Source organism: Ornithodoros turicata, chromosome 8 (assembly GCF_037126465.1).
Source record: "Ornithodoros turicata isolate Travis chromosome 8, ASM3712646v1, whole genome shotgun sequence".
Taxonomy (NCBI): domain Eukaryota; kingdom Metazoa; phylum Arthropoda; class Arachnida; order Ixodida; family Argasidae; genus Ornithodoros; species Ornithodoros turicata.
In genome coordinates, this window is record NC_088208.1 from 5,959,083 (window position 1) to 6,018,029 (window position 58,947).

General features: G+C 45.2%; 3 protein-coding genes and 1 pseudogene across 9 annotated transcripts; 1 reads left to right on the top strand and 3 right to left on the bottom strand.

Annotated features, from left to right (window-relative positions):
* Positions 1 to 3,858: 3,858 nt before the first annotated feature.
* Positions 3,859 to 5,310, bottom strand: LOC135365868 (uncharacterized; annotated as a pseudogene).
* Positions 5,311 to 11,259: 5,949 nt separating this feature from the next.
* Positions 11,260 to 27,017, bottom strand: LOC135366421 (ATP synthase subunit beta, mitochondrial). Its single transcript, XM_064599108.1, has 9 exons — positions 26,860 to 27,017; positions 25,824 to 26,012; positions 24,105 to 24,401; positions 22,538 to 22,722; positions 21,865 to 22,023; positions 18,324 to 18,446; positions 16,822 to 17,034; positions 12,992 to 13,193; positions 11,260 to 11,485 (listed from the first exon to the last, which is right to left on the bottom strand). The coding sequence occupies exons 1-9, from the start codon at positions 26,975 to 26,977 to the stop codon at positions 11,388 to 11,390; spliced, it is 1,584 nt and encodes a 527-aa protein (XP_064455178.1). The 5' UTR covers positions 26,978 to 27,017; the 3' UTR covers positions 11,260 to 11,387.
* Positions 27,018 to 28,062: 1,045 nt separating this feature from the next.
* LOC135366375 (baculoviral IAP repeat-containing protein 5-like) lies at positions 28,063 to 28,536 on the top strand. Its single transcript, XM_064599054.1, has one exon. The coding sequence runs from the start codon at positions 28,063 to 28,065 to the stop codon at positions 28,534 to 28,536; it is 474 nt and encodes a 157-aa protein (XP_064455124.1).
* Positions 28,537 to 33,884: 5,348 nt separating this feature from the next.
* LOC135366422 (cyclic AMP-responsive element-binding protein 1-like) lies at positions 33,885 to 55,991 on the bottom strand. 7 transcript variants are annotated; one of them, XM_064599112.1, is made up of 9 exons: positions 55,871 to 55,991; positions 55,667 to 55,780; positions 51,793 to 51,963; positions 48,701 to 48,841; positions 44,976 to 45,056; positions 40,426 to 40,684; positions 39,939 to 40,091; positions 38,201 to 38,366; positions 33,885 to 34,336 (listed from the first exon to the last, which is right to left on the bottom strand). In XM_064599112.1, the coding sequence occupies exons 2-9, from the start codon at positions 55,706 to 55,708 to the stop codon at positions 34,192 to 34,194; spliced, it is 1,158 nt and encodes a 385-aa protein (XP_064455182.1). In that variant the 5' UTR covers positions 55,709 to 55,780; positions 55,871 to 55,991; the 3' UTR covers positions 33,885 to 34,191. The 7 variants fall into 7 exon arrangements, with proteins under 7 accessions (XP_064455182.1, XP_064455179.1, XP_064455180.1 ...); XM_064599109.1 differs by having other exon boundaries at positions 48,701 to 48,865; XM_064599110.1 differs by having other exon boundaries at positions 38,201 to 38,351; positions 48,701 to 48,865; positions 55,871 to 55,990.
* Positions 55,992 to 58,947: the final 2,956 nt, after the last annotated feature.

The following is a 58,947-nucleotide window of genomic DNA, read 5'->3' on the forward strand; positions in this document are numbered from 1 at the left end:
GCTCTAAAAAACATGCGTCCAGTGGATATGTGTATAGTATGGCTTGGGAGGCATAACACGACGATCTCGTTTTCTATGCAGTAGTTCAGGGCGTCCAAGTCCTTCGTGTGGCTTACGTGATCATTTATGTTCAAGAGAGCTCGCCCTTGAGGTCGACGAGCTTGGAAGTGTTTCATCCACACACAAAAAAAAATCTATTCGTTGCTGTAACCCGTATCCGACATGACGACCAGCGACCCATGTAGCATGTCTGCGTTGAACCCTGACAACCGTTCTTTCCATTTCACTCGTACTACCGAATACTTGTTGCCAAAAAAAAAGCCGAAAATTATAGCCCCGGCCGAAATCGCGCGATTTCAGAGATCCCGGGAATCCCGGGATTTCGGAACTTGATATCCTAAAATCCCGGGATAATATGAGTTGAGGCAGGGGAACAGTTTACTTTAACAATTTACTTAAAGAGTGCATATGGCTCGTGCTTAATACCTCGAGGCCGAGAAGCTAACTGATTCTCTCCTCGGCCGTCCGGAAACCTGAGACCGCGCTAAGAGCGACCACATGTGTTCAAAATACCGGATGCCTGTCGGCTCGCGTTATCTGATCCTTGCGTGCCGATTCTGTTGTCGTCTGTGTGAGCTATTTGGCTTGAGCTTTGAGTCCGTCGGGTTGTACAATCTCACATCCCACCGGTGCTTAAGAAGACCAAGTCTCTTGGTCGAGACGCTAAGTGCAAAATGCTGCACGAAAGACTAATAAAGTTCATAGTCCTGAAGATGAGATGGGCGTCTCCTGGAACGTTGAGGGCGGTGCTCGCTGCTCGAAGGAGAAGGCAATGGAGAAGCCTGAGTGTCTCCAAGATCTGCCGGTTGTGTGTCGTGGTTGGGCTCTGGAATGGCGACTGGCAGACTGGGGGGTTGTATGTCTTGATCTGTGACACATGCACCGTTCGTGGTTGGTTCAAGAGTCGTGACCCATAACTTGACACACGAAGAGCTTTGAAGGTTCCTGGGGTCAGCTGTTCCACCAAACGGTACACACCGTTAAAACGAGGTGACAGTTTTCCATGTGGCATGGGTACTTGGCGTTTGACCCACACAAGGTCACCAACACTGAAGTTGTGAGGTCGGTGGCTGCGGTCATAGATTTCTTGCCGTGAAGCCTGGGCTGCTTCGGAATTAGCGGCTGCTTCGGACCGTTGCGTCGCAACATCCAGTATGCGTTCAGCGAAGTCCGATTGCTTAATGGGGCGATGGAGCTGCAGAGGTATCTTAGGCACATAGCCAAACAGCTGAAATGGAGTGAAGCTCGTGCTTGAGTTCACTGAGGTGTTGATAGCGAAGGCAGCTTCGTGAAGTTTCTTGGGCAAGGATAGGGGTTCTGGAGCGCACATTTTGCGTGAGACCGAGAGGAGAGGCCCATTGCTTCTTTCGACAAGGCCATTACCTTCTGGCCGATATGCTGTGGAGTAGTGAAGCTCTACACAGTGGAGTCGCATGAAACGCTTGAACTTTGTCGACTCAAAGGCTGAGCCGTGATCAGAGAGGCAGTGGTCTGGTGTACCATAGGTATAAAATACCTGATGCAAGTCCTTTATAACGTCTTGTGCTGAAGTGGAGTTAACTGCAGCTGGCGCAATGGAGCGAGTTGCAAAGTCAATGACGTTTAAAATGTACTTAGTAGACGAACTGGGCGGCATGGTGACGTGGTCAATGGCAATGCTTGAGAAAGGGACGTCAGACGTCGGCATCCTGCCAAGGTGAGCGACATTGCGTGATGTCGGGCAATTGTACTGCTGACAGGTTTGGCACGATGACACATAACTTTCGACTGATTGTTCCATGTTTGGCCACCAGTAGCGGGCTTGCACCTTTTGGAGTGTTCGCTGTGTACCGAAATGTCCTGCAGAGTCATGCAGCGCTTGAAAAACGGCAGGGCGTAGTGTTGCTGGGGCGACAATGACATATACGCCTTGCGAAGTGCGACGGTACAAAATGTTGTCTATGACGCTGAACTCTGAAGATTCCTGTTCATTGGAAAGGTCCAGAAGAATTGCGTGGCATTCAGGATCTTCCTGTTGCATTGTAGAGAGGGACTGAGAGTACTGTGTGGCAGCACATGACAAACGAGATAAGTGGTCTGCAACCACGTTCTGCCGACCTGGGCGGTGCTGAACTGAAAAGTCAAACTCAACCAGATCCATTATCATAGAAGCGAATCTGCGAGAAGGCTTTATGCTTTTTGTCAGGCATGCTACCGTCCAATTGTCTGTTATGAGGATGAATTTTCGGCCAAGGAGATAATGCCGAAACTTTGCTGTAATAGCCCAGTGCACGGCTATACATTCCCACACGTTGCTGTGTAGTTTGCACTCGTCTGGCGTGAGGGCGCGGCTGGCATAGCTGATAACAACTTCTTTGTTGTGGTGTACCTGCGAAAGCACTGCACCTATGGCAGAACCTGATGCATCCGTGGTAACTGTTGTAGGGGCGTTGGCATCAAAATGGGCAAGAAGTGGAGGCTCCGTGAGGGCCCTGCGTATCGTTTGGAATGCCTCTTCACACTCGGGGCTCCAGTAGAATATCTTGGACTTAATAAGGGCCTGCAGGGGTGCTGCAATTTTAGCGAAGTCCTTGATGAAGCGACGGTAGAAGCTGGCAATTTGAACCCACGAGAGAACTTGCTTCTGAGTGCGAGGAGTTGGGATACGACTCATAGCAGAGGCTTTGTCAGGGTCTGGACGATGACCTTCGCTTGATATGACGAAGCCAAGGAACTTAATGGACTGTAGACCAAAGCGGCACTTGTCCAGAGAGACTTTTAGTCCACTGTGTTGGAGAAGCTGGAGGCCTTCTTGGAGAATGCTGGCAAATGTGGTAAAAGACTGAGCGTAGATGAGGACATCATCGAGGTATACACGGATACCAGATTTGTCCGGGCGAGGCGCAAGATCGTGGAAAACTGTTTGCATGATGCGCTGGAAAGTGGACGGCGCATTCTTCAAACCGAATGGCATTCATGTCCACATGTATGTGCCATGATGAGTAATAAATGCTGTCTTTTCGTAGTCCTGGGGGCGAAGGCTGACTTGCCAATATGCACATTTCAAGTCCATTGTTGCGAAATATGCGCAATTTGCAACGTCTTGAATAATGTCTTCTATGATGGGCAAGGGGTGCACGACAGAGATCGTACGCTCGTTTAAGCGCGTAATTCACGCAAAGCCGTTTTTTGTCTCCACGTGACACTACAACGACAGGAAAGGCCCATGGTCCCGAGGCGGGAAGTATGATGCCTGGGTTCAAGAGCTTCTTTATCTGGTTTTCAATGAACTGTCTGTCTTCCGTCGTATATCTGTACGGGCTGCAGCTGTATGGCAAGGCATTGGGCATGAGGTCGATGCGATGCTGCGTACCCGCGAAGTGACCGAGGTCGTCTTCATGGCGTGCGAATACCTCCATATGTTTAGCCAAAATGTCCGTTATGGTTGACTGCTGGCTGGTCGATAACTGATCTCCTATGTGTGCTGCTGGAAGATCTGGATGAACTGGAAGGAGCAGAGTGCCAGCTGAGGGCGTAGCGTTGGCATTATGTGAAGGCAATGGCGGAGCTTCCTGAGCCAGAGTCCGCCACAGTGGCTGGTCTGGTGAAGGCAAGGGGTCTTTTTGTAGGCAGTCTGGTGACGCAACTTGAACTTGTGCAGCGAAATTTGAGTGCGTCAGAATGACGGCATTAGCCATTTGTGGAGCTAGCTTCTGAGCTGCGGTGACTATCACACCAGAGGCCGCGTGCTGGAGCTGGAATGGCCTAGGGGGTTCGAAGATGAGACGGGCATGTGCGGATTCGAACCAGTCCTCACCGATGATGAAGGGAAGAACATTATGTTCCAAAACGGCAGCTTCGACGATACCCGTAATGGTACCGATCGCTATCTTCAGCAAGGCTGTGCCTGCTGGGAGTACTGTGCTACCTCCAACGACAGCGAGTGGCGGCATAGTCCAAGGATTCAGCATGTGACCAGGGACGAGCGATTTCGAGATCAGGGTGATCTTTGATCCTGAATCTGGGAAGGCTTCACATTCTCCTATTCCCGTGACACTGGCAGTAAAAAATGGGCATTGCAATTGTGATCCCTCCAAGGCCATCGGAGTGCTGTGCAAAGAGGGCTGTGACGTTGTTGGCGGGCTTGGGGTGCTTACTGACGAAGGCGCCGAAGAGCGGCTGCTGCGGCACTTTCACGCTAGATGACCAAGCTTTTTACACTTGTAACATACTGCTTGTGACAGGTCTTGACCACTGCGAAAAGCTGGAGCACCGTACTGGGCTGAAATAGCTTGGTACCTGGCTTCCTGCTGGTCTGCTGGCAAGTCCGCTATGCGAGGACGAGAATGTGCTGATGCAACTGCTGCCGACTGGGAAACTGACGCTTGTGTTGATGGTTCCGATGGCTTAGTTGTCCGAGGCGACTGTGTGGCAGGCTTCTGTTGTGCAGATGTCGACGATGAGGGACTTGCGTTGTTTTGCTGATAAGCACATTTGTCGAGACTGCAACAGGTCGTGATAAAGCCTTTGACCGTTTGTGGCCTGTTGGCTGCTAGGGCTGCGGAGATGTGTTGCTCACGTATACCTTGAAGCAAGTAGTCAATTTTTTGCACGTCACTGAGAGTGACAGGACAGCGTTCAATGCCCCGTAGCTTCGCAAAAGCGTACTGATGAAGAGACTGACCATGTTCCTGAGTCACTTTCATGACTTGGTTTTGCCACTCGATCAGGGTCAAGTCCGGAGAAAACGTTTCTTGAAGAGCTGCGCTTCATGTTGTCCAAGTGTCAAACTGGCTTCCAAACGCGAGGTGCCAATTACAAGCAGCGCCTTTGAGCTTGCTTGCGGCAATCAGGCGGGTCGTAGCGTCCTCCCAACACGCAAGTTGCTGGACACGGCGAACATCCTCCAACCAGATTTTAACATTTTGCTTCCGTGAGTCTTCGAACTGTGGTATGGATGATATGATGACAGATCCGGCAACGTAGTTAAAGTTGTCCTCGGGGTGGCATATGCTGAAGCAAAACTGACAGGTTTTGTAACGTGGCGGGGTTCAATTGTACCGCGGGGGCACTTGTGCTGGTTGAAGACGTCTGTTCGAGAGGCGGAGACGCTTCACGTTACGCATTAATATTTGTCATCAAACGTTGCACGAGTTCATCCTTCGGACCGGCACTGTCCAACTGCTGTGCTTCCAGTTCTTCTCTGAGAAGTTCTGCACTGAAGCGCGACATTGTAGCAGCGTCTAACTGTCCCCAACCAATACCTTGCATGGCGTTGAAACGGCGGGGCTTGGCGTGTAGATCAAATGCTTGGCAAGGCGATATGATAAGGCTTCAAAAGGGCTTGCTGTTGTGGCTGAATGGCTGGCTAAGGCTCATGGTCGACTGCGCCAAATATGAGTTGAGGCAGGGGAACAGTTTACTTTAACAATTTACTTAAAGAGTGCATATGGCTCGTGTTTAATACCTCGAGGCCGAGACGCTAACTGATTCTCTCCTCGGCCGTCCGGAAACCTGAGAGCGCGCTAAGAGCGACCACAGGTGTTCAAAATACCGGATGCCTGTCGGCTCGCGTTATCTGATCCTTGCGTGCCGATTCTGTGTGCGTCTGTGTGAGCTATTTGGCTGAGTCCGTCGGGTTGTACAATCTCACACTAGTTGTTGATCGGCGGATGTCGGTGTACAGCGGAAGGTCCAGTTGTTCGGACATATCACTTAGGAAAGTGATGTTCTTGGCCAGTGAAAAGTCCACGTTCAAGTCTACGACGACGAGAAGCTCGTGCGTCTGGTAAGGCGCGAGTACACACAAGATAAAGTCGCGGATGCGTTCCGGCGCGGCGCGAGACGAGAAGTAGCACACAGCCACTACGAGCCCTGTGGGAAGCTGCACGGCACAATTTTCTGCGACAACGTCTCCAGGAAGGATGACTACAAATGGTGTAGCCAGTACTCCGGCACGCAGATAAAGGGCCACTCCGGACGGTCGGTTGTCCTTGCCGCTGTGACGTGCTCCGCAGCAGCATTTGAAGCCGACGACTTGTATCGGTCTCTCCACCTTCATCCATGTCTCGGAAAGACACAGATGTAATGTCTTACAGAGGACATAGTCCAGTGCGACGTCTTCTGCATGAAACAACAACAACAACTTTATTTTAGGATGATGGGTGGGGAGTTTCATCGCCGGGGGTGATACTCTGCCCCATTGCTGGAGGTGAAGCGGGGAATGAAGGAATGGGTCCCGTTACAATGACGATCGAAGTCCTGTGGCGTCCAAAGAGGCGAAGAGAGCCTTGAGGACAGAGCGTTGGTGAGCTGGATGCGGCCAGGGGCCAAGGAATTTTGTGAGGGAGAGGGGGCGGGAGCCTAGCTCGTTGAAGGATGCGGAGAGTACGGAGCGGGAAGGGTGGTAGTGTGGGCTAGAGTCACTAAATAGGGGTACCGAGTATCGCATTCCTTTTCCGCGCCGAAGCCGCCGTTCGGTGTCCGCGATTGGGCCGATCGTGTCACGTGCTTTCTCCTTCCAACAACGCGTCGTCCATGTTGAGTTGTCTCCATCCAAAACCAGTTACCTCGGTTGCGAGCTGGCTCGACTGCGCGCTGTTCTCCGGCGGTCCGGCGGAGAAGGGGGAGATTGGCGTCCCGTTGCTAGGCGACGCAGCCGCGCCGGACCCAAGATGGCGGGTTCGCTCGCTGGCGTGGCTCAGTGTCGCTACTCTGTTCCCTATTTAGTGACTCTAGTGTGGGCAATGGAGAAGAATGCGCTCGATATCTTCAACAGCACCGCAGTGACTGCAGTGGAGAGAGTTAACAGAGAGGGCAGTGGGGGAGAGTACGTGTAGGGCTGCGAGTGTCAGCGAGTGGAGCTTGTCTAGTCGTTATCGGATCTTTTTCACATACGCGTCGTATCCTAGCGGCTCTCCAACGAACTATGCTCGGCGCGCGTCAAAACAAATCCACGTGGGGTAGGACAAAGGACCAAAATCGCTTCGGAGTGGGGCCGACAAGCTCGCGCCGTACGTGCGGCCCCCCACTGGTCCCCATTTCTGTCGTCCCCAGTGCGCCATCTAGTGAAGACTGAGATATCCTCTCCGGCGCCTCAAGGTCATGGCGCATAAGCCATTGTGAAAAAGGTCGAAGTACGTTTCTCCAAGTTTATTTTGACCACCTTGGTACTTACACGATTTATTTTTATTTTGGGATACTTTATTTGTGAAGTTGGACTTTTAATAGATTTATTTTTCGGCGTTTTATTTTTAACTTGTACGTATATGTCAGCGTCACCCTTTTGTTGCGGTTTTCACGGGCACAGCACCTTTTATTCGTGCCAGATGAATTCAGGCTGCACTAAGCTCGTGACCTGGAACTGGAAAGCCTTTGACGGATAATCAGCTCCGGTGCTTCCCTGCATCCATACTTGCAGAACTTCTGGATAGACGATAAGAGCATCAATGGATTGTGGAGTCAGCTCGGGGAAGATGGTCCTCGAACGACAAATGTCGTTGAAGAATGGCCTAATGGAATCGGGACCAATTCCTCAACAGGCACCGGGGGTAGTCATATAACCTCACTCCAACACGACCACCATGGCTGTTGCAAGACCTTTCCAGCAGATGGTGGTACGGCGGTGATACGCACAATGCCGTTAATTTTCAGAACATCACAAATTATATTGATAGGGTTCAAATGGCGTGGGACGACGCAAAAAGAAATAGGCGGGACGAACCTCGTCCTTGCACCGTCGGTCGAACCTTCACCAGCTCGCTTGCCTGCTCGCCCTTGCTTCAACGAAGTGGGGTTGGCTAGGGTTGCGGATGGGGGACTCCCATTCCGCTCCAATTCCATTCCGAAGAATTGAGATTTGTGATAATTCCATTTCTTTCAATTCCTCGGAATAATAATAATAATAATAAAGGACCGGTAACCATACTGGCAAGTCTAGCAGTGCTAGAGGAGATTGACATTACCAAGCACGGAAAAAGCACAAAGACAAGGTTATTTCACTCTTGACTGTGTGCAGGTGCGGTGCAAAGGATGCGAGGGCAGAAACAAGCACGTTGAAACCAAAACTGCCACCGGGAAACCAAGACCGTTTCCATTCCTAGGACGGTTTCCGCCATTCCATTCCAATTTCATTCCGGGCTCTGCTAAATCTGGAATGATTCCGGAATCATTCCAACTCCGGAGTGGCAACACCCGCAATCCTGGTGTTCGCTGTCCTCTAGGTGGAACGGGGTCTTTGATCTGCGTCCCCATACATGTCTGGTTCAACGCTGTCATCCTTAGCTATCAACACTCATGATAATTTTACCTCTCACCCAATTTCAGTTTACCCAATTCATCTACAATTATCGCTGTGTTCCGTTCAAATTTACCTTAACCCACCGCTGCAGAGCAGCTTTTATGTTCAAACAGGGGCCACATGTTGAAACATTTCTATCGCAAACGTCACAATTCCAGTGTTGAGTTTGTTCAATAGTGAAGAAAATTCGTCACATATTTTCACTCTGGTAAGAAGAGCTCCCTGACATAATGGTAAATAGAGACTCGTTGGACAAATTCAGTGTAGTGTTGAACAGGCACGGGCGACACCAACCCAGGACACGTGCCCATTTGAGTGCTTAACGAAAGTGTCGTCATTCGTGTCATCGTTCGTTGTTCTTGACAGCCAGAACGGGTTGTAAATAAGCGCTGTGGTTATACATACTAATGCTTTGTCCCACACCATGCCACTCAAAAACACTTGCCAACCAAATCCATTTCACAGACGAGACAGAGCTGTTGCCGAAACACAGAAATACAGGGTGTCCCAGCTAAATGCGAACATATCTTTAAAAACATGCGTCACATTTTCAGTGAAATCAATTGCAATATAGCGTATGCTGAAGGGCACTCCATAGGAGGCCATTAGCAAACACCTAAGACAATGTCTTAATTCACTTTCAATATTTAACTTTTTAATTATAAAAGCTACGAAGTTGTTAGAGAGGCATGTTGGGAAGGCTACGAATTGCAGAAATGGTTGCTGGCAGAAATGATTGTCCAGGAGAGCGGTACAACCGCTTCTTCCCCAACAACACAGAAACGTCCTGCGATCGTCCCCAGGATGTCAACCCCGGACGACGATGACATTCTCAGGAAGTTATCAACTGGTCCTCCCAGTGTTACCTCCGTGTTAAAGTGGGACTCCCGGTCATATCACCAGCACATCCCCAGGGTGTCAACCTGGAACACTCGCAGGACCTTGTGAGGACGACTTCACCTGCACCTCATTTTTCTGCGTATAATTTATAGGAAACCAGACGCAGTCCTAATAACTTCTATTTTTCCATACATCTTGATTAACTTCCGCAATACAATCTCACTGTTAACGGACAACGAGCGCAGCGGTTTAAAGAGAAATATAAAAGACGAAGTCCGAGAAACCCAGTCCGAAAGGTAAGATCTTTAGAAAAAATCTTCCCGGAAACAACACCGCAAGCGATGTTGCCCCGACGACCGTTTTACGGGCCGCGCATTCCAAGACACGGCCCACCCGGGGGCGGACCGCGTTATCAAAGGGCCCTTCTCGAAATATGAAGGACCGGCTCCCTTTCGCCTCCCTCCACCGCGATAGATCGAAAGATCAATACGCGGATTTGAAGGGAGACCAGAGCAGAAGAGAGAAAGGTAAGAGATTCTCTTCCGAAGCCAAAACAGACACTGTTTATTGCTTATAACGCGATCCTCCGTACATGAGAGAGTCCTGCTCGCCTGTGACACAAAACGAAGGGTGAGCTATCCATGTTTCTTTCGATTACGCAAAGAAAGAATACTCAAAGTGAGGAAATGATTGAGGTATTAGGTCCACATCAATGCAAACTCTATGTTTCTTACTCCTTTTGGTTTGAGACGTTCAGGTAGGAGCTTTGAAGTCAAAAGCAGTGCGACAGAATCGCGCGTTCTCTCCAGCTGCACGAGTAATGCGCTCTATTTATCATAGACAGTCATCCCTTTCAGATGCAGAGAATTTTACCTTGGACCACCCTTTATTTCAGAAAAATGTCAATCAGGTCCCAGGATCGACCCAAAAAGAAAACAAGTGTGTTTAGAAAGTCCCCCCCCCCCCTACCTGCTACGCACAGATCCACGCAAATCGTGCAAATCCGAGGAGAAAATAATATATGGGGGGACCAATGTGACGATCGCGAAAGTTCTTGCACAGTCTCATAGCGTCTATCTAAGCAGCACTCCTGAATGCTTTTCAAAGTATATGAGCTTTTGAAACCACTTCCAATCTCGTGAGACGGCCTCATTGGTCATGACAGCCTACATGTAATCGTATTGTGAACGTCCGAATAAATTTTTTATTCATCCGCATTTCGTCGTGTGCACAAGTTGTGGTGTGTTGTCGTACTCAGGAGGAGGAGGAGGAGTGAGATCAAATTTTCGAACACTCGCACACCTCTTCTAGAAATAGCACAGGCCCCCACGTCCACATACCTGATTGGAATTGATATTTTGGGACGAAGTCATTAAAATACCCTCGCTCGCTATTTACTTATTTTTCACATTCAGCGAAGGATCCCAGAGAAAACGTACAGGGTGGGTGCTCAAAAAGGTCAGTCACATTTTCGTGCAAGACGTGATACTTGCTTGACCGATACCTCCTTGACGCACAGACTTCCACTGCCTCAGAGTAAAAGAATTTATGCCAGAGAAACCTACAAAGGAATTGTGGTTACCAAGCACTGTGTAACAAAATAAATACGACCACAAAAACTTTCACCTCCATCCTTCGGAATAGCGCTTAGGAAATACACGAAGACTAAACTTTGCGTGGCAGTATTTTGTTACGCAGTCTCTGGAACCACGATTTTTGTGTGGGTTTCTCTGGCATAAATTATTCACTGTGCGGCAGTAGAAACAGGTATAGTGCCATACGAAAATGTGACTGACCTTTTGTAGCACTCACCTTGTATATACACCGATACCACGTTACTGCCCAGAAGGCCCTGCCCCACGATGTGAGCAATTTTCACTACAAAAATATTGGTCCTGGAATATAAGGATACAAGCTCTTCCCACTGCACATAGGGGGGTAGACAAGAGGGAAGGGGGTGTGCAGTGTGGGGAAGAGGGAAAATAATGCTTTGGGAGAAGATTGACCCCCACCCCACCTTTACTCACCCCAGGTTCCACAAAACTGCGTTGGAGTTTAATGTTGCACAAATGAATCGAGAAGAATTTCATTGTACTCTTTATTCACAGGAAAAACTACAGAACAAAAAGATGGCAGTTGTGCTAGATGTCGCGCCTGTAGCAACCCATTTTCCAAGCTATGACTGTACAAAGGTTTCTTGAAGAGACTCTTAGGAAGCTTCGGCTGCCAACTTCTCCGCCTTTTCGCGAACTTCCTCAATGGGTCCCACCATGTAGAAAGCAACTTCTGGCAGGTGGTCGAGCTCACCTACGCAACGCAGGTTCAAGCATTAGGAATGAATGACTTCACAGTTTTAAAAACCTGGGTATATAAACTATAGAACATTTAAGTCTTCAAACTTTCGAAAAGTCCCACGGATTCCCCCCTCCCCCAACACTGTCTACCCCCCTTCGGGGATACCTCTGGAAGATCACGATCCCACAAAAAATGAAAAACAAAATAAAAAACAAGAGATTAGGAAAGGACTTAATAGAGAAGAGGAGAAACAAAAACACCCGATAACACCCCAAGGTACAATTATCACCAGATTTCTCCCCGAATTACAGATTTAAAAATTCCGCCCGATCACGCATTTAACCCGAAAAAGTCACTCCCTTCTTATACCCCTGTCAGACTGACGCAGTTATGGCCTTAACGTTTATGGTCTTAAGTACGTATGGCCATTAAATTCTTGACAGACGAGCAATCATATGGCCTTTCCGACAAGACTGAGGTGTAAGGGCGATGGAGCTCCCGCAGGACAGTTTACGGCTCTCCCCCGAAAACTGTCGAAATCTCGTTACCAAACGCTGTGAACAAGGTGGAGCAGATTTCCTTCAATTCAAAATAAAATGTTTCTACGAGGTGTAACGTTCCGCAAACTTTTTTCCTGCTCAATGCCTCGCGTTTTTCTGGTGAATACTTGCACAATGCTCCTCACTATGTATATCTCGTCAGTTCGTAGTGATACCCTCGAATCGGTGCACTCTGTGCCATCTGCATCCAAAACCGTGCGCACAAAACAAAGCATCAAAATTGCTTCAAATCATGTATAGTTAGAGCCTGAAGTTTTAGGGTTTTACCCGATTCTTCCCCGAATTTGCACCCCGAATTGAAGGTTGCCTCTTTAGGGTGAAACCCGACTTTTGCCCGGCAAATTGCCCTCACTTGGATGTCTGTAGGAATGCACTACCTTACTTGTTTGGCAGTAAATGCAGTTACATCACCGTTTGTACCAAACCACTACAGTTACTCTAACTGAGCCAGATTTCCCCCAAAATTTAGCCTACTGGAAGTTTTTTCGCCCGAATTCGCACGAATTTAGTGCACATGTTTATTTACCCGATTTTTTACCACCGCATTTAGAAAAAAAATATTTCCCGAAAACTTCAGGCTCTAGTATAGTTTACTGTTTTTTTCAAATTGGCCAAGTGCAAATCAAACGTTGTTTCCGAGACCTCATAGTGAGAACAAGCGTGATTGAACTACAGTTCATTCAACATTTGCAGATGTGTTTGTCAGTGTGGACATCACTGGCATAACGCCTTCATGGGCACAGTCTGGCAGCCTCCCAGGACTGAAGGCCATTTTTCATCTACGGCCTTTTCGTAACGCTGTTGCCTTAAAGGCCTGTCTGACGGAGGTATTAGTGCCACTTTGCACATACTTTCAGAGTCCAAAGGGTGGCTTTAACGGAAGCGTCGGTCAGTTTAATGGGGTTCATATCTGCATCTCACTGGCCTCGGCTGCTCCTTTGCTTCAACTACTACCAACCTGCAAGAATGGACTTGAAGCCACTGATGGTTTCGTTGATGGGCACAAACTTTCCAACTTGACCGGTAAATACTTCTGCCACTTGGAAAGGTTGGGACAGGAAACGCTGAATCTTTCGAGCCCTGGAGACAGTAAGCTTGTCTTCTTCAGAGAGTTCATCCATACCCAAGATGGCAATGATGTCCTGAAGTGACTTGTAATCCTGAAAGAGCAAAAGGATAACCTCTTTTCACCACTTAAAGGAGTCCTTTTGGGAGAAACGTGAACTGGGAGTTCATGAACTGGGAGTTCATATCTGGTTTCCATTTTACGGTGATGCGAGTACTATTGCCTGCCACACCAAGATAAGGATGATCGAAGACCTATTTCAGATAATATAAATATCTCTCTTAAAACGGCCTTTTGGGCCTTTTTGTGAATCATTGATGTGGGTAAAAGCGCTAAAATGGAACTGACATCAGTGACAAGAACTAGCTAATAGATTTCAGAAAATCCCAGTACTCCTTGCGTACGCATTGCATCCTGGGAGATTACTGGAAGAACTGTCCTTCACGTTTCGCTTTCGCCGACTTGCACTCCTCCTGCGCAACGGGCTGGGAGAGGAGGAAAGGAACATCTTGGAGACCTTCTCCTCCTTTGTTATCAGCAAGTTCCCAGAGTTCAAAGGGGTGCTAAGCTCCCTGGGATTTTTTTTAAGTTTTTTGAAGTCTATTATTTGAACTGCCACCAACAACTTTTAGATTACATTCGCAACTGCAAAAAAAATATTCTACATATATTCGCAGTGTGTCTGAAATATTCGTATTTAATCCACCTCGAAAATTTTGCTATTTGCCCAGCTCTGGAGATAACTGAAACTGAAGCTCATGAAGGAAGGCTGCTGGATCCGTTACATTTGCAAAAATGATTGTTATCAACCTCTAACCATTGTGCCTTGCATTCTTGTACAACCACTATGCTCTAGTTGACTCACGTTAATTGTAATGCAGATACTTTGTACTTTCAATTAATTCAAACGAGTTTTTTGTTGGCCCACTAAGCCCCTGCATTCACACATGCCCCTCACTTAATTCCAAATTTCCATTTTCCTCGTAAAGTCTTTCTGCGGCAGGAAGAAGCAAAGCAAGACCCACATGATCCTCTTTCAGATTGGTTACACCATTTCATGGGTCATCATGAACAGTGTGTTGAACGCACGAGTGCAAGACACGTGCACAAAACGAAACTTCAACTGCTTGGGTTGCAAACAGATAGATAATGAGCACTGCTGCACGTTTGCTGAATGCGGGTTACTTGAATGCCGCACATAATGTGTTAGAGGCGTAATGAAATCGCGGGGCGACAATTTCAAATTTTTTCGGACAAGACTGTTTGCACCACCAAACGCCCCCACAGAACCAATGTATTTCCGCGTCCAATAATTCTGTCCGAACTTCGCTCTCTTCAAAACTGCATGTTTTTTTAGAACTTACCCTCTCCCAAGCACCTGCTTTCGACTGGATTTGATTTGAGTTTTATTGATGTATCAGTTATTAAGGCCATAATGCTCCAAATACCACTGAAGAGTAGCTAGTTAGAAAGTGCATGTGCAAGACTAAAACTGGAGTAACTGTTACGTGAGTATTCGAAATCATAATTCTTTTAAAAGCCAGTATGCCTAAAAAAAAACCTATACCACACGTCTCAGAGGGTACAAAAATATCACCCAGCAGAAGAGCTGGGTGAAAATGCAAAATCTCCCATAAAAGGAAGTCAAATGATGCTGATGAAGATGCTGGTACGCAGGACATGTGATAAGGATGTGAATGATCCAAAGCTGCAGTGGTTGCATTACGGTGGGTCTTCTCGTAGGAGATACCCATGCGTCAAGTAAGCGTGTCCCAAACGAAGGCGGGAGGATAGCACATCATGTAGTTTACATAACTTATTATTGGTTTGCCTGTCCCAAGACGTCTGCCAGTCGATACTGATGCATCTTTTTAGACATACGAAAGCAGTTATGCCACTTGTTAATGCAGCCGTTGCAGCATGATCAGCTGATTCAACACCAGAGCGCCTGCACATGCACACATTTCAGAAGGGGGCTTCCGTGTGCGCAACCGAATCGGAACTGATCTCTCCACTTCAGACCTGTTGTAAGAGCTAATCTTTTAATAGGCATGTCATCGACTACGAGTATCACAAACACCCAAAATGTTGGCCTAAACTTTAAGTGAGGGTGTGATGATGCTTTACGTAGGTATGTTTATAGGCGAAACATTGTCAATTCAAGCAAAAACCTGCAGGCCCTCGGGGTTGGAATTAAGGAGTCTACTGAAGGTCAGCAATGATACTATAATAATGGCCCAACGTCTTGCAACAACCCCTGTGCTCGAAGTTCTGGATAAATGAGGCCTTCTGTTTTTAGAGAGATGGGAGGAAAAATTCTGCTATTATTTCAGAAGCCACAAAACAGTTAACAGGGTTTTATAGGGTGGAAAAATTGCATGAAAAGAACTGCATGTCTCGCAGTTCCCGTATCGGCCTGTCGCCAAGCTGGTGTTCAGGGTTTTTTCTGGTATGTTCCAAGTGAGGCAGATGCAAGTCAGGAGGGAATGAGTGCTACCACGTTTATGCCCAGTAAAACCCTTCCTTGCCCTAGAACGTGAAGCCCTATTGATACAAGCGACTGCTTATATCTAGGGTTCTTCGATTTTTCCCGTTAGTTCCGTCCCCAACAAACTTTCAAGAATTCGGGTAAGACCCGATATCTACCCGAAATCCTCGCGGTCCTTCAACTTGTCGTTCTCGGTAAACCGCCGGAAAAGTGAATCATAATATCAGCAAAGAGAGCTATTTGTGACAACCTATTTGTCCTTTTATGAATCTACTCCAGCAGGAGTCAAAGACGAGCTTTTGCGGAGCTAGGGCAAGCGTTTGAACAGCGGGATCATTCACTATCCCAGTTTCGAGCGGAAATATAAAGATTGTTTCTCGTCGCAGAGTCACAGCAGCAGTGATGGCCAGTAGTTAACTACATGTAGTTAAACTACTAGTTAAACTACCTGATTGTAGTTAAAAAGCAGTTATCAACTACTTGCAGAAATGTAGTGGCCACTACTAGTTAAACTACTATTTTAAGTAGTTAACTACAGTAGTTAGGTTACTGAAGGCGCAAACTACTTCCGACTTTTACCTTGAGCTACTTGTTTGATGAGAACGGAGGTGCAGAGCAATTGTGTCGTGCATGTGTACTAAATCTTCACTTTTAATGCTTGTCTAGTGAAGCCTCATTTGCTGCGAAATAATTCTGCAACTTAGTTTATCACGTAGGCACAGAAGGAATCCCGCCGCAAGCTTTGAATTTGACGATCGTAGCAATGGCTTGAGCCAAAGTTTATTATTGCTTGTGATTCATATTTAGCTGTCCAAGAACACTACAAGGGATTGGTGTTGGTGGACAACGTTAAGTAGTTATAGATGTAGTTAAACTACATTGCAGTAGTTAAAAAAGTAGTTTTAACTACTCCCCTGAAAAGTAGTTGAACTAGTAGTTAAACTACTCAGTCACAAAGTAGTTAGTAGTTGTAGTTAAACTACTGTAGAAGTAGTTAGTGGCCATCACTGCACAGCAGTGGCTCGTTTCATATGTCTTTCGTTTCACCCGAAAATTCCCCGAAGACATATCAAACAGAGATCGTAGCGCCCAATTTCTCCCCGAATGCTCGTGCATATATAGCACCCAATTTTTCCCTCCCAATCTTGAAAAATCATAAAACCAGAAAACGGAGAACCCTACTTATATGGCATCAGCTTTAGGCTTTCATCCGTAATAACCGTGTAAAACATGCCTGCAGGATCTTCTGAACACCACGAGCAATGTCATAGTGTTCCTGTCCCACCACGTTGGGGTCCATGATACGAGACGTCGAGTCGAGGGGATCCACGGCCGGGTAGATGCCCAACTCGGCAATGCCACGGGACAGCACAGTCGTGGCGTCCAAGTGAGCGAAGGTGGTGGCTGGAGCAGGATCTGTCAGATCGTCAGCAGGTACGTAGATGGCCTAGAAAGAGAAGACGGTACCCCGTACGTCACCAGAAAGTAAAGCTCCAAGGAACCACACTGTCAATACCAGAGCCGCTCTCTTTCCATGAAGCCGCAAAACATCGTGGAATTGATCAGCATGTCCCGCAAGACCTGCCATTTCCCTCGGAATCTCGAGATTTTTGCGGAACATTTGATATATTACGCAACCATGCGACGGTTTCAATCGATCTGCACCATTATCGGCGGTGAGACCTGATCAGTCGTCAATCAGACCTGAACACTATACTGCTATATAAATGAAAGGAAGGCAAAGATGAAAGAACGGCTGGTCCAAAGAATCCAGAGAGAAACTGACGGAGTTGAGTAATTTTATGTGCACACTCAAAGAGTGGGACAAATCTTGAGAGAATACTGCAACCTTTTTTTTTTTTTTTGCTCGTGTTCTCCTGCTGCAGACTTTTAAATCACACTTCGTGGAAATGTTAATTCGCCACTGCAGAAGGCTATCGTCCTCATGTTCTGGCAACCCTGTACAAGAGCAATATGGCTTAAGCCATCTTAAGCCATCTTTTGGCTTAAGGGAGAAATTCTCTTCCCAATGCTTTAGACAAATTTAAATGCAGGGCGATACCCACGGAGATCAACCTGATTATCACACGTGACTCTGAGTTATAATGGCAACATCGACTAGAAACTTGGTCTACAACTTGAACACTCGTAAAAAAATCTTGCTTAAGTAGGTGGCTCAAGGAGGTGCACATGACTATATTTAGGGCCTGACTTTTTAGGGTTAAACCCGTATCCGCCCGATATTTACCCCCCGAACGAAATCTGTAAAATTCGGGTTTAACCCGAATCTACCCGAAAACATCCGGGTCGCGTGGCACACTCATAAGCGTGCATTAAAATAAAGTTTGATAACATTGCTAAACATTAGTTCCATGTTAAGACAAATTTTTATTAAACAAAAAAAATCACCCGAATTCCTGACGACAGAATATGCCGTAACGGGATTTAACCCGAATACACCCGAGTTTTCAAATGAAAAATATCACCCGATATTTACCCCCCGAATTTGGCCAAAAATAAAACCCGAAAAAGTCAGGCCCTAACTATATTGAAGCCGTACGGGTGGCTTGTCAAACCACAGGGCCGAAAAATCCCAATTAATGGCAAAGTCTATCGGTAAAGCATTATGTACCCCTTGAAGACCCACCAGGGTATGGCTACAGAGCACTTTGGGTGCTGCAAACAAAGGGTGTAGAAACAAAGCATATTATATGCAAACATTAAAATGCACCATACCTGCACAGATGTGATGGAACCCTTCTTGGTAGTTGTAATACGTTCCTGCATGGTACCCATGTCAGTTGCCAAGGTTGGCTGGTAGCCTACAGCAGAGGGAATGCGACCCAACAGGGCAGACACCTGCATATCAAGCATCATGCTCACATCTCAGGAAATGATACCCTGCGACAATCCATTTGTTCCTAGGTCGGAACTCTGTTCTTTTTTTTTTCCTGCGCTACGCAGCTGAAACCTAAAAGAGTGGTCATCCTGTTTTTGATGACTGTCCCTCTCACGTGTCTAGGTTAAGGCTGCTGCTTGCAGACAACCTTTCCACGGCTGTACAAGTACGCCCCTAAAAATTCATCTTTGCTATTACGTCCTAATAAGTCTAAATTCTTAAGGGTGTCACCACTTTCTCGAGATCATTTGGCTTGTCTGGCCCCGTCTTGATACAGTAGAATCTCGATGATACGAATTTCGGGATGATACGAATTATTTTCCGGTCCCGGCCTGAATGCCTATTCTTCCTATGTGTTCGAGTTTGGATGATACGAAAGCATTATCTTGCCTTTACGGATGATACAAAAACGAGTCGAGGATGCGACAGAGGCCGTTTCCCCGTGACGCGAGAGCGCGCAAGTTATGCTGCTCCTTCTTTCGAAAAGGGAGGGAGATCCTCACCATCACTACCATGAGCTCCTTTACATCATGTTGCACAATGCAAGCAATGACTCTCCCTTTGGTGGCGGAGGTAAGATAAAAAATTTGCACGGCCCGGAACCTTCCCAAGCAGCACAATGTACTGAAAGTCGAGTGCAATAGGGGTGGACGGTATGTGTCTTATCCTTAGTTTCAAGAGTCTGTTCAAGGTCTTCCACCTACCCGTCCACCCCTGTTGAACTCTACTTTCAGTACATTGTGCTGCTTGGGTTATCACCTTATCTCTGTTTTGACCTTTTTACTCCCCTGGCAATGATAATCTGCAAAGCTGCGTGACATCGCTCTGGCGGAAAACAGCGACCAGAACACATGGAGGGAACATATCACGACAACTTCTGGCAACATTACGCGTCGCCATTCTGCAAGTCGGCTTCGCGTAACGCCTGAGTGCGCCTGCCTTACCCAGCAAATGCAGACAGTGATCTTGAGGCCACCATCCACAGTATGCTCATGGTTTCCACAGAATTATGGAAGAAAAAATTTAAGTGTCTCCCACTAACATCTGAAGGCTCAGCCATAATTTTTCGTGGGGTGTACGAGGCCTGAACAGGTTGAGGAGTAGAGCCTGAAGTCTTCGGAAAATATTTCCCCTAAATTCAGGGGTTAAAAATCGGGGTAAAGAAACATGCTCTAAATTCGTGCGAATTTGGGTGGTACAACTTCGAGTATGCAGGTAGAAATTCGGCTCAGTTGCTCAGACTAACCGTACTGAACAGTGATGTAACTGCATTTGCTGCCAATTAAGTTAGTGAGCATTTCTACAGACATCTCAGTGAGGGTAAAATGGTAAAAAGGGTCAGGTAAAAATCTGGTTTCACCCTAAAGAGAGAACCTTCAATTATTGGTGCACATTTGGGGAGGAGTCTGATTAAACCCTAAAACTACAGTGAAAAAATGACAGTTTATGACAGACTTCAATATTTCACAGAACTATAAGCTACTAGTATGACACAAGAGAACACACGTGGAGCACACGACAGTGATGTGTCCACAAACATGACGGATGACTCCTAATTCTTAAAGGTCGTAGGACGGGGCGGAAAGCTGACTAATATAACAGGGGGCGCCATTAAACATGGCTTTGGACAAAGCCACACAAAGAGATGGAGGAAGAGCTTTTCCTGTGGTACGTATTTCATTGTGTCTTGGCACTTTACTTAACGAAAACTATATTTTAGTTCCTTTCCATTTAAGAGGAATCCAATGCTACATGATCCACACTGAACTAAGCGTTCATGCGGACTCAAAAGTAGTGCTGTGCGAATATTCCAAATTTCGAATACGATTCCAATAGTTTACTCTATTCGAAAGTATTCGCGCCAAATTTCATCTATTCAAAATTTTCGAATATTTTTTGAATAGTTCTCTGTCAAAATTAGCGCCACTGTGCAGCTATGGTCACGCGCTTTCTCGACTGCGTTATTGGCAAGGCGCAAAGCTCTACCAGACCCATCGGCATCGCCATTCATTCTGACCATTATCATCACCATCATAACGCCATGATTGCACGACCGTTCCGTTGTCGTTCCGGAGGCGTCGGGTGAGCCATTGGCAAAAAGGAGGAGTACCATATGGAAATATTGTGACTATTCTAAGACAGCTGGAACTTGTAAGACGTGTGGCGCAGCGCTGCGCACTCCAACAGGTGCGACGTCTGGTCTTGTAAACCATTTAAAGTGACACAAATCAACCTTCAAGGCTTATGAGAAGGAGGTCGAAGAGTGCAAGCACACAACTCAGCGAAAAATAACAAACTATGAAGACCAAAGATGGACTGCCGGCGAGAAGAAAGGAAGCACTGGACGGTAAGATTGCGCGAATGATTGCAATCGACCTACAGCCGTTCAGACTTGTGGAAGATCGGGGCTTCCGTAAACTAATCAATGAAGCCGTCCTTGCAAGACATCAAGAGGACACAGAACTTGATCCGCATACTGAGGTGGCAAACTACACAAGCGAGAAGCCCCTCAACAGTGATGGGAACCCTTGCGAATGGTAGTACAGGACCGGTCAGCACAGGTACCCACAACTAGCACAACTGGCAAGAAAATATTTAGCAGTGCCAGCCACATCTGCATCAAGTGAGCGTCTGCTCTCGCTGTCTGGAAACATTGTTCATTCTCGAAGAACTTATAAATAGAAGAAAGAAGAAAAAGAAAAAAGATAAAGAAAAGCAGAAATAAATAAATAAAACTTCACTCAGTCCACAACATGTCCAGCAGCTAGCTTTTCTGCACGATAACTTGTAATGCTCAAGTGTGTTCCTACCTACGTCTGTAAGTACAGAGCTCCAACATACAAGTGACTATATCCATTACTATGCTATTGTAGCTATTAGCATATAATGTATGTTGCAGTCCTCAATAAACGTGGTAGCAGACCCTGAAACTGTCTTCAGTAACACGGGGACATATTTGTACGGGTAGTTTTTTGCTTGTCAAAGGAAGTTTTGAAACTCGGGGTGTGCACAGCAGCACCATGCCACTTAAAGCAATTCGTTCCAGCAACATAACATGTGTTTGGATGCCTGGGATAGGGGAGGTCTTTCTTTGAATATCATTCAGACAGAAAAACTGACACCTCAGTAGTAGCAATCCACTGCTGGTCACACTTGTTACAAAAATTTGCTATTCGAAATATATTCAAACTGCCACCAGCAAATACTCGAATTCGATTCGCACGTGCAAATAAATATTCGAAATGTATTCGCACTGTGTCAAAAGTATTCGTATTCGATTCGCACTGGAAATTTTGTTATTCGCACAGCTCTACTCAAAAGGGTCAACCACAGACCACAGCCACCAGAGCACATCAGCCAATGGCTATGATGACCTACCTCTGACCCAGCCTGGGTGAAACGGAAAATGTTGTCAATGAAAAGCAGCACATCCTGCCCTTCTTGGTCACGGAAGTATTCAGCAACGGACAGACCGGTCAGTGCAACACGAGCACGGGCACCAGGGGGCTCGTTCATCTGACCGTACACTAGGGACACCTATGGAGGGAAGAAACATAACCTAAGGTCAATTAATGGTTTCAACATTATTCTAAACGTGGTAGCTACATCATAAAATATGGCTGAAGTCCCACTAGAAATAGGCACAAGCCCATGTCATGTGCACAGGTCTCAGATTGATCAGCTGAACCCTGTACAGTGCAGTTCAGTTAGTATATAAAGCGAAGTTCAAACGAAAGGAAGTCTCCCCGAATGCATCTCGGAAGAGCCACGGTGAGTACATTCACTGTCCCGTGATGCCAAAAACACAACGGGCCCGTATACAGGGTGTTTTCTCTGTGTCCTGAAATTATATTTAAAGCGAGCGATAAAAGGAAAGCAAGTGGAACTTTTCTGCTACTTGTGCTGATTTCCACGTGGGTCCTCTACACGCAATTGACAGGACTTGAGCATCGGTTCAAATTAGGAGGGTCTGAACTAACAGGACTGCACTGTATTATGTTCCCCTGGAGCTGTGCTATAGGCCTACGGTCAGAGCGGTGAATTACTGCACCTTAGAGCTCTTGTCCTTGAGACTGATGACACCACCCTCAATCATCTCATGGTAAAGGTCATTGCCCTCACGGGTACGCTCTCCCACGCCGGCGAACACAGAGTAACCTCCGTGAGCCTTGGCAACGTTGTTGATCAGCTCCATAATCAACACAGTTTTGCCCACACCAGCACCACCGAAAAGACCTGAAACACACGCACATTTCCGTGAGTACAAGTAGAATTCGCAAAAATTCTAGTTCAAACCACTGCTGTGTGTGGGGGGGGGGGGGGAATACAGAAGAGGGAGAGGAGGAGGAGAGATGGAGAAGGAGGGAGAGTGAGTGTGCTACACCTTTGGCAAAGTTCGCAATAGTTACAACTAGGGAAGGGACAAACCCAAAATTTTTCTAATCAGGGTCTGAATCCACAAATCCTTTGAATCACGAACCTTTCTTTAAAAAGTTTAAAAACGCCATGAAAAAACAGTTCTAGCAAAAAATGTTTTGAAGCAGAATAATGATGCCTTTGTTAAACGAAAAACAAATTAAATAATGCTTCAGTTTCAGAAAAAAATATACCCATATAGTTCCTAAACTTGGTTATTTAACGTGTTGTTCGTCGACTGCAAGAAATGCATAAATTCTTGAGTCTGAATTCTTTCCATAAAACTAAGCAACAATCAAAAGCAAAACCATATTACTTTTAAACTTGTAATGTAACAGTTCCTGCCTGAACTCTTTTAGTTCAGAGCAATGTAAACAAACAAACAAGACAACACTCGTCGGCCAATGAGGCTTTCAGCCGACTCCAGAGGTGCCAATTTGAAAATTAAACCTGGTTGGCGGATTCACCATTTTGGGCACCAGGATTCGCCAATCGCCAGTGATGGCCAGTAGTTAAACTACTGGTTAAACTACCTGATTGTAGTTAAAAAGTAGTTATCAACTACTTGTAAAAATGTAGTGGCAACTACTAGTTAAATTACTATTTTGAGTAGTTAACTACAGTACTGAGGTTACTGAAGGCGCGAACTAATTCTGATTTTGCCGCAAGCTTTACGGCACCATTGCGCTTCCGGCTTTTACCTTGTGCTACTTGTTTGATGAGAACGGAGGTGCAGTGCAATTGTGCTGTGCATGTGTACTAAATCTTCACTTTTAATGCTTGTCTAGTGAAGCCTCATTTGCTGTGAAATAATTCTACAACTTAGTTTATCGCGTAGGCACAGAAAGAATTGTGAAGCTTTGTGTTTAACGATCGTAGCAACGGCTTGAGCCAAAGTTTATTATTGCTTGTAATTCATATTTAGGTGTCCAAGAACACTACGAGGGATTGGTGATGGTGTACAACGTCAAGTAGTTATAGATGTAGTTAAACTACATTGCAGTAGTTAAAAAAAGAAGTTTTAACTACTCCCCTGAAAAGTAGTTGAACTACTAGTTAAACTACTCAATCACAAAGTAGTTATAGTTAAACTACTGTAGAAGTAGTTAGAGGCCATCACTGCCAATCGCTGCATAGGATTCGGTTGGCATGTCCCCGTTGGCACGGAAACGATGTGTACGTAAAAAGGAGGTGTGGCTTACCAATTTTACCTCCCTTGGAGTAGGGAGCAAGAAGATCTACCACTTTGATACCGGTGACCAAGATCTCCTGTTCTACGCTCATGTCCACGAACTCTGGAGCCTCCTGGTGAATGCCCAAGAACTTGTCAGAGTTAATGGGGCCTCTCTCATCAATGGGCTCCCCAATGACGTTCATGATGCGGCCCAGCGTCTCCGGCCCCACGGGGATCTTGATTGGGGACTGCATGTCCTTCACCACCTGGCCGCGGACAAGACCCTCCGTACCGTCCATGGCAATGGTACGTACGGTGCTCTCACCTAAACCCGGCAGTCAGAAACAGGCTCCACATTACTTTGGGTTTTTTTGTGTTGAGGAGATAAATATCGCTACCCATCAAAAATAACTCGTTAAGAGTTCAGTTACCGTGCGAAAAATGTAACTAGAGTAATAACTAAGTTCTTCAGCCTGAACGTAACTCCCAGTTACAGAGTTACTTAAATAATAACAGGAACGGGTTACTTCCAAGTTACTCCGCACACAAAATAGCACTACACAGGTGCAGCACGCGTGAGCAGTTGAGTTCGGCCTTGAGTTGCTTGCGGAGGAATGCAACATGCTTAGATCGTTATCGTTTATGTCCAACAATTTGAACGCGTTGCATCTTAATCCCTTCACAATGGTTCAGCTTCACTTCAATGGCAGCAGTTCTTACTTCCTAAATAGAATACTGTTATTGATTGAATATCACGTTCAGTGGCATAAAATGCCATGAAAGAACCTGAAGGAAAGCGAGAAAATAAGTGAACGTGAGTGAAAAGCGAATTAGAAGTAACTCGGAACGTAGCTTAAGTTACTTTCGCAAGGTTACCCGAAAAAGAAACTGGTTCATCTGAAAGTTACCATGGCGCAAAAGTACCCAGTTAAGTTACCAAAGAAACAGGAACTTAGTTACAGTAATCAGTTACCTTGAACTCTAGAGATAACATTATCATACCAGTAGCTTGTACAGAAAATTTGCAGTGTCAATTTTGCAGGCTGCTCACTATGAATCATATCAATGCCTTATATGTGTCCTACCAGCCCTTTTCTGAACGCAAATTTATCTCACCACAACAAGCAGACATGTTTATGATAGGTTACGTTCAACTTAGAGATCTTGAGAGAAACTAAAACAGCACATATGGGCCCAGTATCTGGATCCAGTAATGTGTGCACAGAACCTTCCATGGTTTAGAGCATGTGGGCCTGCTGCATCAACGTCCACCACTGTCTGTTACACTACACCTTCAATTTTCTTATAATTTAAGTCATATTTCCAAATTTCTAGGAAACTACCGTTTTGAACGGTGGTTTCACATCAGTGTGTCTGGAAATGACCGAACTTACAGTTCAGCACTGATGTCAACCAGGCGCTACTACAATATTGTTCTTTTCAAAGAACTGTTGCACACAGATGTCAACCAGGCTTTCCATTTTCATTACTCCCATATTGTGATTTAGAATCATGGATACTAAGCTTTAACTGAAAGCAATTTTACTACATGGTCAAATACAATTCATCGCTACGCCACTTATCCTAAACTTGCATACTTTAGGAGACATTTGAGGAAACACCTCTTACTATATGCGTAGGCTACCAAACTGCTTCTTACACGAACAGTTGTTTCACCAGTCATTCGTATTCTGTCCTAATGTGGTACCCTAACATTTTTGTACGATGTGCCTGAAAGAAAACACACCCAAATGTTGTGCCACTTCTAGCACCAGGCGGGGCTTGCGTCCTTCAACCTCCAAGGCATTCAAGATAGGAGGCAGATTGCCCTCAAACTGGACGTCCACTACGGCACCGATGACTGCCACGATACGGCCAGTTCCACCCGCTGCCGTGGTCTGCGTACCTGCCATTCGGCGATGCTCGTGATGTTTCTCTGAAAGCATCCAAATTTGTCACATCTTTACTTCGAGTCGTAATTTCCTCAACAATTAATAAGGACTGCCGGAGTTCACATAAACACACTAAAAGCAAAGTGCATAACTGTAGCCACTGATAAGCAACGTTCTGGAAGTGTTTTGGTCACAGGTAGATAACACAGGGTACAATCGACCCTGCGTGAAATTGTACACAAGTTTTGTGCATTGATCCTACATGCTGCGAGAGGGTAAAACATTGAATTAGACCACGACGCGGTAAATGCAATGTGTGTGATATGAGCGTGTTGTTGAACGTCTGCATTTCTGTGCCACGGTGACCTCGCATGAAATACAACGGCGTCTCTGATCGAGTCTGTTATCTATGTGAATTCAACCGACTGTGTTACCGAGATGATGAGAGCCAATGGCAAGGAATTCCAGCTGCGAGCAGTGCCTCGGATGCACACGTTAGGCTTACCGGTAAGGACACATCACAAAACCAACCGTAGAAGTATAAGCATCTTTAGCAACATGCGCATCACGAACGAATACACACTATATTAAACACAACGTTGAAAATGCCGCGAGAGAACAACATGGTGCGGGAGATATTGCAGGTCACTTGCATACGCCTAGAGGTCACATCTTGCTGAAGCAGGACACTAGCTTGCTTCCCACGTGTGAGCCGATATCAAGGTTAACTCACACTATTCGGAAAGGTCATTAAAAGTTGTACAAGATGAGTACTTCTTTGCAAAAAGCCTAACCCTAATTGACCCAGCACTTTTATCCAAGGGCACTGATACACCGGCTGTAACGGGCGGGATCAAATCGAAGGACTACGCAAGAATTGCAACAACTTACGCGTTGTGCATAGTGCAGATGGTAGCCTTGAGTATGTACTGTTGAGTTTTGTTAAAGAAACGGCAGGTTTAGCCGTTTTTACGAGGCTCGCACAAACTTTGCCTACGACACTCAACATGGTCACCGTCCTCGCTGTGAGCGGAAAGCGAGAAACGAGAAAGTGAGAAGGAAAGAGGGAAGAGTACACCGGTAAATCACGTGATCGCAGACTGCAGCGACACACGTGAAACTCATCTTCGTACTTGTAGATGCTTGTAGATCTTTCTCTTATTTCACATATTTACAATCTGCTAACAGAAAAGAGAATTTCCAGGATATATCACCGTTTGCTCGAGCATTTTATAAGGAAAAGAACTCGGCATACAAGTTCACGGCAGTTTTTGTTCATTCATTAAATTGCTAGAGGAACGCTGATGGAATATCATTGGATCCATATCGCTCGTGTTTTTTGTTCATTGCTTTTGTTGGTCTAGATGTTCAGATGTTCAGAGAACAACTCCTCCTTCCTTCTGTTTTACATTTTACCAACGAGCTACCACCGTGCAGCTGAACCATACGTCGTGTGCGATGACAAAAGATGTGGTTTTACAGATTGTTCACCTTGTTGTTCACATGGGAGTACGCGTGGTCTGCGGGAACATTTTCCGTTGCGATAAAATGCATGCTTTAGTTGCAACAACTACACGCGCTGCACCACCACCACAGATAGGTGTCGTTGCAAATGGGTATAACTTCCGAGTCGAGGTGTGACGTGTTCTGTTTTTCATCCTATCCCTATGATTTGCTCTCATCCCATCCCAGACGTTCGAGAGTGAGGTCTGCTGACTCTGCCTGCTCAGGTTGTGCGGCATGCAGACAGGGGCGTATCTAGAGGGGGGGGGGGGGGTCAGAATAATGTCCGATGTCCTGACCCCCTACGCCCTCCCCCAGTACGCCCTTCGACAAAGAAACCGTTCCCCCCCCCCCCCCAAATAGAGGGTCTGGATCTGCCCCTACTTCCCATAGTGTTTAATCGACCTTGATTGCGTATGTACCGTGCTGGGCTAGGCTGGACTGCCATAGCCATACGCCTCATACAATAACGAAACCAGAACCACCAGAAGTACCTGGAAGTTGAAAAGGCAAGCCAATCCATGTCAGGTGGGCTTTCAAGCAAACCGGCCGCCATTACAACCGCTTCGTTTGAACCAACCTTTCCAAGTGATGGACGTTTCAGCCGCAGATCTCACCTTGGAAAAAGTGTTAACAGAATGCAGCGATGCATGCATGTATCTTGAAAAGAACAGGTTGGCAAGTTTTACGTCGTGGCCATTCGCTGAAGGCAGCAAATGCACCAAGGAAAATATGGCTCGCGCCGGATTCTACCTTTGTCCAACGGCAAGCGAGACCGATTTGACCCGATGTTACGTCTGCTTTCGCGAAATGATGGGATGGGAACCGGACGACGATCCAATCAAGGAGCACGCCAGATCTACAAATTGCTTGTTGCTCCAGCTGGAAAAGACCGAGGACCAGCTCACGCTTCGTGATGTTCTAAATCTGGAACAGGCGCGCAGCAAAAACAGGATCAGCAAGCTGTCGAGTTTCATGGAGACACAGGCGGCAAACAAGTGGGAAACTGTCAAGAAAGACATCAACACGATCAAGAGAGAGGCAAGGAGTGCAAAGAAGGTCTAATTCGTGCATCCGTTGAACTGCATCCGAGTGAATATGCTTCCTCCAGTGTACTCTCTACTGAAAATGTAGCGGTGAATACAGCGAGACAAACTCAGTTTGCTCCATACTCCGTGCTTACGGAAATTCAATTCGCATCAGTGAAAACTGATTTACAGGATCCCGTCCTGAAAGTCTATCCCACGTTTTTAGTCTGAGTTAAACAGTGTTTATGTGCCTCATGCTGGCATGTATCCTTCAGTGAACCTGCCAGTGGCAGAAATTTCTTTGTCGATCAGAAGTTACGGAGCTGAACAGAAAGCTGTTAACACATTATCGAGCAACTTCGAAATAAACGGGGCTGTTCCTGAAGTACCATGATAATGTGTAGAGCAGAGACAGATGTATACGATCTGAACTTCCTGGATGATACTCCCACAGCACTACATTTTATGAAATGCAGCTGGTTGGTGGAGGCCAGTAAAGTACTTTATGACAGATTTTTTTTTTCTCTCGTGAATTTATAAAAGGTCAAGATCAATAGTATTTGGGGAAAACTGCAGTGTTTGCTGTTGTGCACTTTGCAATAGGTCAGGTTTGTTGGTAGAAAGCTCCCGAAGCAAGATCAATAGCTGCTTTTCTATAGGTAAAATAGACGAGCCATATTTATTTTTATTTTTTTCTGCCAATAAATTCCCCCCTCCATATTTACGTTAAAAACGGTAAAAACCTCAGTGCGAGGGTAAACAAAGGACAACACACACAACACTGTACTGACCAGGGTTGCGGAATGGGATCACCCATTCCAATTCCATTCCTTGGAATGAAGATTTGTGATAATTCCATTCCTTTCAATTCCTCGGAATGAAAAGGTATGGTCAATTCCCACTCCTGCATTGGCTTGGCAACCCCATTCCATTCCTTTAATTCCACCAATGAAAGAATTGCTAGCTAGCCCAGCAGTGCTATAGAGGAGATTGACATTACCCAGCACGGAAAAAGTGCAAAGAAAAGGTTATTTCGCCCTCCTCCTCTTCATTGACATCATCATTACAGGAGTCTTCCACTAAATTAACTGGTGTAAGTGATGTGGGGTTGTGGGCCTCACACTAGTGAAGCCAAAATCTTCATTTTATTTTTTCTTAAAATCAAACCGAGCCATCGCCCTTGACCGTGTGGAACCCAGACCATTACATTCCAGTTCCATTCCCCGTGCGAAAAAATGCCTAATTCCATTCCCAGGACAGTTTTTGCCATTCTGTTCCAATTCCATTCATGGCTCCGATAAATCTGGAATCATTCCAACCCCGGAGTGGCAACTCCGCAACCCTGGTACTGACAAACCGAGTGTTATTTCCTGTGCACATGTCTCTTCCCTACACTTTCCCTCGCCCTCCACTCTTCTTGTTGGGATGCAAGTCTGATCTTTGCTAGTTTATCCATTACAGATGAACTTTTCGGAAGTATAATCCAACCTTTAGGGGTGAGGGGTAGATAGTAGGGTACACGAAATCAAATTTGCTTTGCCAGTGCAGTGGTGCATGTGTGTGTCTTGTCCATTTTGTACTCTCACACTGGAGTTTCAATTTTAATCTGAGACACCAAAGAGCCCAATGTTTAACGCTTTTCCACGTATACGTGCACGAGATGAACGACTGTAGTTTTTGAAGAGTCGTCTGACTACATCTTCCACAACATGGAGGAAATTATTTTTTTTTTTTATGAGGCTACGTTCCGGTTGTGAGCAGTGTACAGCCATCAACAGATGGGGAGAGAGGACAGCAGCGATTACAGAGACCCTGTCTTTAACGAGACCTTGAAGTTCCCACCAACAATCCACGCGGCCACGTCGAGACTGGATCTTCTTTCAGATGATGACATGTTTGCAGTAAAGTTTCATTTGGAATAGTGAACTGGATCCTTCCACAAATCCCTCCAGTAGTGAATTTTTTCTCATTGCTGAAGTTCAACGCGAAACTTTTGAAAGACATCTCTAACCAGCTAGTATGTGCCCTTTCACTGTTATCGATGGGAAGAGGCCTTGCCTTCGTCCAGTCAGTGCTGATGTGTTGGCAGGCAAAGTCAGTCCATTCGAGCCCGCTTGTGAGAGTCGGTGAGCTTCGGAGCACTCTTAATGGTTTCCCAGACGATGTATAGGTAGAGCCTGAAAATTTTGGGAAATCTTTCTTTCTAAATTCGGGGGGTAAAAATTGGGTAAATAAACATGTGCTCTAAATTTTGTGCGAATTCAGGTGGAAAAACTTGTTCGCTAAATTCGAGGAGAAATCTGGTTCAGTTCCTCAAACTAACTGTACTGGTTTGGTACAAACAGTGGTGTAACTGCATTTGCTGCCAAACAAGTTAGTGTGAGGTCCTACAAACGTCTCACTGAGGGCAATTTGTCAGGCAAAAATCGGGTTTCACCCTAAAGACGCAACCTTCAATTCAGGGTGCAAAATCGGGGAAGAATCGGGTTAAATCCTAAAGATGCAACCTTCAATTCGGGGAAGAATCGGGTTTCACCCTAAAGATTCAACCTTCAATTCAGGGTGCAAATTCGGGAAAAAATTGGGTTTCACCCTAAAGACGCAACCTTCAATTCAGGGTGCAAATTCGGGGAAGAATCGGGTTTCACCCTAAAGATGCAACCTTCAATTCAGGGTGCAAATTCGGGGAAGAATCGGGTTTCACCCTAAAGACGCAACCTTCAATTCAGGGTGCAAATTCGGGGAAGAATCGGGTTTCACCCTAAAGACGCAACCTTCAATTCAGGGTGCAAATTCGGGGAAGAATCGGGTTTCACCCTAAAGACGCAACCTTCAATTCAGGGTGCAAATTCGGGGAAGAATCGGGTTTCACCCTAAAGATGCAACCTTCAATTCAGGGTGCAAATTCGGGGAAGAATCGGGTTTCACCCTAAAGACGCAACCTTCAATTCAGGGTGCAAATTCGGGGAAGAATCGGGTTTCACCCTAAAGACGCAACCTTCAATTCAGGGTGCAAATTCGGGGAAGAATCGGGTTTCACCCTAAAGATGCAACCTTCAATTCAGGGTGCAAATTCGGGGAAGAATCGGGTTTCACCCTAAAGACGCAACCTTCAATTCAGGGTGCAAATTCGGGGAAGAATCGGGTTTCACCCTAAAGACGCAACCTTCAATTCAGGGTGCAAATTCGGGGAAGAATCGGGTTTCACCCTAAAGACGCAACCTTCAATTCAGGGTGCAAATTCGGGGAAGAATCGGGTTTCACCCTAAAGACGCAACCTTCAATTCAGGGTGCAAATTCGGGGAAGAATCGGGTTTCACCCTAAAGATGCAACCTTCAATTCAGGGTGCAAATTCGGGGAAGAATCGGGTTAATCCCTAAAACTTCGGGCTCTATGTATAGACGACCCTCTGTTTACAAACGTGACGTCACAATAAGACCAGTTCGAGGTTATACTTTGCTGTGGTGAGCAAGAAGCTGGAAAAACGCGTCGGTTGATAAGCCGAAAGGGCTGATAAGGTTGACAGGTGCCCACCAGCATGCTTTGCGCTGCGGTGAAACGTAATAGATGATATAGGGGTGCAGGTCATCTATTGCCTGTCATGAATGGCACTCAGGACCTTCCACTTGGAGACATCGAGGTGCATCTCTGCTTTTACCCTGTTGACAGATATGGTGCTGTTGGATGCGCGTTGTCCTAACCTCGCCTCACCGAGCGTGGACAGCTTCTTGTGCCTTCCAGAACCGAACTGGCCATTCTTGAAAAATGCAGCAATGCGGCGAAGACACAGCTCAGCTGCACAAAAAGCGTGGGCCTGGCACGGGGTATTTTTGTTTACAAATGGCACAGTGTAAGACAGCGTACCTGCTGTCGTACTGCCTATTTTAGTTGTAACATTTTTTTTAAATTAATGACACTATCCAAAGAGGTAGCCCTAAATTTTGCGCCACTTCAATTTTAAAAGTTTGTGAAAGACTGGCATGAAGACAAAGAAAAATGTTGTCTATTCCTGCAGCTTTCAAGCATGGTGTACCAGACAGTGTAGCAGCTGTGAAAATGTGAAACTGCAGGAGGGATGCAATAGAGGTGTCCCTGTATTTATGCATCTCTGGCACTCTGTGGGTCAGCTCAACTTAGTGGATCCCATTTGTTATTGAAGTTAAAAAATTTTCTATACTTTCACGTCGTTGTTAGCAATGTTTTGCAGGATTTAAATTTGCGCAAAAATGACTATCGCAAAGATTACACCTTTCACTGTACTAGTGACCAGCTATCTTGGGTACTAAATAAGCAGAGCCTGAAGTTTTAGGTTTTAACCCGATCCTTCCCCAAATCTGCACCCCAAATTGAAGGTAGCCTCTTTAGGGTGAAACCCGATTTTTACCGGGCAAATTGCCCTCACTGAGACGTCTGTAGGAATGCACACTAACTTGTTTCGCAGCAAACGCAGTTACATCACCATTTGTACCAAACCAGTACAGTTCGTTGGAGAAACTGAGTCTAATTTGTCCCCGAGTTTCGCATACTGTAAGTTTTTTTGTGACCCAAATTTGCACAAATTTAGAGCACATGGTTATTTTCCAGATTTTTACGCCCCGAATTTAGAAAAAAATACTTCCCGGAAACTTCAGGTTCTGTAGATAAGCTACAAGTATTCTACGGCGATCTCAACATTCTCACTACCAAGACGACGAGAGATTTTGTGGCGGAACAGAGGCGATAGCAATACTGCGCCGGTATCAAGCTGAGAAATAAGGTGCATATGAAATTATCGTATGATAGTGACATAGCATAGGCTAAAGCTGAAATGAAAGTAATCTTAACAATAGCTGCAACAAGTCACGGTTGCGGACAAGAGTGACGGTGTTCACCCTTAGGTGGGGCGAGCATGAGAGGGCAACCCCGGGTGAGTTGAAAGGTGACTCTGAGTTTTACATGTTGATGGTGAGGAATGTTCAGGCTGCTCAGAATGTGCATACTTAGAGCCTGAAGTTTTAGGGTTTAACCCGATTCTTCCCCGAATTTGCACCCCGAATTGAAGGTTGCGTGTTTAGGGTGAAACCCGAATTTTACCCGTCAAATTGCACCCACTGAGACATCTGTAGGAATGCACACTAACTTGTTTGGCAGAAAATGCAGTTACATCATCATTTGTACCAAATCAGTACTTTCAGTTTGAGTAACTGAGCCAGATTTCTTCCCGAATATAGAATGCCGGTTAGTTTTTCCACGCAAATCAGCATGAATTTACCGTGTTTATTTACCCAATTTTTACCCCCCGAATTCAGAAGAAAAAAGGAAATTCCCGAAAACTACACGCTCTACGCATTCTGCACCAGAGTCTGAACACCGAGTTATAAGAAAGAGGGACAATGCTAGAAAAATGATAAATGAAAGGTTTATTCTCATCAGACTGCACTTTCCCGTCCTCGGCAAGAAAGAAAATGGGTGCTGCGATTCCTCCCCTCTGTTTCAAGTGATCGACCATTTGGAAAAGGGGGCACAAATTAAAAATGGCAAAACACAACATCAGTCTGTGTGACAAGTCCTATGTACAACAGCGTATCCCTTTTGGAAGAGAGTACAGGAATCGTGACAATGAGTGAACATGACCAGTAGAAATGGTAAAAAGAAAACAGGCTGTACAAATTGTGCATCATTTACAGGTGGCGCGAGCTCTGTGGTGGGGGGTCACTCGTTCTTCTGACAGTACAGTTCCTTGAGAGACTTGAGTTCATCGATGAGAGCCTTGTTCTGGTTCTCCAGGACAGCCACACGGTTCTCCAGGCACTTTATGTATTCCTTCTTCTTCCTACGGCACTCCTTGGCTGCGTCCCTGTTTATTAATTATTCGTTTATTAATTGAAATTATTTCCATCAACAGTGTGGACACAGTCAACGCCACCTAGACACGGAAGGCCTGCTCATTGCCTCCTCTCCCGCCTTCGCTATGTGGACGTTAAAGGAGCAGTCTAGGGGCCCACAACTTTGTTCCTGTTTTTGGTCAGTATGGAATGTTAGGCGGCTGAAAACAGTTTTCCCACAATTAGTGCAACCGTAACGAAATTGGGACGCCTGCAACACCCTCCTTCGCCTTCACGATAGGCACGTGATGAGCGCCACCACTTGCGTCACTATGTGACGCAAGTGGGAAGGACGCTCGTCATTGGACCTGGGATCACATGATCGAGGTGAGCAACATCGCACAGGCCGCAGCGTCTGCTACCGCTTCGGAGACGCCATGCGTTCTCCGGCTTCGTGATGTCCGAAACGGAGGGTTTGAAGGCTGTCCACGACACAACCACGATTTTTTGGGACCGCAGACACCACGGGAAGAACAAGTGGTGCAGCCCGAAATTAACTGCACTTGTACAGCGAAAACCAAGTGCTTCGCGACAGTGTGCAGCCTGTCTGACCGTTTTCACAGCGCAGTTGGTCCAGTAGCTAACAGGTGGCGCCACAACACCGCCGCCTTTGCTTGCTTGCTGCTACTGTGAATTCTGAGATTGCACAGAAGCCACGCATATATTACTCTTGTGATCGTAATCTTATTTTCTCAGGCTGCATATATGCTTTTTTTTTTTTTTAGAAAACGTGATATAAATCATATAAAGAATAGAAGTCAGCAAGAAACAGCTCGCAATGTTCGTAGCAGACGGTTTTTCCTACGAACGAACGAGGGGCTCTCTACCACCAACGTCACAGTAGAGTGGCTGTGGTCTGCAGTTGGAGCGCCCCGGCCTGTCACCGTGGCAGCGATTTTCCAAAATAATTGCACCGTGGTGAAACAACTTTGGACAGAAATATTTTGTGGGAATGCTTTTCACATACTGCTTTACAAGATGACAGCAGTTTTTGGCCATGTTAGATACCACTTTAATGCTCCTTTAAGAATCAGAATTCGTCTGCTACAGCGATTCACCGTTCTGCGAATTCAAGAACTCGCAAATGACTGCAGCTCACCTGGAGTCTGCAGACCTAAATATATTTAGACGAAAGGTGCAAGACGCTTTCCAGAAAACCAGTTTTGAGAAACACTGAGACCTTTCTACGCTTTATTTCCAAATTTTCCCATTTAGTACGCGGGGACGCTCAATCACAACTCGCAGACGACGGTAGCTCGTCTTCGTGGCTACGACCTCTGTAAGCACGTCCGTGATTGGCTACGGCCATTGAAAACACGATCCTCATTGGCCGACGCTTAATTGTTACGTCACAGCGACGAGCACACAGGCTTTCTGTACCTAGGTGGTATTGACACGGTGAATGCCACCTAGATACAAAAATCCTCTCACTTCTTCACACATATACAGTCAGCCAAAGACAATTTTGAAACACAGGCTTTCTGTGGCTGCCAGTGGCTTCTCATGCGGCTCATGGTGGCTTGTCTCCGTAGCTACAGCCGCTACAGTATTCATTGGCGGACTCTTTATTGTTGCGGCATGTCGCTCAAGCAATCGGGCTTTGTCTCTAGGTGTTGTTGACACAGCCCCACTGTACCAAGTCAAACTATGTCATGTATAGAGCCTGAACTTTTAGGGTTTAACGCGACTCTACCCCGAATTTGCACCCCGAATTGAAAGTTGCCTCCTTAGGGCGAAACCCTGATTTGGACTCGGCAAATTACCCTCTCTGAGACATCTGTAGGAACAAACACTAAATTGTCTGACAGCAAACGCAGTTTACATTTCCGTTTGTACCAAACCAGTACAGTTAGTCTGAGTAACTGTGAACAATTTCTCCCCGAATTTAGCATACTGGAAGTTTTTCCCACCCGAATTCGCACGAATTTAGAGCACACGTTTATTTACCCGATTTTTACACCCTGAATTTAGAAAAATATATTTCCCGAAAACTTCAGGCTCCAGTCGTGTAGCAGTCACAAACCACAACCTTCAACTTTGCAGACAGCAAGCAGTTTTTAAGCTGGCGCGCACCAAATGTACCGTATTTTCCGGTGAATAACGCACGCGCTATACTACAGTAAAAAGGTGCCCTGAAGAGCTCCTGAGCGTTATCTAATAGCGCACGTTATACACGGAAATATTTTCCTGCACAGGTCTTTCTCAGGTCGGTGCCGTACAAATTCTAGCCTCTTCCAGGCTGTGCTGTGACTTTCTCCCGAATCTCTTAGGGCCAGTTCACAAAACCGGCAAAAGGGAACTGGACTTCATAAAAAGTTAATGATCCTGCTTAAAGTCAATAATCCTGAATTCATTTCAGAAGGCTGGTGTGATTGAGAAGGGACGCGAAACCGAAAGCCGAGAGGCGACTGAAGTATACTGTATGACACCGACTCCGTTGCATCGTAGTTTAACGGCTTTGACTAAATGTGCTTCAAATTATGTGTATCCATATATGGTACACTGCCTTGGGTTATTTTGTACACTGGTGGCAGCACAGAAGCTTGTAGCAACATTGTGGTGCGTGTTGTACATAGAACTTTTTTACCAAATTCGCCCCGTTTTTAAGGGTGCGCGTTATACGCCGGAAGATACGGTAATGCGAGAGCATGTGGAAACCGTTCTGTATGGCTAAGGTTTCAACTAAATGTTGTGACTGGCTGTGAGAGTTCGTGAGAAATAGCAGGTGAGGTGATGCATTTATCGCCTGCTATGGAATATCGATAAGTTTGAAGTAGTATCCTAGTTCCTAGTATCCTAGAAGTATCCTAAGTTCAACTGGAACTGAAAATCTACAAAATTTAGCCTAGAGAAATCGGAACTGCAACATGTGCGTGCCGTTACAGTGGCAGATCGATGGCTCAAGTATATTTGAAGTATTCAAGCAAATGTTATTTGTACAGAATATCAAATACATGATCGCTTTATTCAGCCCAAATGCAGCACAGCTACAGTAGAATCTCGACGATACGATCACGGATGATGCGAATTATTTTCCGGTCCTGGCCGGAATACCTATTCTTCCCATGTATAAGAGTTCGGACAATACGAACACATTATCTTGCCTTTACGGGTGATACAAACCAGCTGAGGATGCGACAGAGGTCGTTCCCCCGTGATGCGAGAGCATGCGAGTCATGCTGCTCCTTCTTTCAAAAAGGGAGGAAGATCCTCACCACGAACTTCCTTACATCACGTTGTGCAATGCAAGCAATGACACTCTCTTTGGTGGTGGTGGTGGAGATGAGATCAAAGGGATTACGTGGCCCCAAACCTTATCACCTTGTCTCTGCTTTGACCTTTTAAACCCGCCTCGCAACAATAAACAGCGAAGCTGCGTGACATGGCACCCGCAGAAAACAGCGACCAGAACACGTGGAGGGAACATACTGCAACATTCTGAGTCACCGTTCCGCAAGTCGGCTTCACCTAACGCCTGCGTGCTTTAGGAGAAGCTCGCTTTACAACACTGTTGCAGGTGGAAAGCACGTGCTGCACGTTTCGAATCATCCCGCAAATTTGGGCAGCATTGGCCAAAAACGGAGACACAAAGCGTTACGAACCCACCTCTTTCACTGACAGCAGCGGAAAATGAACAGTCAGCGTCTATTTTCTTGCCTAAATTTTTACTTTGGTTTAATTTGGTTGACACGAGTTTCGGATTATAAAATTTTTTTCCGCTATCCCGTAAGATCTGTATCATCGAAGTTCCGCTGTAGTTGTCAGTACCCCTTACAGCTATGATGTCAAAGAAAACATGCACTGCATGCACAGCAATAGGGAGCCGCGTTACCAACCTGTTCTTGAGCAGACGAAGTTCCCGTTTGCGCGATGCCTCTTCAGCTAATGACTGCTGCGTCTGCAGGGATCCTGCAGGTGCCATGACCACGCTCTGGGCGGAGAGTCCCGTGGCCGATGTCGTCCGAATCTGGTATGCTTGTAAGTCAGCTGCGGATACGTTAACTGCACATGCACCATATGTTAGACTCTAGGAGGTAGCGCCTCCACGTTATAATGCACACAAACGCTAACACGTACAACAGGAAAGCCGCTGATGGCCTTCGCTTGTATTGTACACAGGGATCGGAACCGGTATTTTTTTTTCAATCCGGTTCAGGTTCGGATTCAGGCATACTGGTTCGGTTAGGTTTTAGCTCCGCTGAACCGAAATTATTAGCTTGAGCCGGTTCAGGTATATTGGTTCGGTTCGGGTTCGACTCAGGGAGAACACCCCTCGCACGTACACAGACAAAAAAATATCGGGTAGCAGTCGGGACATTTACAGGGATTGGAACCGTTACTTTTTTCGGTACCGGTTTATCCGGTTCATGCGCCGTAATTTTGCTACGTGAAAGCGAGCTTACGTTCATCGTACTCGGTTGAGAAAGGTGTGAGATGACCATTTCAGGTGAGTTAAAAAAAGGTCGGTCAGTAGTACAATTATTTCACCTCTGAACAGATTCCCGAACCGGTAACCGTATGAATTTTTTTCGGTTCGGTTCAGGACAAGCAAAGAAATTGTTCGGTTCGGTTAGTCAGAAAATAACATTATTTTCCAGTTTTCGGTTCGGGTTCAGTTCCGGTTCCGATCCCTGATTGTACAGCTGTGCAAAGATGGTTGTTTTCGTGGACATAAACCTGAATCCATGTACTATCGCAACGCAAGTTCCACTAGTACCATTTGCGTTGGGATAATATGGGTAATGCTTCGTCGTAGTATTTTTACTAATGCACTTTAGTACAATTACGTCCTACTGTTGTATACGCATTAAAAATCGTCTGGCTATTATGCGCAATAGAGACTTAATGCCAGGGAAAGGTAACAAACAAAAACGTTATTACACGGGAGATATAGCAGGTAACGGTAACAGAAACAAAAATAATTTACGGAAGTAATTGGGGTGCTGCAGGACACGAGCTATTACAGTTGTTTACTGAATCATTTAGATAAGTTTATGAAATCAAGCTGAATGAAGCAAACTAAAATTAACTACCAAACTGAAGCACATAAGTAAGTTGTGTACTGTACAGTAAAGAGAAGAAGCATAGTCCTTATACGCTTAGGGTGACAAGCGTAAGTAACATTTGCAAATACCATGTTCATATATTACTAGTCATTCCAAGCAACCATGTACTGTATTGCTGAAAAAAAAACTGTTGAAGTCCTTGAAGTCCTCAAAATAGATCTCAGAATATGCTACACATAGAGGTATTAAGTTTTGTGTCTGCATCCATTGGTTATAAAAAGACTAAAAAAGAAAAAAAGAAGGGAAACAACAGACGGTAATTGGGTGGGGTGGGTTACCAAAACAAATGAAAACGATAATGGCGGTAATGGAATTGAAACGGAAACACATATGGGCCAGTAACGCAGGTGGTAACAGAGACGAACGAGATTTTGTTACCTTTCCCTGGCGTAATGCACACTGCTGCTACAATACTATTACTAGGGATATTTGTGGTTGCCAGACGTTGGTTATGAAGTGATCAGGAGAATTTACAATACCTCAGTCCGCAGAGCTCCTCCTTACCCACCTGGCACAAAAAACTGTCCATCCTGTCCCTGGGCGTACTGCACTATGGTCCCTGCAGTACCAGAGCCAGCATTTGTCATTGTCAGGGTCTGAAGTCCTCCAAGTCCACCATCCTGTGAGACTGCTGCCAGTTGAATAGCTGACGCTGGAACGACTAGAACAACCGCAAAATCAAATACAGCTCCGAGGAATTGTTTCGGGTTATTCGGTTAATCACAGTTTATAACCCAACAAGGATTTCAGTTCCATGTGAAGCATACAGTCAAGATCATGGTGATACATTCTTTACATGATAGGTAGGATTCTAAGTAGGTACTTTTTACGGTAGAAGCGGTGCTCTGGTGGTTCAAATGCTAATCGGCGTTGGTGAAACCGGGCCTCAGTGAACCACAAACATCAAAGTTGCAGGCGTCTCACGCCCAGCAAATGAAGGCCACGTCTCTCTCTCTCGAAGAAGAAGAAAAACACAGACAAGATCGACAACTTACCCTTGATGAGCCCGGCAGTGGTGTGGTATTGGGTGCCACCCACGGTGATGGTCCCATTATCGGGATCTTCCTCGTGTTCCTCTTTGGAGTCTGCCGTGAGGGACGCCACTGCTCCCTGGGCTTCTGTAGACGAGAGGTCGTTGAGAATTTTGCGGTAAGACGGCCGCCTTGCCAAAATCTCTCGCCGTTTCTTGGATTCCTCCTCCCCGGCCATTGTGATCACTTCGCTGCTTCCATCCAGTTTGCTTGCAGGTATCAGCTGGAATAATACAAAACGCGCACGAGCATGCTCAGGGTCTTAAGCCAGCAGTTGAACGGCATTGTTTTACTCCGCATAATTCTGCGTTGAGCTTTCGGGGGCGAAGAGGCTTACGAGTGTGATAAATAAGGAAAGTCGTGATGTCCGACAAGTTGATCAAATAGGGTTCTGACCTCAAATGGGACCTTCACATACAGAGGATCTGTTCCCCGTGCATCAAAGACACTTTCGTTTCTATGACGAAGGCTTCGGTAGATGTCAGATTGGGTGTGTAGCAGGCCGTGGACAACGATGAAGATGGCCACGCCGTCTGTAGCACCGGCCTCAGTTCCACCGGCACGGCCATGGAGATAGGCCACCGTCATTGCCTCTCCATGGCATATCACCATCGCCGCTCGGGACCCATGTAGAGGAACCCCACCTCCTCTACATGAGTACCGAGTGGCGATGATGATATGCCACGGAGAGGCAATGACGGTGGCCTATCTCCATGGCCGTGCCGGTGGAACTGAGGCCGGTGCTACAGACGGCGTGGCCATCTTCATCGTTGTCCACAGCCTGCTACAGGTGTATACAGAACGTACGCAATAGTATTAGCCTTGGAGTATGTGGTGCAGACGTGGTGCAGAGCTAGTGGGGGGGTGGATTCTCCGCACGAGTATCAATCACTTACTCATGGGATCTCTGAGGGGGGAGGGGGCTTCTAGGTGGTGTCATACATGCTACAGGCAAGCTACAATCAGTGTCCCTGCGCACCTCATTTGTTGCACAATGTGCTGCCATCAAAAAGAGAAAAAAGTTATGGAAGGGGGCCTTCACTGCTCCTTTAAATCATCAGGTGCAGGAAAGGAGTGCAGAAGCCTGCTTTGGGGAATAAGTTTACTTTCTTTCGCGTGTTCTGGTCGCATTTTTCGGGGCCTAGTAACATGCACCGCTCGTCACAAATGCATACCGTTACTCGCCATGTACTCCCAAGCATCCAGTTACTGTGTATCCACACAAGCGACATCCTCATGGAAGATTCTAGTGGAAGAAAAAGTGAAAACACTGCTCACGGAGACAAAGTTCCGTCCAGTGTTATGTTGAGCATTCACACGGTGCGGAATATCGGGAGTGGCGTACTGCGCACTTAGCAGACGACGCCGTCAGCGTCTTTCCTGTCGTCTGCTATGGAATATCTTGTGGCTGTGTCGCAGGGTATTCCCCTCGGTTAGCAGTGTATGTGAACACTGGTGCTCAGAAAGCTATGACGTTTTTCGCTTCTTCCGCTTCCGCCGGGAATGCCGCTCGTGTGAACACACGGCTATCGTTCCGTTATCAGTACACGAGTACGCTCCCTCGAGACTTGGGCAGCCATTTATGCTACAATGGTCGGCTGAGAGAACATAGGTGATAATGTATGCAGAAGATAGCAGCTGCGTGCGTTCGGCATCCTTTTCCCACAAAGACCCGAGAGATTCCGCAAGACGTGATTGTTGCGCCCAAGCTCGGGCTTCGCTGTCCTGGTTATTGCCCATCAGCCGGCCTGCGTGTATGCTATTTTAGCTCTCCTTGCCATTACTATTTAAGATGTCCTGCTCTATGAGTAAAAGAATTTCAAAAGTGAGGCCCCGTGTCGCCTCTTCCGCATCGTCTATGCTCTTAGCTCCAGAAGGTATAGAGCATAAACCCGTATGGCCCATATCGCCATACTCATAATGAGGAGTACAAATTAGTATTCACTCTACAGACAAGCTGCTACCATATTGCACATTCAATTCCCCGAGCTTTCTTTAACATTGCAGCAAAAACCCAAATCGCTACTTCCTTCTCTAATTTTTTTTTTTTTTTTTTTTGCACAATGCAGCTCAAATGTGGATGGTTTAGATAAACAATTTCCAGGAACATGTAGATAATATACACTGTGCGCTTTGATATGCCAACAGTGGAGGCACTGACATAAAGGCTGTTCCGGGGACCCTAGGCAAAAGAAAAAAGAAAGGAGGCTCGCTGTACTGTTGTAAACCCTTTATGGATGTGACTGTTACGGTGTTAGACACAATCCGTGTACTCACACGAACGACATCCCCATGGAATATTCGACTACTGTCTCAAATATTGCCCCACGTACAGGCAATGACTTAACCTCCCGCATCAGCGTCACGTCGCGTCTCTGAGGGAAATGCCCGATCGGAAGGACCCCCACCCACTGTCCAAGGAAGGGCGATAAAAGTTTTTTTTTTAGTTCCGTGTTAGTGCTGCAAAGCAGCTGTGGTTACGAGGACAGCAGGAAGGAATGGGGGATAGGGGGGATGATACGAGGGTGAAATGCAGTTTGCAAGAGCCAGCATGACCCTTCTGACTGCATTAATTGGCAGCACAGAGAGGAAGCACTTTATAAGAATGTAACAAAGGAAGCTGTAAAATTGAAGGTGAATAGAAGCAATACTATGTCTACCTCTTAAAAATAATAAAATGACTGGCTTATCATGCTTCCAGATAGGTTACAATAAACATAACGTGATCTACTATAACTCGATGCTAGTCAGTAACTTTGAATTGGGACTTCACCTTCATGAATTATGACCTGGCAATCGTAAGGTTTGAATGTGAAGTTGCCTCACTTACTAAGTGATAATTTGTAGGTTTTGCTGATACTGCGCCTCCCTACTTTAATTTTTTGGGCATGTTCAGCATTATTTGTTTCAAGTTGCTGACATGGATTTGACAACTTCCTGCATTCATACTGTTTTCTTAGAACGTTTCAGATCTACTAAAACTTGGCCAGTAGCAATTTTTTTTAAAGCACTTGAGTGATCTGTAACGTTACAACATTGCGCTTTCAGCCAATAAGTTTGTTGCAGCTGTTTGCAAAGAAAAGCAAATTTTGATTTTTCTCGTCTTACCAATTTCGAGTACCATAACATACCCCATGGTCAAGAAATGATCAGGCAATGCAGTTGCACAACAAACTGTCAGTTTACGCAATCGTAACAAATAACATCTCTCTTCTAATAGTATTTTACCTTGCCTCATTGCACACGCAAGAAAAACTAAAGGATGAGAGCACTGCACCAACTATGTCATAAAATTACACCCTAGTTAAGAAAGCTGGCATTGTTCAAAAATATTGTTTAGTAAATCGGTATAGCTTCACATCAAAAACTCACATCCAGTCCTAGTTTACGAAACTGATATCCCAATTAAAATTTACCCATTAATAAATAAAGCACAATTCCACATTCAAACCTACGGCTAGCCACTCGACAGAGAGCTGCTCGCTACTGCCGTGCTCAACACCTTCCTCCCAAGTTCCTGTGCTGGTGTCAGTGCACACTGCCTGCGAAGGCGGCCCTCCTGCGGACTAACTCCTTGGATAGTGGGTGAGGCGCTTACGAGCGATCGTTTATCTTGGAGACGCAACGTCACGCTGACACAAGGATCATATTAGAGTCCCTGCGCACACGGCAGCATTAGAGACAACAGGCAAACGTTATAGTGGTGCTCATGAGTCTTATAGCAGTATAGCAGTAGCAGAATAGCAGTAATGACGCACTGCACACCATTGTCCCCGTCACGTGCAATGGAATATTCCGTGGCTGAGCTGCAGGATATTCTCCATGGCTAGAGGTGCAAGGACAAACATGAAGTTGAGTGCTCGCATGGTAGCAGAAAGCTATGTCTTGTTGCGCATCTACCGTTGGAGTATTCTCAAGAATATCACTCGTGTGAACACACAGAATGACACGTGTAACTTCATGAAACAAGTGGCATCACGCAAAACATTACAAGCTGAAAATTAGAGGACCCAGGGACCAGTAACATAGCTGAGGTAGGGGGTTTCAAACCCCTTCAAGCCATACCTTTGGTAATGCATATAGGAGATGGAAACGAAGGTGAAATCTTCCTCCCCCATGTAAAGTCCCCATAAAGCCCTCCCAAGATAATCTTCTGGCTACGACACTGTCGAAAAGACACCACATTCTGGCCCAAGATGGCGCCTGTGTTCCCAAAATTCGCGACACAAACTGCATCTTAGTGGGCCTCCTCCGCTAAAAATGTGTTGGAATGTAGCATATCACTATGTGTACCCAGGTCCTCCAATCAAAGATAGAACTATGATGCGCAGCTTCATGTTGCTGGCTGAGGGTCAAACGTCATTTCTGACGCTTGTCCCATAGCTATTTCGGCTGCCACGAAACAACCTACCCAACGCAACTAATGAACGTCCACCACCACAGAGAAGCAACAAATGTTGAACAACAGGGGTGAGCATGCTCCATGCTAGCATGCCAAGGAGTGCTCTATTTACCTGGACGGGGTGCACGGCTGCTTCCCCGTCGGCGTTCTGGATCACCGAGCTCTTATTTACCAATATCACATTCTTGCCCAGCTGCAAAGCAAGGACCCTCACCTTTAGCGCAACAACACCTCTTCACGCCGCAGACACACTCACAAGTGGACGCCACGAGCACAAAATTTGTCGTCAGATGAGAAACTCAGTACCGTAATTTCACGCGCATACGCCGCACCACTCGCAGGTAAACCGCAGGACCTGTTTTCATGAACGTTTTGAAAATTTTCATGCAGATAAGCCGCAGGACCTGCTTTCATGAACGTTTTGAAAATTTTTGTGCAGATAAGCCGCAGTCGCAGATAAGCCGCAGGACCTGTTTTCATGAACGTTTTGAAAATTTTCGTGCAGATAAGCCGCAGTCGCAGATAAGCCGCAGGACCTGCTTTCATGAACGTTTTGAAAATTTTTGTGCGATAAACCGCACCGCAGATAAGCCGTAGGACCTGTTTTCATGCACGTTTTGAAAATTTTCGTGCAGGTAAGCTGCACACACAGATAAGCCGCAGGACCTGTTTTCATGAACGTTTTGAAAATTTTCGTGCGGATAAGCCACGCTCGCAGATAAGCCGCAGGTCCTATTTTCATGCACGTTTTGAAAATTTTCGTGCAGATAAGCTGCACTCGTAGGTAAGCTGCGGGCAGTACGGCGCAACTGATTTGTGCGATAAAGGAGACCACAAAGAGGCAATAGAACTGTCACCACTTTAGTTAAAGTTGCTTGGGGGAAGACACCAGGAAGGTCGGTCTACTCAAAAATGGACGCGCCTCTGTTACGCACTGTTTGTGCATCAGCAGGGCGGTGCTGTTCCAGAGACACTGTCGGCCCTTTCGTTGAAACTGGCGCACGAGGAAAATATACCAGGGAAAAATAGTCATCAGATACGCCGCACCACTGGATAAGCCGCAGAGCGCCCGTGAGGAAAAAAATTGTGCATGAGCCGCAGCTAATACGCGTGAAATTACGGTATGTGTACATACTGAAAGCACTGTATCTGAATAGGACACAAAATGGTGGAAGAATACATTCACGTAGTTTCAACACAAAACAATACAGCGGTGCAAAGATTTCGATGGTGTTATAATTCAGATAAATATGCAAAATCCCCCACGAAATTTACTGTTGCTTTAACGTTGTAAAATCCGTTGTAAAAAAAAATCATGGACAATGATATTTTACTGGAAATATTGTGTTCAGCACATGTATGAAAAAGCTGAGTTCCTAATTATCAGACAAGTCAAACATGCTATAGGACACGCTAGTAGAATAGGAGAAATAAAAATGGAAATCTTAACACTACCGAATGAATGTTGACATGTCAAGAGTCAAACATTCGAGTATCACATTTTCCCAATTTAGTGCAAATAACAGAAATATTAAAGTCGCAGTCAAAATGTGAAGTATTTGCAAACTGGCCCTAAACGGTACAGAATCTGAATCTTCATGCATTATATTTTCCCACTATTCATCGATACCAAAACCTCACTTATAAACACACGCACTGACAAAAGAAAATTAAAGTCCAGGAGACACCCCTGATGATACAGTCAGCATATTGCCCTGTGTGATTTGTCTTCCCGTGGAGAAAAAAAATGTAGTACTTCTTCTGAATTGACACAATTTGCAGGTGATACCATCAACAGTGGAAGTTGAAATGCTACCAAATAATCCATGCCGCATCTTGAGGGTGTTCTGAAAAGCTACTTGTGATGTGTGTGTCTCTCTCTCTCTATCCTTGTGCTGTTCTTGCGCGGCAAAACTTTTCAGTTATGTACCAACTACCCCAAGTGTGTACATTACTTGAGAGCATTCTGTGTAGACTTCTAAGGCAAAGCTAAAGGTAGAATTTAGCTAACTGACTTCGCTAATAATCAGCGGAATGAACTCGCATGCGCGACCAACATGTGCAGGAAAATTAGGTTGCCAAGATCTTTGCCCAGATAATTGCCAACAATCGGTGAACAATTGAACCTCTGTATGCAATAAGGGGATAAGTCGAAAAAGCCCAAACTGAGAAAAGGGGCCTGATGTGATTGTCCATCCCATTGACACATATGCATTTCCCGTTTTTTTCCCATGCTGTAGCGGGCCAACAAATCGCAATAAGGTCCTAAATCTTCATTGGCAGGTGCATACTGGTATGTAGATGTCATTGCAGCAAAAATAGCAAAAAGGGGATAAGTCGACTTATCCCCTTATCGCATACAGAGGTTCAATTTCAGGTTAAAATTTAATCAGTCAGATTTAATTCAGATTCAGCAGTTTTCAGCAACTGAGCATGCATTACTGAAGAAAGATGCAAGCAAAACTCAAGAACATCAGTACTAGACTAGGAGTGACAATAATTGTGCCACACTATCACCCTGTTATGTTTGATAACGAGCACGTAGTGCTTTCCGGCCATTCTCTGCGCAATAATATTTCTATTTTTTCGTTCATACCATCAGGGGTGTCTCTGCAGTGTGGCCTTTCAAACGTCCCAATGGGTACCTAAACGAATGCGTGTCTTGGCTGGATGGTATGGGTAAATATGCTCTAGAGGAGGGGGGCGCCACTCATTGCATTTGCATTGCAACGTAGCACAAATGTTTCATCGAGGAATTTATTTCTTCACAGCGCATTTATTCGAGCACGACGGTGGACAGTTTGTTTGCGGAGCAATTACAATAGCCATTCGCGGGACAAATCCCTAAATATGCACTGTGAAACGAAGAAATAATCTGCCCAGGCATTTACTGACACAGGTAAATGTTATCTTACAGTACGCCTTGTTCTCATTAAATTGCATGCATATTTACTACATGGAGTGCAGCTCATCGAAGGGTTCTGCCATACTTACAATTCCTGTCTGCACAAGAGCAAAGTGATGATTTATGTTAATACGTATCATGCAACACTCATACAGTTGAGCATCGCTGTAACTAAGCTCTTATTTTTTAAAAACATTGGATGCACGCAGTACCACATGTACTGACAATAAGGACTCACTTTTGACCCTCACTTGGAATGAGGCAGAATGTTACGAGTCAAAGCTGACATGCCATACAATAGACCCCTATGGTCATTAGAGTAGTCGAACATTTATAAATCTCTTCCTTGATGGAGGGGGAGGGCAGATGTAAATGTCTGCCAAGCTGGATTAAAGGGTCCTAAAAAATGCAAATATACCAAACCAATAACCAAGTTGAACGTAACCTGAAGTAAAGAATGAATGAAAATGCAATGTGTTAATTCATGTTTTTTATAAAATATAATTATGTACGTATGTACTATGTTGATGGGATAGATACTGATCTTATCCGCTTGAGTAAAAGTGTGTTAGGAATTAGCGCACTAGAACAGAATTTCTGCAATGTGTAGGAATGGAGAAAAAACATTAAAAATTCATAGTATCTCGTCGAAAGCTCTTGGCATTAACGAAGGTGATTTGACGCCTATTCGATGTCGCAGAGAAGTGTTACCGACATCGAAATTACCAGCTTGAGCATATTCTCATTGCCTTCCCGCATTCTATAATATTTCTTTGGCACATCCAATTGTTAACAGCAGCTGAAACAGCAGCTTTAATAATAGGAAAATTCATTCTTCAGCGTTACAGTCTTTTGAAACAGAGTGTTCCACTTGGTTACACGATCGCTCAACTGTATGCATGATTTTCTGTTTTTGCATCGTCATGGCTCACCGTTTGTAAGGTTGCACCTCCTGCAGCCTGTATGACAGACTGTTGAGTTGGCTGGATGACGGACTGGACATGAACTGGTTGGTTTGGAATGGACACATGAACGATGGACACACCTCCACCCGGCTGTTGAACTGCCAATGCCTGCGTTGATGATGATGGCACTACCTGCATTATTTATTTATTTACTCTCAATACTGTCGGCTAATGCGGCTGAAAACACTGCTGATCTCCCTGATACCGTATGTAACGAGCACACACATCAATAGAAGAGTTCAGAAAATCCCAGTGCTCCTTGCGCGCGCATTGCATCCTGGGCGCTTGCTGAGCGGGGGAACGGAGAATAGTCCTTCTCATTTTTGCTTTCGCTGACCTTGACACGTCGTGGCCAATGGACCGGTAGAAGAGAAATCTGAACAGTTTGGAGGTCACCCATTTTTTTCGTATTAGTAAAGAGTTCAAAGCGGCGCTAAGCACTCTGGGATTTTCTGAACTCGTCTATTAATGACAGCAAAATTTATAAAATGTGCAGATAATCGGAACTGCAGAGGAACCCGAGTAAGCCTACGCACTGCGTGGTGGCTTAAGGCTACAGTGGTGAAAAATGCACAAGGGATGTGTCCCTTGTCCATCCATGTTCTTCCGTGTGTTCCTCACCATGGCAACCTTAAACCAAGCTGGCAATGCACCCCAAACTGTGATAGCATGCAGGAAGCACAAAAATACTTAAAGGGGCACTAAAATGCAAAAACAAGTTCACTTTCTTTAAACTACATTACACACTATGTTAATTTCGTACTTGCTGTCACAATTCAAAACTTCAATTCCGTTACGAAGCTGCAATCAAAATTATACTAGACTCTTTTGTACTTCGGCGCTAAGCACTGTACGACGCTTCAGCTCGTGCGTTGGGGTTTTTAGTCCAAGATGCACATGCACACGCGTGCCACGCCATGGAGCAGTCCCGGTAAAAAACATAGTGCGTGTTACGAAGCAGACTGGCGTCGCTGTTCGAAGGACTCAAAGATAAATGTTATTAGTGGAACATTCGTGGGAACTGTTGTGGCCTACAACAATTCAGTGAATCGCGATTGAAAAATGCAGCAGTGTACATCATGCTGCACGTATACGGAACACTACGATCGGACCCTTTCCAAATCCACACACGCATGATAGGTATGCGCTCGCTTCTCCTGTTGTCTCATTGGATGCCGCCAAAGATGGCTCTGTCTTCATTGCGTTTTTCATCTGAACAGTAGCGCCGTGTGAACTAAATTTTGCTTGCATCACACTATTGAAACACGGACTTTCATTTGAGAGCAAGTTGTTTTCGGATTTTAGTGCCCTTTTAAACGTGACTATTTTTGCGTTATACAGTGTCACCATCTTACTGTGCTGAGCTCGTAAACAACGAGGATTGTAGGTATCTACCGCAGTTGAAATTTAGCCTAGTATGGCACAGGAGAACGAAAATTTTCAGTGTTGCCATTTTACATCCTTATACAGGGCTGCAAGAATTTTTAACGTGCTAGGTACACAATCACCTTGTTCTGAAGTTAGACATTATTAAACGGGTTGCTAAGCTCTGTATCTGCTCAGCCTGGTTGTGTATGGGTCCCGCATTATATTACCATACTCCAGTAGTAGGCAAACAATTGTTTCATGTGCAGCCAATTTAAGTTCTATCGAATTGAGCTTCAGTTAGTCAGACAGTCAGAGTAACCGGAGACAATTCTGAGCCTCGGAACATTATTTCATTGACATGCTTGTCCCACTTTAAATAAGACGTTACAGTAAATACCCAAATATATAAGAGTCAATCCTCATTGATTTCCGACAGTTAATATACCTTCCCCAGTCGTCACAGCGTTTTGAGATGTTATGAAAGCAGCCAACAAGTGTTACTTGATATTAGGCAATCATCGGCAAATAGCCTTATAGTCACCACCATTGTGGACGTACTGCTGCTACAACATGCACTCCTCCTCTTCGAGAAACGCACAGCTGCCGCAACAAGGCTACTTAGTGCGAGTGGAGAAAGAGGGAAAGAGTAGAACCTCTCGGTTTTCCTACATCATGTGGCTACTTATGCCACTATACAGAGGTGCAGAAAGTGGTTGTTGCCCAAGAGCAGGGTTTCGAACTGAAAAATTTACGGGCTCTGTTCAGGTTCAGTTCCGGACCACGTGAATTCACAGGAGAAAAAGTTGTGCCAAGATAAAAATTTTTTAAAAGATTAAAGATTAAAAAGATAATTCGCTGGAATGTACGGAACAGGATGCAAGCTTTCCGACAAACACATTAATTCAATGCTGTCTCGACATCAAGCACCGACTTATTTAAGACACGCATGACGAGTCGATGACAACACAAGCGGAAGAAGCAAGAAAGTGTTAGTAAGGTGATGAGTACGTCGTTTATTAGTACAGTGCCTACTTTTTGGGGTTCCCATATCGCCACAGGCCTACAGTAGGTGAATTAAGGTTGCAAAGAAACGAAAAAGCTAAAAACACAAGACACAGCTGGAGCCTAAACCAAACACAAAGCGCGTGACCAAAAGGATTACAAGCATCGTGTACCACATTCGCATGTAGATGGAATATGAACAATTGCAGCACACATGGAGGCAATCTTAGCCCTCAACTAGGGTGTCCTTCACGCTTTTCGTATCGTCCTTGTCCAATAAGCACCTTACAAAAAATAAATAAATTAATAAAATTATGCAGAACCATTTGATGAACTGGTTCGAAACAGTATTTTTCATTAGTTCAAAGATGGCAAAAACAACGAATAAATAAATAAATGAATAAACAAATAAAAAGAAAAATAAATAAAATAAATGAACAAAACAAATAAAAAATAAATAAATAAATGAATAAACAAATAAAAAATAAAATAATAATAAAGAAATAGTAGTTCGGCTTGGTTTGGAAAAATGTAGCGGTTCAGTCCCGGTTTTCGGTTCAACACCCTGCCTGAAAGCATCACCAGAAAGCCACCCCCTTGAACACAACAAAAAGTGCTGTTGCATACTTGTTTCATAAGCCAACAGGATAGGATAAGGGATAAGCACTAGGCCAGCGAGGTGTCCTTACGTTCAGCTGCTTGACCTGTGCCGGAGATGCAAACACCACAGTGCCGTTGGTGCGCGACTGCGCCGAGGTGGCTGCGGGAGAAGGGCTGGTCCTCAGGGGTGAAGAGTTGCTACGGGACACGGACGTGGCAGATGTCACCGTGGGTACCCCCTCATCCATCAGGACCTCCATCTGCCCACACATAGCACACACACTTTGCTTTTTACGGGAAGACAGAGAAAACACTTTGTAAATAACGTGACCATGCAACAGGATCATGAAGAGTAGTGCGTGTCATAAAAGTTATCAGTTAAAATAAACAAATCAATGAGATGATCCTGTGAATCTCCCTGCTTGGGTGCTTCACCTCATCACAATGATGGGATATAGATGACTAGAATTTGTATATATTGCGTAAAACTTTCAAGATAGCATAGGCATAATGGACAGCACAGAAGCTTCAGCATAATGAAGCTTTGTGTTTAAAGGAGCAGTGAAATAACATTTGTGATTGCATGAAACTAAACCAACCGTGGAAAACGCACTGCTGCACAATTCAATTTGACAAAAAAAGGAAAAAGAACAATGCAAAAAAAAAAGTTTTTGTTTCTTCTGTGAAAATTGAACATTCATTAACTTTAAACAAATGATTGATAATGATTCTTCAAGAATTCTCTATTTCATATGATGCGTTCACAGAACCATTTGATACAGCCACGGAATAATGTGCCGCTCACAAGAAATGTAACAACCAAAATTTTCAACTGAAAAGGTGGAAGGGCCTTTGTTTGTAGAAGCAAGGAACTTTGTGAAAACTTCTGCATGTGTGTCTGATCATACGCATATCAGATATACTGTGTATTTCGAGTAACTTCAACAGACGTTTGACTTAAGTTTCATTGTTAATCGTATTTTTATTGCCCCTAACTAATTCGTTTGACTCAGATTAACTCTTTAAATTTAAATTTTCAAGCAAAAAATGCAAGTCGTAGAGTGCCAGAAGCACTACATTCAGTTTTCAACCAAACACCTCTTACACGGTTGTTTTCTAGACCCACAAAGAGCTTGTGAAATTTGAAAAGCTTGCATGTGACGATGCGGATCAGGGACTTTAGTGCACACGATGCCCGCCCTCTTCACAAACGCAGTAGGAAGAGTTAAAAAGAATTTATAATAATAATAATAATCGTAATACTTTTTTTTAACAATGCCCACCAACAACCGTGAGCCTATCAGGGCTAGACTACACTAGCAACGGTTAGAGGGAGTACTTTCGAAAACCAATGGCAACGGCCAGGGACCTTGCCCTTCTGAAGAGTTTCAATCAATATCTGGATGACAAAATGATGTCATTTAATAGAAACATGTACGTTACAGCAAATTCACTCTTCAATGAACAGATTTTTTTCCCCTTCAGTTAATCCCTCTGTGGTCAATTCCTGACCTATTTTGTGCGTACATTTTACACTAGCAACAAATTTATTGCTACTTGTGCGCCACAATCTGAGGTCACCACTCGTGACACACGCTCATTGACCTCCTGCTCAGCTCCTCGTTTGCTCTATCGCTCCCCACTACGATGTCAGTTTCCTCATTCATGCTCAGCTCGTTTGTCATATTGAGCACGAGTGTGTTTTGCCAAGTAAGCACAGGGATATGTTTGTCAAGAATATTACATTCGACTATGCAGCAGCTGCAGTCTCTTCGGCCATGACACAGCATTCCCTTTGCAGACATCTAAAGCTGTCACTGGAACTGTTCAGGATACCGAGAAGGACTTAATGAACTATTGTGATTGTCAGAATGTTACTGCGGAGGAAATAGTTTTTCGTTATCCACTCAACTCCCCACTCATGCTCATCCAATCAACATCTAATTTTTGCCTAAGAGTGGTCGGTAATATTACTGCAACATAGATTCAGACCTGGGGCATCCACTTATTAAAAACTGAAAATTTCCACCCACCCACCCCAACCCTCACTGCCGTCGGAAGCTCTGAAAACAAAGAAAGGAAAACGCTTATTTGCACTGCCGAGATTGTAAATTCAGATTCTCTTCATTCCCGCTTTATACTGTCCGACCAACCTGCCAGGGCCTGCCGTTCGACACCCTCTCTCAGGTGAGGGCGCCCGCCCCTCTCGCCCCCCATCGCCACAGCTCTGCTGCTAGCTATATGTTTGTCTTAATTTTCTACTAAGAACAAACACGTTACAATTTAACATCAACAGCTTGCAAGACCCAACAGCAGAATCTCGAAGGTTGTTCAGTGTGTTTCACGTGGATAAGCCACAGCTTGTCTTGCACAGGCAACAGCTGTCCAGCTACATCTATCCTCCATTGTTCAAGCGTTCCATCCAACCAACCAATCAACCCCTCTAGGGAGACCACAGCCAAGTCCCCCTTAGTAATGCGCACACATTCATTTCCGAATGAGCACAGACACTCCGCTATTAAAGACGTTGCTGCCTTATGTGCTCAAATGCAACTCTGGGTATTTCCACATTAGATTTTATCTTGTTGTTGTCGTACCAAGGAAAGAAAGACAGAGTAGCAGTCCTCTAAATACGTTTTGTCATACTGAAGCACTCAGCTTGAAAGCAAAATGCTCAAGTACCACAAGCTGCAGTTAGCCACGTTACAGCAATGTGGTCGAAGGAGGCCACATTTTATGCAGAATTTGTTTTCTTTTAGATCGACATCTGCTGCAAAGCAATGCAAGCAGTCAGGTGTAACTGCTTTTGGTTACTACTGATCGGCTCTGAGCAACCGAGACTTTGTTTGAAAATAAAGGGGGAGGGCACAGTGGAAGTTCCTCGCCACAGGAGGTAAAGTTCATGTATGAAGGGCCGGTGCATTAATAATATGCGTTATGTGTGAGAGAGGTGGGAAATAAGAGCTAAAATAAATAATAGAGAGATAAGAGATAACTATAATTAATAAGATATAAATATAATTAGATAAGATAAATAATAAGAGATAAAATAAAACAAAACAAAACAAAAAGAAAAGTGTTTCCTGCAGTGAAACAAATTCACAGTAAATCTGCCAAAGAAGAGGCAGTATGTAACAACCTGAACAACTCCGTGCATGGGGTAGGGGCGGTCACCCCCAACCCTGCCCCCAGTGTTCCGACATCTCGAAGGGTTCGAGGTACTCCCGCCCACATTGAGGTCCCGGCATCTGAACACCAACGACAGAGTGTGGACATCGAGCAAGGATGGACTGTATGCAGTTCGCTACATTACTCTTGACCGCCGAAACCATATCGGACAGTCAGGCACGTTATGTTTTCACCAGCAGTCACGTTAAAGTTTGAAGAATTACGTAAACTGTAGCGAGAAGAGCCTCCGAGACTGTGCGTCTCTTTATCGCGTTGATGACGTCAATCACTGACGCAAGCGCTATTTTTGCTCTCGCACGGAAAAGTGCTCTCCTTGGTGGATGCTCATGATAATCAAAACCAATCAAAACATTATCCTTCTCGCACCTCTGATACACGTAGAAAACAAAACGCCAATGAGAAAAAATTAAAAGGGGGAGGTGGGCAACACGCACTTTGGAACTTGATATTAGGCAGAGAGGGGCGAACGCCCGTTATGAGAGAGGACACCATAATTTGTTAATTTGGAACATTTTCAACGATGGTCCGGCGCGGTTTCGGTATTTTAGCCCCATGCGTAGTTTTCCACTGACGAGTCCTCTACCACGCACACTGATATCATGGCCAATATCATGTTACATGCAATCCACAACAGTCAACTCGATGCAACAGCACAAAAATACAATCATATTTATTTTCTACAATACGAGGAACGACAACCCCGCTGGTCCAAAAGCACCCACATTTTGAACTAAGTCTTCTATAGGTGAGGTAGGACTTTTAGGCTTAACACACATGGCTATTCCAGCGACGATCTCCGACCTGGCACGCTGCCATGTTAGTGCCGATTTACAGTGAGCAAGCACAGATGCTAGAATCATGAATGTCGAAGAACAGAATCCATCGGCACTGTCAAAAATCGATCCGAATTCTCAATATGCTATCACTCGGTCAGACAGGCACACCCGACTGTTATTGTAGCAGCGGCAGGGTACTTACCAGTTACGTATTTCTCGTCACCAAGTTTGCCGCAACCCCAGTGGGTAAATTGCAGAAACGTAGGGAACACGTCAAACTACAACGACGTCGTCACTGAGCGCCCGCCCGCCTCACTTCGGGCTAAGGTGATAGTATCAATCCGCGCTACGTCACCTTGCTTAGCCATCATTGGACCATACTTCGTCGATGTTCACGTGACAACAAGACATCTTTGTGCTATTGGCTGTGAAGCGATGACTCAGCGCGATGACGACGATCCAGGGATGACTGATTTTTCGTGCAGTATTTTCCACAACCCATATTTTTTGTTTGTGCGCTCGTTAGTTGTGCATTTGCTGACCGTAATCGCCGTGTTTACAAATCTGCGTAATATGAAGACTAGTTTTATTATACTGTGAAGAAAACTCGGACATCCTGGCGGACTACTTTTAACACGGCGGCAGCGCTCGTGACTACCTTTTCACGAAGGAAGCGCTTGAAGTGGAAATGGGAGCGAGGCCTAGCCTAGGCAGGCGAAAGCGAGCAGTAGGTGGCCTTGAGCCTTGGCTTCGCTTGCCTTCGCCGTGCGATGGAAAGTAACAGCAACAGTGCGTGTTTTTGTTTTGTACTGTAGCTGAGCGCACATTCTCATCTAGTCTCTGAGCTATGCTCTGATAGTGCGTGCCTCGCACATTAAAATTTGGCCAAAACACACTGTTAGAAAGCTCAGCAACGTTCTGCACCGACATTTACACAAAGCAGTTTATTTCTTCCGAGCTACGGCACGTTTTGCTGATGAGTTGGAAGAGAAACTCCCTGTGCGCTGATATCATTGCCAATAGAATACGCAACAGCAGAACCAGTATGAGTTGGCAGAGCCAAGAGCGGCACATCTCGCATGTACCCATTGCCAGATATATCTATCGTCGCGTTCTGCACTGTGTTGTCGCTGTTGTCAAATTAAGAACACGTGACTTTGCCACATTATACTCTGCATTGTATTTGGCCAAACAAGAGGATGGATGACACAACTCCACCCAGCAACTAAGTTAATTGAAGAGAAAACACACAACATATATTCAGAAGCTTGGTGGGAAAACAAGCAGGAAAAAGAAAACCATCTATGTGTCAAAGCACTGCATAGAGGAGCAAGCGAGTAAAAGGGGGGGAAACTAGCGCAAGATCAATCAACACCACCTAGATTACGGAGTAATTTAGGTATTACGGAGTAATCTAGGTGATGCTGGATCAATGGGAATCACGAAGGTGTGTCGCTAATGCAATTGATATCCAGAATTCTCGTCGAAACAAGCTCAGGCTTGCCTGCATGAATCTTATTTATCTGTTAGGATTACCCCCAAGCAGGTTCTGTCCCGTTCTCTTCAACATTGCTATCTACTTCGAGCACAGCTGCATTTTTTCAGTCTTTAAATATGATGCAGGAACCTTCGGCGAGTGCACCTCCAGGTTTTCCAGATTTTTCCTATTGGTATTTCAAAAATAAAAAATGAGAAAACGATCCAAGCTTAATGCAGAGTCTTGTCACGTAACGTAGTAGGAGCCGAGGCAATGAAACGCGAGAGGAGGAACCTGAAGAGGCCCAATAGCACATTTCAGTTTTAGAATGGCACTTAATGAAGCGTCATTTAATTTCTTGTCAGCCTCGCAAGTTGTGGATAGCATCAGACTTCCTATGAGAGTAGCGAGAGTAAAAATATGGGGCAGGCAAGCGGGTACTCGTCGTGGAGGAAAACCCGAGAAGCAAGGACAAAGGATGTGTGTGCGTGCTTGTCCATTTTGTCCGTGCCTCTCAGTTTTACCATTACAGAGCGTTTTGTATGGAACAGACTTTAAAACTGCCCCAGAGTGTGTGCACATTGAGAAAACATATTCACATTCAAGTTTGGCAGTGATTCGTAACTCATCACTGGGCAGACCACCAGCCATAGAAAAACAGTGAACTTCAATCCTTCATGTGCTCACCTTTCTTCCTAACCGGTATCCTTGTCATCGAGAACGCCGGTGACTTGCGCTGATGACATGTCCTACACTCTGAGTGATTTCAGAGGGATGGTATCTCAATTGGAAACAATTTTATTGTGACAATTAATGACGATTGGGGTATCACTGAGGTTCTGCCATTGCTCCTACGTCTTCTTAAATTTGAATGTGCTCAATGCTCCAGCTTTCTCGAGGTCTTATTCGAAGCTTCTGCGATAGTTTCCACATACGTTGGTACGATTATTGTCAGAGCCCGGAAAATACTTTCGGAGAGTAAAAACTGGGTAAATAAACATCTGCTCTAAATTCGTACGAATTCAGGTGGAAAAACTTCCAGTATGCTAAATTCGGGGAGAAATCTGGCTGAGTTACTTAAACTAACCATACTGGTTTGGTACAAACGTAAACGTAAACTGCATTTGCTGCCAAACAAGTAGTTACCTACGGACTTCTTCAAGCATTCCTACGGAGTTCTCAGTGAAGGCAATTTGCTGGGTAAAAATCGGGTTTCACCCTAAAGAGGCAACCTTCAATTCGGGGAAGAACCGGGTTAAACTCTAAAACTTCAGGCTCTAATTATTGTCTGTCGGCTAATTAATGCTCCCGCACCATACAATCCTACACTATACCTTACTATATAAAACGCTCAACTGATGGAAGGCTTCAGTTTTCAGATATAGCCCTCCATACTGGAGGTGGCTGATAGTGGTGGTAGTGCTGCTGCATCCAGAAGTGCAGAGTATGGAAAGCAATCGTAGTAGTCCAGTAAACTTTGTGTGTATAGTCATATAGTAGTGTAGTCAAATCTAGTACATCTGAATCTTTCAAAATGGTCGTTTTGTTTACACTCGACAAACTTCACAATGCTCGAACGAAAGATTGGGCCACTGTAAGAAAGGTACAGATACAATAACTTAACAACGCATTTCAATCTTGGCCAAAATCGTAAACCACTTCGGGGGTTAAATGTCTATTGCTTAGAGCCAACAGTACAGCTGCATCTAGGAAACACTTTGAGAAGCATTTGCTATATTCAGTCGTCCGGACATTGCATGTATGATGCATTGGTGACGATTCATTTGAAATGCTTTCCCTTT

What these genes read in the sequence shown, in the direction of transcription:
- LOC135366421 (XM_064599108.1), bottom strand. Translation starts at nt 26,977, where the DNA reads ATGTTGAGTGTCGTAGGCAAAGTTTGTGCGAGCCTCGTAAAAACGGCT. An exon ending in GTTCCATCACATCTGTGCAG is followed by an intron (nt 17,035 to 18,323) that starts GTATGGTGCATT and finishes TTCTCTTTCTAG; the next exon opens with GCCATCTACGTACCTGCTGA. An exon ending in CTTCAAGTCCATTCTTGCAG is followed by an intron (nt 11,486 to 12,991) that starts GTTGGTAGTAGT and finishes TGCGTTGCGTAG; the next exon opens with GTGAGCTCGACCACCTGCCA.
- LOC135366375 (XM_064599054.1), top strand. Translation starts at nt 28,063, where the DNA reads ATGGACGTTTCAGCCGCAGATCTCACCTTGGAAAAAGTGTTAACAGAA.
- LOC135366422 (XM_064599109.1), bottom strand. Translation starts at nt 55,708, where the DNA reads ATGGCAGCGTGCCAGGTCGGAGATCGTCGCTGGAATAGCCAT. An exon ending in GAGGTGCAACCTTACAAACG is followed by an intron (nt 45,057 to 48,700) that starts GTGAGCCATGAC and finishes CTTGCTTTGCAG; the next exon opens with CTGGGCAAGAATGTGATATT. An exon ending in TGGACAGTTTTTTGTGCCAG is followed by an intron (nt 38,367 to 39,938) that starts GTGGGTAAGGAG and finishes GTGCATGTGCAG; the next exon opens with TTAACGTATCCGCAGCTGAC.